This window comes from Lolium rigidum, chromosome 3 (genome assembly GCF_022539505.1).
Source record: "Lolium rigidum isolate FL_2022 chromosome 3, APGP_CSIRO_Lrig_0.1, whole genome shotgun sequence".
Taxonomy (NCBI): domain Eukaryota; kingdom Viridiplantae; phylum Streptophyta; class Magnoliopsida; order Poales; family Poaceae; genus Lolium; species Lolium rigidum.
In genome coordinates this window covers 67850368-67922022 of record NC_061510.1, presented here as the reverse complement: position 1 = coordinate 67922022, position 71655 = coordinate 67850368, and the positions used below count along the sequence as shown (strand labels likewise).

The window sequence follows — 71655 nt, the reverse complement described above, 5'->3', positions numbered from 1 at the left end:
CGCCGTCGCCGACTGCCGTGTTCCAAGAGGGCGCCTACGTCCAACCTTCCAGGTTCACGCCGTCGCCGCCCGAGCTTGACGTCGGCGGTAGCGGCGACCAGTTCGAGGGCACCTCGCCGGTCATGCGACGAGGGCCGCTCCCGTTCGGTGCGATGGCGGCGCCGAACGAAGAGGAGATCTACGAGATGATCACCTCCGGCTCCATGGCCGCCGCTGCGAGCCCGGGGTTCTTCATGGCCGCCGCCGCCACGAGCCCGGGGTTCTTCACGCAAGAGGAGGCGAGGGCGACGGCAGCTGTGGCGGCGCGCAAGGAGCATGTGGAGGATGTTGCCGACGGAAGCCAAACCGTCGAAGAAGAAGACGAAGAAGAAGAGCCAACTCAAGCCGCCGCCAACCCGTCGAAGGGGAAGAAGAAGAGGAAGAAGGAGTCGCCGCCTGCCGAACCGCGTATCAAATGGACGCCGAAGGAAGAGGAGTGCCTCGCCGAAGCTTGTATGACCGTGTCCATGAACGGCATAATCGGGGCCAATCAGTCGTTCGACACATATTGGCTTCGAGTGAAGCAGGCGTACGAGGAGCGCAAACTCGTCGATCCCTACTTCAACAAGACGAACATGAACGTGTACCGGGGAGACAAGGCAATGGCCACCCATTGGGGGATCATGCAGACGGCGTGCAACAAATGGCACGGCATACAGGAGGAGGTCGAAGAACGGCCGATCAGCGGCCACGACTTGGAGCAAAAGGTACGCTCCGTCGACTCTGCATCATCGAGGTACATCGTCGTGAGCTGACCCGTATCGCCGTACTCTTTTTTCCCAGCTGCGCCGTGCTTTGGACATGTACACGGATGACACCGGCATGCAGTTCAAGTTCCTGAACGTCTACGCCCGCCTCGAGAACTGCGAGAAGTGGAAGGAAACCCGCACGACCCTCTCGAAGAGCAAGACCGAGCCGTACAACCCCGACGCTCCGGCGGCTGGCGCGGCGGAAGGGCGCCCTGAACTCGGCCAGAAGAAGCTCAAAGAGATAAAAAAGACGGGCGATCCCGCCGACAGGATGCAGGCGTCGATCGACAAGTGTTGGGCCGACTTGAGGTCGCACGCCGACGGGAGGAACGACAAGTTCGACGGCAGGTGGCGGGAGATGCTCGCCAACCAAGGCGCCCGGATCGCCCTGCTGAAGACGACGGCGGCGGCGAAGAAGAGGAACACAGACTTGGCGTTCCTGATGGGTGGCGGCAACATGGAACTGATGGACGAGGAGACAAGAAATTGGTACCAGGGCCACCGCAGCGACATCCTCCGAGCCACTCCGGCCAGTCCTTCGTCCTCTCCGCCGGCTCCTACCTCGTCTTCCTCACCGTCTACCTCGTCGACTGCCGCTGCTTCGACGTCCACTGCCGCTGCTGCGACGTCGACTGCCGTAGCCGCTTCGGCCACGGCGTGTGAGGAAACTGGTCCGTCGGACACCGCCGTGCCGGCCGGGATTGCCGATGAGCCTGTTTCCGTGTAATTTCCCTCCGATCGCCGATCTGTGGCTGATCCTTTTGCTCCTTTTTGCCGATCAACTGGTCGTACTTGTAGCGCGGGACGACGCTTTGTTTGAATTTAAACTATGTCCGCCGAACTCCGGGTGGACGACTGGAAATACGGTACTCCTCACGACTTAATTTCGTCCAATCCAGCAGTTGTTACGTCCGGATTTCGCCGTGGGAAGCGCCAACGAGTGGAGATGCTCTAACCGGTCGTCCAGACTTCAGTTTTACGTTCTTCACGCCCTCGCGAGTAGCGACTAGACATCGACCCCCCGCCGCCGAGAGACGAGGACTCCCCTGCCGGCCGCTCGACGCCTTTCCTTGCTGGCACGCCTTGTGCTGCCCCTCCCTTACTCCGGCCGCCGCTGCGGTGGGCGGCCCCTTTCCCGGCTCCTCCCGCTCGGGCTCGGCCGCTTCTACGCCACCCGCCGGTGTTCGCTTTTCCTGGATTCTCCCGCCGGCTGCTGCTCGGCCGCTGCCTCCTTTGCACTCTGCAGGTCTGCTCCCGGTTGCCTCAGATTCTCGAAATACTGGCCGGATACGTGTTTAAATTGCCCCGATTGTTTGTGCTACTATTAAAATTACATTATCATCGATTCAATTGGTAGTTCAACACTTGTAGAAAAGGGACAATATATTGTCAATGCAATGGGGCTTGTTAGATTGTCAAACGATAAAATGCAACATATGAGGTCACTTGGATGGGTGAAAAACATAGCATTGAAGTTCCTTCACCTGACATTGTTTTGCAAAAACGTAGCATTGAAGTTCCTTCACCGGAGAAAAAAAAAAAGTGGCTCATGGAAAGTCACATCGGTATTATTTTATCATGTAAGACCTTTTCCATGTTTTGAACTATTTCAGAGGAAAATTATGTGGCTCATGGAAATCCTAGTGATGTATTATTCATTTAGCAAACTATTATCTTGGGGGATGCAATTTTTTTTTTGAGGTGTGCCCACCCTCTAATTTTTTCCTGCGTCCGCCACTGCATAACGCCGGATATTGTCATCTTCATCATAGTGTTAACTTGGCTCAGTCGCTGGAGGCAACCTATACATAAAATGGGATCTTGAAGAGAAGAAAACCCAACAAATACGATCTTGCATAGATTTTTTCTTCCACAGTTTTGAATGAACAGATTTTGAAGTGGATGCACAATACAAGCTACAGGTTTGTACACCATATTACACTTTACGATAGCACCGGATGTATTGCTTTTGTAAAAGAACCTTGTTATTGTACAATATAACTACGAAACAAATCCTAGCACCTCCATTCTAAATTAATTGACTTTGGTCAGCATTGGTCTAGATACACATGTGTTTAGAGCATCTCTAAAAGAAGCGCCAAAACCCAAACCCCAAATCCGCGTATCCAGAGCACCCCAACGCAGATTTGGGGTTCAAAGAACACACTCTCCTTTGGACAGTTCATACTACATTGATCCTACATTCGACTGCGTTACATCAAAAGGAACTCGAATTTGCTACATTCGAGTTGAAATCCGCTGCCACGACAACCTAGAACAACAAAATCGGCTCCGAGATACTCACCGGAGCCCTGTACCGTGGCGGCGGCGCGGCGGAGCGGCCGCGTCACTCCGTGTCGCTGCTGAGGTCGACGAATACCCGGCCCTGATCCTCCGCGATGCGCCACCATTCGTCGGTCTTGTCCGCGTCGTGCAGGCTCGAGCGCGAGACGAGGCCGACCACCGTGTCGAGGTCATGCTCCTTGACGAAGTCGCCCGGTGATGGCGTGTATTTCACACGTTCGTTGGGCAACCCCAAGAGGAAGGTATGATGCGCACAGCAGCAAGTTTTCCCTCAGAAAGAAACCAAGGTTTATCGAACCAGGAGGAGCCAAGAAGCACGTTGAAGGTTGATGGCGGCAGGATGTAGTGCGGCGCAACACCAGAGATTCCGGCGCCAACGTGGAACCTGCACAACACAACCAAAGTACTTTGCCCCAATGAAACAGTGAGGTTGTCAATCTCACCGGCTTGCTGTAACAAAGGATTAACCGTATTGTGTGAAAGATGATTGTTTGCAGAGAAAATAGTAAAACAAGTATTGCAGCAGATTTGTATTTCAGTATTAAAAGAATGGACCGGGGTCCACAGTTCACTAGAGGTGTCTCTCCCATAAGATAAAAGCATGTTGGGTGAACAAATTACGGTCGGGCAATTGACAAATAGAGAGGGCATAACAATGCACATACATGACATGATAAGTATAGTGAGATTTAATTGGGCATTACGACAAAGTACATAGACCGCCATCCAACTGCATCTATGCCTAAAAAGTCCACCTTCAGGTTATCATCCGAACCCCTCCAAGTATTAAGTTGCAAAGCAACGGACAATTGCATTAAGTATGGTGCGTAATGTAATCAACAACTACATCCTCGGACATAGCGCCAATGTTTTATCCCTAGTGGTAACAGCACAACACAACCTTAGAACTTTCATCACATCGTCCCAGGTGTCAATGCGGACATGAACCCACTATCGAGCATAAATACTCCCTCTTGGAGTTAAAAGTAAAAACTTGGCCAGAGCCTCTACTAGTAACGGAGAACATGCAAGATCATAAACAACACATATGTAATAACTTGATAATTAACATGACATGGTATTCTCTATCCATCGGATCCCGACAAACACAACATATAGAATTACAGATAGATGATCTTGATCATGTTAGGCAGCTCACAAGATCCAACAATGAAGCACAATGAGGAGAAGACAACCATCTAGCTACTGCTATGGACCCATAGTCCGGGGGTGAACTACTCACTCATCACTCCGGAGGCGACCATGGCGGTGTAGAGTCCTCCGGGAGATGAATCCCCTCTCCGGCAGGGTGCCGGAGGAGATCTCCGTAATCCCCCGAGATGGGATCGGCGGCGGCGGCGTCTCGGTAAGGTTTTCCGTATCGTGGTTTTTCGCATCGGGGGTTTCGCGACGGAGGCTTTAAGTAGGCGGAAGGGCGAGTCGGGGGCCGGACGAGGGGCCACACCATAGGGCGGCGCGGCCCCCCCCTGGGCCGCGCCGCCTTGTGGTGTCGCCACCTCGTGGCCCCACTTCGTATGTTCTTCGGTCTTCTGGAAGCTCCGTGGAAAAATAGGCCCCTGGGTCTTTGTTTCGTCCAATTCCGAGAATATTTCGTTACTAGGATTTCGAAACCAAAAACAGCAGAAAAACGAGAACCGGCACTTCGGCATCTTGTTAATAGGTTAGTTCCGGAAAATGCACGAATATGACATAAAGTGTGCATAAAACATGTAGGTATCATCAATAATATGGCATAGAACATAAGAAATTATCGATACGTCGGAGACGTATCAGCATCCCCAAGCTTAGTTACTGCTCGTCCCGAGCGAGGTAAAACGATAACAAAGATAATTTCTGAAGTGATATGCCATCATAACCTTGATCATACTATTTGTAAACATATGTAGTGAATGCAGCGATCAAAACAATGGTAATGACATGAGTAAACAAGTGAATCATATAGCAAAGACTTTTCATGAATAGTACTTCAAGACAAGTATTAATAAGTCTTGCATAAGAGTTAACTCATAAAGCAATAAATCAAAGTAAAGGTATTGAAGCAACACAAAGGAAGATTAAGTTTCAGCGGTTGCTTTCAACTTGTAACATGTATATCTCATGGATAATAGTCAACATAGAGTAATATAACAAGTACAATATGCAAATATGTAGGAATCAATGCACAGTTCACACAAGTGTTTGCTTCTTGAGGTGGAGAGAGATAGGTGAACTGACTCAACATAAAAGTAAAAAGAATGGTCCTTCAAAGAGGAAAGCATCGATTGCTATATTTGTGCTAGAGCTTTTATTTTGAAAACATGAAACAATTTTGTCAACGGTAGTAATAAAGCATATGAGTTATGTACATTATATCTTACAAGTTGCAAGTCTCATGCATAATATACTAATAGTGCCCGCACCTTGTCCTAATTAACTTGGACTACCGGATCTTTGCAATGCACATGTTTTGACCAAGTGTCACAATGGGGTACCTCCATGCCGCTCTGTACAAAGGTCTAAGGAGAAAGCTCGCATTTTGGATTTCTCGCTTTTGATTATTCTCAACTTAGACATCTATACCGGGACAACATGGACAACGAGATAATGGACTCCTCTTTAATGCATAAGCATGTGGCAACAATTATTATTCTCATATGAGATTGAGGATATATGTCCAAACTGAAACTTCCACCATGAATCATGTCTTTAGTTAGCGGCCCAAAGTTCTTCTCTAACAACATGCATGCTCCAACCATAAAGGTGGTAGATCTCTCTTCCTTCGGACAAGACGGACATGCATAGCAACTCACATGATATCCAACAAAGAATAGTTGATGGCGTCCCCGAAACATGGTTATCGCACAACAAGCAACTTAATAAGAGATAAAGTGCATAAGTACATATTCAATACCACAATAGTTTTTTAAGCTATTTGTCCCATGAGCTATATATTGCAAAGGTGAATGATGGAATTTTAAAGGTAGCACTCAAGCAATTTACTTTGGAATGGCGGATAAATACCATGTAGTAGGTAGGTATGGTGGACACAAATGGTATAGTGGTTGGCTCAAGTATTTTGGATGCATGAGAAGTATTCCCTCTCGATACAAGGTTTAGGCTAGCAAGGTTATTTGAAACAAACACAAGGATGAACGGTACAGAAAAACTCACATAAAAGACATATGGTAAACATTATAAGACTCCATACCGTCTTCCTTGTTGTTCAAAACTCAATACTAGATATTATCTAGACTCTAGAGAAACCAAATATGCAAACCAAATTAGCAAGCTCTAAGTATTTCTTCATTAATGGGTGCAAAGTATATGATGCAAGAGCTTAAACATGAGCACAACAATTGCCAAGTATCACATTATCCAAGACATTATAGCATTTTACTACATGTATCATTTTCCAATTCCAACCATATAACAATTTAACGAAGAAGAAACTTCGCCATGAATACTATGAGTAGAGCCTAAGGACATATTTGTCCATATGCTACAACGGAGCGTGTCTCTCTCCCACAAAGTGAATGCTAGGATCCATTTTATTCAAACAAAACAAAAAACAAAAACAAACCGACGCTCCAAGCAAAGTGCATAAGATGTGACGGAATAAAAATATAGTTTCGGGGGAGGAACCCGATAATGTTGTCGATGAAGAAGGGGATGCCTTGGGCATCCCCAAGCTTAGACAGCTTGAGTCTTCTTAGAATATGCAGGGGTGAACCACCGGGGCATCCCCAAGCTTAGAGCTTTCACTCTCCTTGATCATATTGCATCATACTCCTCTCTTGATCCTTGAAAACTTCCTCCACACCAAACTCGAAACAACTCATTAGAGGGTTAGTGCATAATAAAAATTCACATGTTCAGAGGTGACACAATCATTCTTAACACTTCTGGACATTGCATAAAGCTACTGGACATTAATGGATCAAAGAAATTCATCCAACATAGCAAAAGAGGCAATGCGAAATAAAAGACAGAATCTGTCAAAACAGAACAGTCCGTAAAGATGGATTTTATTAGGCCATCAGACTTGCTCAAACGAAAATGCTCAAATTGAATGAAAGTTGCGTACATATCTGAGGATCATGCTCGTAAATTGGCTTAATTTTCTGAGCTACCTACAGGGAGATAGACCCAGATTCGTGACAGCAAAGAAATCTGGAACTGCGCAGTAATCCAAATCTAGTACTTACTTTTCTATCAAAGACTTTACTTGGCACAACAAAACATAAAACTAAGATAAGGAGAGGTTGCTACAGTAGTAAACAACTTCCAAGACACAAATATAAAACAAAAATACTGGAGTAAAAACATGGGTTGTCTCCCATAAGCGCTTTTCTTTAACGCCTTTCAGCTAGGCGCAGAAAGTGTATCTCAAGTATTATCAAAGGGTGGTGCACCTACAGCGGGGTTTGGAGTTTTCTCAACCATGCATGGTATATTGGATACATAAGTTTCAGCGTCTCCCTTCTCATTAGTCTTGGGTTTGCTACTCTCATCGAACAAATTTTCAGGAACAAGCCAAGCATAGTTATGTTCTAGTGCATCATTCATAGCTAGGAGTTTACATGGTATTGGTGCTTTGATCTCCCCACCATCATTAGTATTTTTAGTGTACCTTATTCTATCCATATCCATTTTTTCAAGGAGACTAACAAAATTAGTATGAGAACCAAGCATATTAAATTTAGCAAAGACCTTTCTAGCCTCTCTTGCTAGACCACCAAATTCTCTAAGAAGGGTTTCTAAAACAAAATCTTTCTTTTCCCCCTCTTCCAAATCACCAAGTGTAAGAAACATGTGTTGGATTATAGGATTGAGATTAACAAATTTAGTTTCCAACATGCGAACTAAAGCAGCGGCAGCAATTTCATAAGTGGGAGCAAGTTCTACCAAGTGTCTATCTTCAAAATCTTCAGTGGTACTGACATGAGTGAAAAATTCTTCTATATTGTTTCTCCCAATTATAGACCCGCGTCCTACCGGTATGTCTTTTGTGGTAAAATTAAAAGGAAACATGTTGCAATAAGTAAAATAAATGCAAGTAACTAATTTTTTTGTGTTTTTGATATAGCAAACAAGATAGTAAATAAAGTAAAACTAGCAACTAATTTTTTTGTGTTTTGATATAATGCAGCAAACAAAGTAGTAAATAAAATAAAGCAAGACAAAAACAAAGTAAAGAGATTGAGAAGTGGAGACTCCCCTTGCAGCGTGTCTTGATCTCCCCGACAACGGTGCCGGAAAAAGAGCTTGATGGCGTGTATTTCACACGTTCGTTGGGCAACCCCAAGAGGAAGGTATGATGCGCACAGCAGCAAGTTTTCCCTCGAGAAAGAAACCAAGGTTTATCGAACCAGGAGGAGCCAAGAAGCACGTTGAAGGTTGATGGCGGCGGGATGTAGTGCGGCGCAACACCGGAGATTCCGGCGCCAACGTGGAACCTGCACAACACAACCAAAGTACTTTGCCCCAACGAAACGGTGAGGTTGTCAATCTCACCGGCTTGCTGTAACAAAGGATTAACCGTATTGTGTGGAAGATGATTGTTTGCGAGAGAAAATAGTAAAACAAGTATTGCAGCAGATTTGTATTTCGAGTATTAAAAGAATGGACCGGGGTCCACGGTTCACTAGAGGTGTCTCTCCCATAAGATAAAAGCATGTTGGGTGAACAAATTACGGTCGGGCAATTGACAAATAGAGAGGGCATAACAATGCACATACATGACATGATAAGTATAGTGAGATTTAATTGGGCATTACGACAAAGTACATAGACCGCCATCCAACTGCATCTATGCCTAAAAAGTCCACCTTCGAGGTTATCATCCGAACCCCCTCCGGTATTAAGTTGCAAAGCAACGAGACAATTGCATTAAGTATGGTGCGTAATGTAATCAACAACTACATCCTCGGACATAGCGCCAATGTTTTATCCCTAGTGGCAACGAGCACAACACAACCTTAGAACTTTACGTCACTCGTCCCGGTGTCAATGCGGACATGAACCCACTATCGAGCATAAATACTCCCTCTTGGAGTTAAAAGTAAAAACTTGGCCGAGCCTCTACTAGTAACGGAGAGCATGCAAGATCATAAACAACACATATGTAATAACTTGATAATTAACATGACATGGTATTCTCTATCCATCGGATCCCGACAAACACAACATATAGTATTACAGATAGATGATCTTGATCATGTTAGGCAGCTCACAAGATCCAACAATGAAGCACAATGAGGAGAAGACAACCATATAGCTACTGCTATGGACCCATAGTCCAGGGGTGAACTACTCACTCATCACTCCGGAGGCGACCATGGCGGTGTAGAGTCCTCCGGGAGATGAATCCCTCTCCGGCAGGGTGCCGGAGGAGATCTCCGAGAATCCCCGAGATGGGATCGGCGGCGGCGGCGTCTCGGTAAGGTTTTCCGTATCGTGGTTTTTCGCATCGGGGGTTTCGCGACGGAGGCTTTAAGTAGGCGGAAGGGCGAGTCGGGGGCCGGACGAGGGGCCACACCATAGGGCGGCGCGGCCCCCCGGGCCGCGCCGCCTTGTGGTGTCGCCACCTTGTGGCCCCACTTCGTATGTTCTTCGGTCTTCCGGAAGCTCCGTGGAAAAATAGGCCCCTGGGTCTTTGTTTCGTCCAATTCCGAGAATATTTCGTTACTAGGATTTACGAAACCAAAAACAGCGAGAAAAACGGAAGCGGCACTTCGGCATCTTGTTAATAGGTTAGTTCCAGAAAATGCACGAATATGACATAAAGTGTGCATAAAACATGTAGGTATCATCAATAATATGGCATAGAACATAAGAAATTATCGATACGTCGGAGACGTATCACCGGCGCGAACCCCGTTCACGCCGAGCTGCGGGAGGACGAGCTTCAGCTGCTCGTCATCGAGGTAGTCCCCGGGCGCGAACTGCGGCTGCGGGAGCCGCGGCGGCTCGACGTCGTCCTCCTCCATCTTCACCACAAACACCGCCGAAGGGCGCTGGCGGGAGCTCGACGACAACAACGCCACGAAAGGGGAGGAGGCGCGGCCGCGACGGTCGCGGTCGAACTCCCGCTTGGCGAAGGCGGGCGGCGCGACGATGCCGTGCTTGTGGTAGCGGTAGCTCGCGTCGGCGGAAGGATCGGTGGAGCTCCCACCGCGCTCGGTGGAGCATCCGCCGCGGCCTACCTGGCCGCGCCCGTGCCCTGCCACCATCGTCGCCGGAAGGAGGTGGGGACGCTCGATCTACACATGGACGCTTCGATTGCTCGCTGGAGGGGCGGCGATTCCACGTCGGCGGGAGGCGGAGAGGCGGATGGGGTCAAACCCCATCCGCCTCGCCGACCGCTATATATGCGGGTATTTTGGCGGTTTGGGCTGCGGCCTGGATCCATTATCCGGGCCAGACCACTGATACGTGGTTTGGTCTGCCCAAAAAATGCCCATATCAGCCCACCGCCGCATTTGCAGGCCGATATGGGGGACCTGCTAGAGATGCTGTTAGACACGTTTTAGTGTGAAAATTCGCTTATTTTTTTAGAAAAAGAACCTACTTCAACTAATTTGACGAAGGGAGTACAAGTTATACATACCTCTTTTCTTTTAGGGTAAAAGCTTTAGACCTCTTTTTTTAAGGTATAAGAGCTCTGGACCTCTTTTCTAGATTAGTAAGAGCCAAAAGAGGTAGTAGATGTGATCGTGTGAACTTCCGAAAATAAGGACCACAAAAACGAACAATAGAAGGAAACTGAGCGGATGAGCTACACGGGCCTTTGTAATTGGGCCTGCAGGGGCCCGTCGTTGTTTCGGAGGTCACAGTTTCCCTACAGAGTTGTCGCTGGGGAATGGTTTAGTCCCACCTCGCCCAGGCAAGGAAGAGGATGAGTATGGGACGCCTATAAATAAGACCCGTGGTCGATAGTACAAAAGCACGCAGCTGCGTGGTGAGCACAAAGCGAACTATTCTTTCGCCTTTTACTAAAGAATACCGTGTGCACGCCACAATAAGCAGCATACGCTTATTTTTGGAGGGTGCTTTTCCGAAAGGAAAGGCCCCAACAAGTATGAATTCAAAAAAATCTGAATAGAGCTTGCTGTCTATTTCTTGATGGTGTTTTTACATTAGGAAATGAAATCAGCAAACCACGAACGTCTCAGAGGTTTTCTCTCTCGTAATTGGTGCTGGAAATGAATCAGTAGTCTCATCGCCTCTGCTTGGCAGGTATTGTTGCATCCCTTTGCCAACTGAGTATAATGCATACCCTATTTCTGGAGAGCTCTTCCTTTTTGAAAGATCACACCAAGCTTGAATTCGAACTTCGGCTCATATTCAGAGCTGGGAAACGAACTGGGCACTCTGAATGCATCCTTTCCAACTGATAGCTGATGCATATATATCATGATTGTAAAAGTACACCTTTCATGTTCTGCCCTTGATTCTATTTCTATATTACAAAGTTAATAAATAGGAGTGTTCTCAGTAGGTAAACTACAACGGATGTCTCCCTCAAGAACAGGCCTTGGCCTCAAACCTCGGAAGAACTACAAACGCGATCGACGTCGGGGCCAGGTACACCGGCGAATCAACAGCGGCAGGCACCGGGTTCAGAGCTGGGACGCTGCCGTCGTCTCCCAGCTCCAGCGAGACGCCGTTGAGCAGCATTGTTCTGCTCTGGTGGTCGCCGTCCTTGGCGGTCAGATGGTACTCGTCCCTCTTCGTGGTCTCGCTTGACGCCTTGCCTCCCAGCCATGAGACTGCTCTTTTGGTGAAAGAGCTGTGCCTCCGCCGGTGTCCGCTTGTTCTGTCGACGCTCACGTTGAGGTCGTTCTGAAGGGTCACGTTGTATCCAGTGCTGTTGCTTAGGTTGATCAGGAGGACAGTGATCCCTTGCTGCATTGTCAGATAAGCGTTGTTCAGATTGCCAGGATAGATGTCCAAAATGATTGATCTAGCAAATGTTTCCATGGTAATGGAGTAACTTTTCACACACAACAAAGCTCATAGCTTGACAGATGAAGTAGAGCAAATATCTAACTTCAATATTGGTAAAAACATCTGAAACTATCTCAACCAGATAGCCTTAAGAAGGTCATAGTGTTGGAATTCTTACATGTCGTTTACTGCAGTGAGCATAAGCACGCAGCTTACGGGGTGCATTTATATCAACTGAAAGAACTCCATTGCCCATAAGCCGATGCCATAGTAGAGCACTGAGAACAAAACGAGTGGTCAGCACATAAGGCTGTGCCCTGGAAAACACTGCAGTGAGAATGTGAGACTTGCCTGTAGTAATCAGGATTTGGTAAGAAAGTTTCTGTGTCAAGCAGACCATAGTTGCCACCGATGAGAGTCTGTCTGCAGAACACTTTTGTATTGTACTTTGATGCCATTCCAAGTTGATCGAGATACCTGTTTGGATCAAAATTACACCACGATTTTTTGCTCGCACACGATACTACATCAATGTTTATTTGTGTGAGATAGGTGAGAAGATATGGTGAGCTGACCAGATGCTATTCATGAAAGTATTCGACACCAGGTGACGGCCATTGTTGAACACCCCACCACTTTCACTAACCCAAGCAGAAGCCCATGTTCCATGCCTTTGGAGGGTAAGTTGCATGTCCCTGTAAGTATCTTCAGCACGATCTAGGTACTTAGGGTCTACTATCTTCCTCATAAGGTGCACATCATCCCCTGAAAGCAAAGTGTCACTTGCTGATGCATTCTAAATGTTAAACCACACAAATTGGTTAGATAGTTATCAAGTCTGTCCCAACATTAAGATGTTATTCACCACTAATTTCGTCTTCTAAGATAGGACTTGCTATTCCTTCAAAGAACAGTTTATGTAAGCCCTTTTATATAGGAATTAATTGAAGCCTTTCCTTCACAATATGTATCACAAGACGACAAAATTAAAACTGCGTGACTGTATATTATTTTAGTCTAGTTAGACAAGAATTAGTATGACACATGGATATAACGTTAGTAAACTCCTGGCAAGAAAATATGCCAAAAAAAAGAGTCAAGCCTAGAATATGCTCAGTGCCATTTCTTCTGATATCTCAAGTCATGCAGATCATCATTCTACGGTTTCGGAGCACCAAATGAGTCTTTTCTAAATGCTATCACAGCAAAGCAACATATCACATACCTCCTCCAAGATTGTAAATATGATGCGTCAAGGCACTAACGACACCGTGACCTGAAGTCTGAAGTAACCGAGTGTACCACTGTTGATCAAAGAATCCTCCAGGGGCTAGTAGGAGTGGCTGGGAGAGTGGTGCCCTATACAACTGCCGGAGTATGGATCGAAGTTCAATTACATCCTTCCCATAAAGTTCAGCATCGACTCTTGCGCCGGTTCCATGCCCACTCAGCTCATTACCTGACAAGACAAGAATATTGATGAGTTCAGAACTCAGAATAGCTTCTGTTTTAGAATAAAAGGGATAAATATAAGAGTGCTGAGCACAGAACAAGAAATACAGTAGATTACCGAATTCCCACGAGTCAACTGGGTATCCTTTTGAGACCGTGTAGTTCACAAAATCGTACGCATTTGTAGAGTTCCATTTTCCTGCCCAGAAGGAACGTTGGACATTATGCCTTCCATCGAGCGCATTCAGACCAAACGTGATAATTGCTCTGCAGATAGATTTTTGTTTATCCATGAGCTAGCTCTGCTAAGCACATATAAATTACACAAATGACGCTAAACAAGCACATCCATTTAGAAAATGATAAATCCCTCTTTGAGCACATCAGTTCCTTGTTCACGTATTGCAATTAATTATGTTGGTAACATCATATGGCTTAGTTTTAGCATATTTCCTCCGTAAACAAAATATAATGCTGAAGACATGCAGAAAGAACACCTCCGCTAGTTATTTCTTCAACTACCAGTAGGTTAGAAAAGTATGTACAACAACACCTGATCTGAGAAGAAAACAATGGAAATGCAATGACAGCATGGTTTGAACTAAAAAGAAATGCAGTAGCACACGGTTATGCGGCTATAAGACTCACGTGAGCAAAAACATGTGAACATCTGATACAAGTTATACCTGCTAAGTTTAAATATTTCCAGCAAGTCAGCAATGGCATGGAAACAAATTCAGAGTTAGAAGCTTACCCTGTTTGCTGGAATAAATCATTCAGTTTGTCCCACCTATCCATACTTAGACAACCGGCTGAGAAACCAAACAAACCATTTGATACATTTGTGAACGGAGAGCATGGACTATTTGTCCCCACGTCATAAACAACTCGGTCTTGCAAAGAGCCTCCCAGCCTAATCCTCAAATTATCAAAAGCTGCAGAAAAAAGCGAGAGTCTATTTTTAGATAGTTAGCAAACTGACCAACTAGCGGTAACAATAGCAAGTATTCTTCAAGACTGACATGACTTGAACTACATATAGTATCATGTCAGAATTCTGCAGGACCTGCCTTAATTTTCTTGTAATACATTAGAGATCGTAACAAGTGATAATATCATTGCCGAGAGAAAAGAACTTTTTTGGAATACAAAATTCACATTAGGTGGGAACATAGATTCTTATACATAGCTAAGAAAAACAATTACATATAGACCAGCGGCAAGTACTGAATGAGGAGCAAATATTGGTACCTTTGATGGCTTGAGCCAGAAAGGGGTGATCCAAGTCCTGAACGAACCAGTTGGTAAAATCACCAGGCAAACGAAAAGTAAGTCCAGGAAGCACAATGTGCACTAACAACATCCCATTGATAACAAGTCAAGAGCATAGGACATATACCAAATTCAGAATCGAAGATTGGCCCCATGGACACTGGTTGTAGTTACACTTCTCGGGCGGCCACCAGTCCATGGTAGCGCACACGTAGCTCGGATCCGTCTCGGCAATTTTCGCCGATCCTTTGACTATGACCGTGGTTTCCTGCGCCGAAGCCCAGCGAGGAGCATAGAGACAGGCGAGCGCCAGAAGTAGAAGGAGAAGCCTCGCCGCCATGCTTCCTACCTGCACAGAAAATGAATAGAAAATCAGGACGATCCAATTGTATGCTCTGTTCCGCTCTGTAAGAGTGGCAGCCCACCATTTCCTTGTAAGCAGAGGATTTGGGGTTAGATGCGATTTAAAGCATGCATAATTAAGCAGCGGAACTATGCGCCGACGCTGAATTTGCCCAAACTGTTGGGATTCGACAGTCCGGCGGAGTACAGCATATACAGGCGATTGCGAACCGAATTGAGCAATTAGGCAGTCAGATCAGTGACAGCAGGAGCATAAACAGGTCTGGAAAAGTGGAAATGCTGCCGTCTGTCAATCAATCCGGGAAGGCAAAGATTCCAAACTTGACATCTGAAAGGAAAGATGCCGCTCTTGAACAGTACGGAGAAGGAAGCGGACATCCCACCTTTCCCCTTCCGTCCCCGTCCACCGGAGGAGCCGCGGCGGCGCGTGCGGTGCGGGAGGCCGGGAGATCCGGCGACCGGCTGCACGGACTTGGATTGGAGCTCAGGCCGCCATGCCCGCAGGAGCCTTTTCGGGACGCTTCTGCGCTGCTACCGGCAGGCCGTCGGCGGGGCAGCACCAGTCCAAGAAGCTTTGCTTGCTTGCTGGAGCGACGTGGCGGCTCGGGCAACAGCGGGGCAGTGGGCAGAGCGAGCTAACAAGAATAAATTACTGCTCCTATCGGTGGCTATATCTGGATACCAGTGCCATTCTCGTTTCGGGTGGTAGAATTGTTCTTTGGTCGGATGAAGATTTTCAGGTAACGAGTCTGAAATGTAGTGTAATTTGTTTTGCTTCAGGGTTTACGCGGATCCTGGACTGAATGGTATAGGTGGTGGCCGACAGCGACAGTGCGCCTACCTGGAGGTGTACGCGCAAGATTCCGCTTAGTTAACCAAGAAAGAAGAGGCAGTGGGTTGGACGTTGGTCGGGCCTTGGATCCAGCGGCTGATGAGTAGATGCAACGCAAGGCACCTAGCTTTTTTTTTTTTCTACAAACACAATATAAAAGTACAAACGTAGAGGCTTACATACATGCGCATATACTCACCTTTATAAACGCACACATGACACTCTACCTATATGAGTATCTTTGAAAGACCGAACCAGCGGATCGAATCTTGAAATTAACGAAGTCACCACAAACGCATCGCTGTTGACGGAAACGTCTTATTCCACTGAAAGAATATTTCGTCTTTATGAGATACAACCACCCATATAGCTATCCAAGATTAGGTTGGTTCTCGAAGGCACCTAGCTTCGGCTCCACATGAAACATCACAGATGCCCACCAAAAAACAACCACAATTGGCTAACAGGCTTCGCAGTGTAACCGTGAGGCTCAAATAATCGTTCAACGGATGGCCACGAGCGTACAGAAAGGGGGTAGTGTGTGGTTGAAGCCGCGGAAAGGCACCGGATCTGCGGTGTGATATTCTGGCGCAATGCTTAATAGATTTGATAAAATATTCATATAAATAAGTTGTAACTTCTTTTTCGAAAACTTATCCCCAAAGAACTTCGAGGTTAACCGAGTTTGGTCTGTGGTGATTTGAGGATGGATGACTGACCGGCATATTGATCCCGGATATGAACAAGTAAGAACAAAATCCGCAGAAAAAACTAGTGTTGCTTTATGGGGTTGTCTAGAGATCTCTTAGAGACATGCCAGGGGTAGCATGCCCAAGTCCAGAGTGGTCGGGGTGGTACATGCAGTTTCCATTTTCTTTCCGTGCCACTAGTCAACAACATTGATAGTTTAAATAGAGTGGGAGGGGTGTTAAATGTTGGAGTGAAATGCATCAATAGTCCCAGAAGTTTCCGACGATGTCTAAAAAGGTCCTAGAATTCAGAAAATGCATCAAATCAGCCCTAGAACATGTCCTCAATGTCTGCATACGGTCCTCGATATGTATAGGATACGTATAGAGATGACGTGGCAATGTAACTAGACCCACTGAACTACTGAAGCGGTCCTAGATGGCCCGCGACGGCTGCATGCTCTGCCAAACTAGAGAAGCTTGCGGCGAGGAGGTGATTAAGGGTGTGTTGGCGTCAGAAACCCACCGTCGAGCAACGACTGGCAACAAAGGAGAGCCGGGAACAACTAGGGCTACGGCTGGCCCCAGTCCCTCTGAGCGATGGCCCGCAAAGCCTTCTGGTCACGCGCCCGATGCTATCGCAAGGGCGTGCCACCTGACCTATACCTGGTCAGGAAGGTGTGGATGATGCCTCGCTTAGTTTCCTGCAGGGCACACACGTAAACGTTAAATACGAGCCTCGATCGGCTCTCGAGTTATCCCGTGAATCGGCTCAAAGAGCCGATCCACCCATGATTCGTACAAGGTGTCCGAATATAGGTGGTCCTGCTTGATCAAGATAAAGCTGAAGTGATCTACGACGATTTAGGGTTTTCACCGCATAATCGGATCATCCTACTCACGATTGGGCCTCGCGCTCGCGTACGGTGATCGTAAGCCGATCCTAGACGGGGCCTAAAAACCAACACGAGGTTGATCCTCGGAACATCCTGTCTAGGGCTAGCAAACTACACCCTACACGCCGCTGGATCCTCCAACCCTTTGTAAGGCCTAACTATTGCGGATGTTAAACTAATCCTTGAAGAATAAAGGAGCAACCGTAACGGATCGAATCTACTAGACCATGATCAAGCGGGGTGCCGCCCCTACACCTAAGATAGGTGTAAGGGCGGCTAGACATGCAAGGGTCGCACTACGATAGCATATTATACGAAGAACAATGCTAACCCTAACATGTCTAAGATAACTACGTTGCTCGCCATCAAAAAGGCTTCAAGCACGAGCAACGCATGAACAACGGGGATAGGCATTACGCTGCCTAGATCGCAAGATGCGATCTAGGCAGCATGGTGCTTACCGGTAGAAACCCTCGAGACGAAGGAGTTGGCGATGCGCCGAGATTTGTTTGGGGTGAACGTTGGTTCTTGTTTATTCCATAAACCCTAGATACATATTTATAGTCCAGGGGACTTTCTAATGTGGGCGTGCACTAAACCGTGCACGGGTGAAACTCTAACTTCTAATTTAAGATACGATCTAATATGTTACAGATACATGGGCAATTTAGCCCAACTCGATATAAAAGGCCGATTCATGTGCTCCTTCTATGTATATATCTTCAAACCCATCTTGATCGCGGCCCACCTCTGACTTGGTCAGATTCCGGTGATAACACATGCCCCCCTGGTTTTGGAAATGACATTTCCAAAATCATTATGCTTTTCTTTCGCCGGGACATGTCATGGCAGAGCGGAACTGCATGCAGCATCCTTTATCATGACACCTTATCTTCTCAACTCCTCAGTCATCGGCAAAACCTTCATTCTGACGATTTCTCGGGGAAGGTAGAGGATGACGATGATGACTCCCTCGAAGGTTACCCACCAGCGAAGCACTCCGTGCCTGGTAGGACAACATCAGCGATGACGACAATGAGGGAGACGAGGGCCGCAACGGCCCCTAGATCTGACAACGATGAGGAAGACGAAGGCAGCAACGGCCCTTATACTAGGGAGTGGTAGCAGTATTTGGCTCCCTCAATGAGTCTTGCTTTCTTGTCAACTTTGCCGATCGTCCAATCAAGATCGTTGTACAAAGAGCCGATGACAAGGCATCGGCTTGCACTTACAAAAGCAATTCGAGGCAAAAAACCGTTGCCTATCCGTACAGCCCAGCAGGTTTGACCCCGTCCGAACCATCATGAACGCGCAGACCGAACTCTCAGCAAACCACCAGGAGGTTTTTCCCATATATTATGATCTGGATTGAGCTTGTTCCGCTAGAGTCGATGGCCGTGCATCGGCTTTATTATTCTGAAGTCGATGCCTGCGCATCGGCTGTTAGCATACTGTTGTCTCCACATGTTTTCTCAAGTCGATGTCTGTACATCGGCTGTGTATTTTTTTTTACTTGCCGATCTAAAAATCGGCCTCCGCATCTTACTGCCTATCCTCCCACATGCTTGGGAAATACTTCTTGAGATGTTGGCCGTTGACGGCCACTGAGAACTTCACACCATCCAATTGTTCAAGCATATAGGCATTGCCCTTCGTAACTTGGATGACTTTGTAAGGACCGTACCAATTAGGAGACCATTTGCCGTATGCTTTATCCCTGGTTCCTAATGGCAACACGGCTTCCCATACCAAATCGCCAACCTGAAACTCCTTTGGTCTCACCTTTTTATTGTACGCCCGAGCTACCCTGGCTTTATTTTCTTTAATCTTCTCTAGCGACCAAAGTCTAAGTTCTGTTGCATCCTCAATAGTGTCACTCATCAGGGTTGCATATTCTTCAGGCGTCAGGTCATTCTGAAACGTAACACGTCTCGATCCGGCCGTGATCTCCCACGGTAAAACGGCCTCTTGTCCATAGACAAGCTGGTACGGCGAAGTCTTTATAGCTCCATGGCATGACATGCGATAGGCCCACAAAGCTTCTGACAATGTCTCATGCCATACCCTGGGGTTCTCCTCAATCTTCCTTTTAATTAGCTTGATCAAGCTTTGATTGGACGCTTCGGCTTGTCCGTTGGCCTGGGCGTAATATGGCGATGATCGGATTAGCTTAATCCCCATGTCGTCGCAGAACTTTCTGAATTCCTTGGAGACAAAGACCGAACCTCCATCGGTCGTGATGGTTTGGGGAATCCCGAACCTATGAATAACATGTTCTTTGACAAACTGGATCACATCTTCCGATTTTACTTTCTTCATGGGAACGGCCTCCACCCACTTGGTGAAATAATCTGTAATGGCCAGAATCCATTCGTGGTTCTTGCTTGACGGAGGGTGTATCTTGCCGATCATATCCATGCCCCAACCTCGAAATGGCCAAGGTTTGATGATAGGGTTCATCGCTGATGCGGGTACCATCCGGATCTTCCCGAACATCCGACATGCTTGGCACCCTTGTAGTAGTTGAAGCAGTCTTCCAGCATGGTAGGCCAATAAAACCCTGATCGTCGGATTAACCACTTCATCTTCTCGGCCGATTGGTGAGTCCCACAGGCGCCTTCATGTACCTCATGTAAGAGCCGATTAGACTCCGTTGGCCCTAAGCATTTGAGTAGTAATCCTTCCAACGTCCTGTAGAACATGTCATCTCCTATGAGGACGTATTTCATGGCCTTGTATCTTATCCTTTTGGGTGCCCCCCGAGCCGAATCCTTCAAATAATTGAAGATATCGGTTCTCCAGTCATCCTGTTCCAGGAATTGCACCTGAACTTCTGACCCGTCAGGTATGTCTATGTAGCCTGACGCCATCTGTGCGAGATTGTTGGCCTCGATGTTCTGGGACCTTGGGACCCAATTAAAGTTGATGTACCGAAACTGTGTCATCAACTCACGGCATTCCATCCAATATGGGAAAAGCGATTCACTCTCGCACTTATATTCGTCCGTGAGCTGGTTAATCACCAACTTGGAGTCTCCAAAAAGCTCTACTGCCTCTGCCCCGGCTTCCAATAGCAACTCCATCCCCTTGCGCACCGCTTCATATTCTGCTACATTGTTGGTGCAAGGGGTAGATAGTCTGATGGAGAAGGAGTACTCTGCCCCCCGAGGCGACACGAGCAGAATGCCGATGCCACAACCATCGTTGCAAGCCGATCCGTCGAAGAACATAGCCCATGCACGTATAGATAGTGCTGCTATATTAGTACTAATTCGCTCAGCTATGAGATCGGCCAACGCTTGCCCTTTGACTGCTTTCGCAGGCTGATACCGGAGATCGAATTCTGACAACGCAAACATCCACTTACCCAGTCGGCCTTTCAACACAGGGGCCGACAGCATGTGCTTGACAACATCCGACTTGCATATGACGAAGATCTCTGCCGTCAAAAGGATGTGATGCAGCTTGGTGCAGGTAAAGAACAGGCAGAGGCACAGTTTCTCGACCTCAGGATACCTTGTTTCCGCGTCCAACATCCTTCTGCTGAGGTAGAAAACGACCCTTTCGACGCCCTCGTAGAGTTGCACCACCAACGAGGCGATGGATGTGTCAGCCACTGATAGGTAGATGTAGAACGGCTTGTCTTGCCAGGGCGGAACTAGCACAGGCGGCGTCGTCAGATACCTTTTGATTTCATCAAACGCCTGCTGCTGTTCTGCCCCCCAGTGAAACTCGTCGTCAGACTTGGTCTTCACCAGCGCCATAAACGGCTCGATTCGTCCTGACAGATTGGAGATGAATCGTCGGACAAAATTGATCTTGCCAATGAGACGTTGGAGCTCCTTCTTCGTGGTGGGCGGCTGCATGGTGCGCACCGCCTCTTGACTCTTCAGGCCGATTTCAATTCCCCGTTCATGAACTAGGAACCCTAGGAACTGACCAGCCGTTACACCGAAGGCACACTTCTTCAGGTTCATTCTCAGTCCGAACTTCCGAGTTCGGTCTAAGACGCGCCGTAAATCATCCAAGTGTCCATCCATGGAGACAGATTTGACTACGACGTCGTCGATATAGATTTCCACCAACTTACCGATCAAATCATGAAATATATAATTCATAGCTCGTTGGTACGTTGCACCGGCATTCTTCAATCCAAAGGTCATTACTACATATTCAAACAAGCCTACTGCCCCTGGTACTATGAATGCGGTCTTGTGTATATCCTCTGGAGCCATGAAGATTTGATTGTAGCCGGCGTTGCCATCCATGAAGCTCAACACCTTGTGGCCAGCAGCTGCATTGAGCAGTGTCTCTGCCACAGGCATCGGATATTCGTCCTTGGGGGTGGCTCTGTTGAGATCTCTGAAATCGATGGCCACACGCCATCGGCCATCCTTCTTTTCTACAGGAACGATACTGGAGATCCACTCAGCATACCTGCATGGCCTGATGAACCCAGCGGCCAACATCTTCTCGATTTCTTTCTTGACCTCCTCCAGAATTTCGGCTCTCATCTGACGTGCTCGTTGCTGGAACGGCTGAAATCCTTTCTTAAGGGGGAGCCGATGTTCGATGATGCTCCTGTCTAAACCAGGCATCTCTGTGTAGTCCCATGCGAAGCAATCTGGGTATCCTTTCAATAGAGTAATCATCTGGCTCCTGAGCTGTGGATCCAACTTTTTGCTGATGAAAGTCGGTCGCGGCTTATCCCCGGGGCCGATGTCGACTTCCTCCAGCTCATCGGCCGAGGTGAACCCGTACCCTAACTTTCCGTCACCTGTGAGGTCGACGCCAAATACTGGGAGAGCCGGTGGCGCGGATAACGCGGTCCGATCGCTGGAATCGGCCTCCATCTTGATCATCACTAGGACCTCGTAGCAGTGTCGGGGCCGATCACGTGGGCCAGCCCCTCCTTTATCCTTGCTATGAGAGCAGCTGCCCTCATCACCACCCTTACCAGGGCGGTACCCAAGTTCTACCATATGGATGTTGAACAAGTGTCCTGGTTGTGGCCTCCCAGGGTACATATTCTCCGTCATGCCGACGGTGCATGCCGGTGACCTCGACACTTCCGATGCTGTCAATGCGCATTGCATCGGTAGACGGGTCCTTTTAAAGGAGCCGATGAGTTCGGCCTTGAGGACTGTCTTGATCTCGTCATGCTTCTTCTTGAGCTCGTCAGTCAGGTCCTCATACTTGACCGGAGTGCTTTCCGCCATCTCAGATGTAGATGGCGATGCGGTGGGTGTCGAAGATTGTCCCACCGAGCGTGCCAGAATGTGTTGGCGTCAGAAACCCACCGTCGAGCAACGACTGGCAACACAGGAGAGCCGGGAACAACTAGGGCTGCGGCTGGCCCCAGTCCCTCTGAGCGACGGCCCGCAAAGCCTTCTGGTCACGCGCCCGATGCTGTCGCAAGGGCGTGCCACCTGACCTATACCTGGTCAGGAAGGTGTGGATGTGTTGGCGTCAGAAACCCACCGGCGGGCAGCGACTGGCAACACAGGAGAGCCGGGAACAACTAAGGGCTGCGGCTGGCCCCAGTCCCTCTGAGCGACGGCCCGCAAAGCCTTCTGGTCACGCGCCCGATGCTGTCGCAGGGCGTGCCACCTGACCTATACCTGGTCAGGAAGGTGTGGATGATGCCTCGCTTAGTTTCCTGCAGGGCACACACGTAAACGTTAAATACGAGCCTCGATCGGCTCTCGGGTTATCTCGTGAATCGGCTCAAAGAGCCGATCCACCCATGATTCAGACAAGGTGTCCGAATATATGGTGGTCCTGCTTGATCAAGATAAAGCTAATAAGATCTACGACGATTTGGGGTTTTCACCGCATAATCGGATCATCCTACTCACGATTGGGCCTCGCGCTCGCGTACGGTGATCATAAGCCGATCCTAGACGGGGCCTAAAAACCAACACGAGGTTGATCCTCGGAACGTCCTGTCTAGGGCTAGCAAACTACACCCTACACGCCGCCTGGATCCTCCAACCCTTTGTAAGGCCTAACTATTGCAGATGTTAAACTAATCCTTGAAGAATCAAGGAGCAACCGTAACGGATCGAATCTACTAAATAGTGATCAAGCGGGGTGCCGCCCCTACACCTAAGATAGGCGTAAGGGCGGCTAGACATGCAAGGGTCGCACTACGATAGCATATTATACGAAGAACAATGCTAACCCTAGCATGCCTAAGATAACTACGTTGCTCGCCATCAAAAAGGCTTCAGCACGAGCAACACATGAACAACGGGGATAGGCATTACGCTGCCTAGATCGCAAGATGCGATCTAGGCAGCATGGTGCTTACCGGTAGAAACCCTCGAGACGAAGGAGTTGGCGATGCGCCGAGATTTGTTTGGGGTGAACGTTGGTTGTTGTTTATTCCATAAACCCTAGATACATATTTATAGTCCAAGGGACTTTCTAATGTAGGCGTGCACTAAACCGTGCACGGGTAAAACTCTAACTTCTAAACTAAGATGCGATCTAATATGTTACAGATACACGGGCAATTAAGCCCAACTTGATATAAAAGGCCGATTCACGTATTTCTTCTATATATAATCTTCAAATCCATCTTGATCGCGGCCCACCTCTGATCTGGTCAAATTCTGGTGATAACACATGCCCCCCTGGTTTTGGAAACGACATTTCCAAAATCATTATGCTCTTCTTTCGACGGGACATGTCGTGGCGCCTCGCCCCCTTTGCCTTTATCACCGTCCTAAAGCATTCATCTTAAACCGAAGGAATGTCTTCCCTTAGCTTTGCCGATAGCTAGAGTCAAGCACTCCCTGAAAGAGCCGATGGTACCACATCAGCCTCCAAAATATAACGGGAGCAGGGTCAACCTAGCCGCCCTCCCAAACGGTAACCTGCGCCCCTCGTCTGAGAAACCTAGATCCCCAAATCGCCGCCCCGGCAGTTCCACGAATCTCAGATCTCAGCTGCACCGTCCCAATCCCTCAGCGCACCCAATGGCGGAGTCATCCAATGCTGGCGCCATGGTCTCCGGTCTGAAGGTAACCCTCGACAGCCCTCTTATCATGTGCACCAATGTTAAGAGTGAACAGCAAACACCTGAATTAATGCTCTATTCCGCTATCAATTTTAGGTCTCAGACATCTTGCTACCACATCCTTCTCTCGCAAATTCTATGTGCCTTGGTCCTCGTTCTTCCGAAAGTCCTGCTCACTTAATTTCCTGCGAAGCTAACAGAATCCCCTTCGTAAACCAGAACTTAGATCTGACTTCATGGGCCGACTGCCTGCGAGCCTGGCCTAATCCCCCTGAGGGTTGGGTGGTATGGTATAATAGAGTATCCAGAACCCATTATGCAACCTGGGAAGTCATAGGAATAGCCGATGCCCTGTCACTATCATTATCTCCTCTTAAGAAAAATGAAAATATTCTGAAAACCATCGGCTATTTCTGGTCCGACGCGCTAAACTGCTTTATGTTCGGCCATGGCCCTATGACACCAACCCTGCTGGATGTAGCCATGATCACAGGCCTAGATGTCGCGTCCCCAAGTCCTTCTGCATTCAAACTGCCGAGAGTTCCTTTCACCCTTTCTTCTAAAAAAGAGTGCACCAGCTGGGGAGCCTACCTCAAACGTTATATGAAGACCAAAGGTCCTGTGACAGAGAGAGAACATACGACCTTCCCGAACTTCGGTTAGAGCATTTTATCTTTTGTGGCCCATCCCTCGCCCCTACCAAGAATTATCTTTCCCCGGCCTATGAGCCGGCTAAAGGCACCCATCTCGGCCTAGGCAAGCCGTTTCTTGGAGAGGTCTATCGATCTCTTCAACCGATGTCTCGTCAAACTGTTCTCTAAAAAGACGAGTTAAAGCCGGCGGTCCCCGGTGGTTTATTCGGTTATGGGCGCAGCTATACTTTCGGACCCGGATCCCCGACTTCCCACCTTTGACCTCCTGCACCTTTCCGGATGTCAATGGAAAGGATATCCGATGCACCAGCTATGGCCAAGCTTTGTATGGTCTCCCGAGCAGCGAGGCTGATCCCTAAAGAAGCGACGGGGTGGTTCAAGATCTTCTTTCACGGTTTAGACAACCCCCGTTCTTTCCTTATACTTGAATCGGTGAACTTTGAAAATCCAGTCTCCTTTCGATTGGATAATTTTGCCGATGATGCCGGCACCCGACATCTGTATTCCATCATGATCCGTCCACGCTTCCTTCCTGTCGGCATGAGTACCTCAAACCGGATCATCAAACACGGCTATGAGTGTTATCAACCGGTAGTAGCGAGCTGACAACTCGGTCTTGGGAAGGTGCCTCCACACTTCTTCTTGCACCATCCGACTGACAAGCGAGCTGAACTGCTCGACATCCTTACGGGCCAAAGGTGTTATACCTTCTTTGATGCTTTGGCCATTCCTATTCCCCACGACCTCCGTTTCTCCTTCACTACTGATGGTTTCGAGACTTGGTGGTCCATGTGGAAGACCCATGTCTTCAGAAGGGCCTTAGGACCGCTGTTGAGACAACTTGATGCTGAGTATGACATCCCCGTAGACCAGGTACCGTCACCCGAAACATTTCTTGCAGCTGCTTATGATGATTGTTTGCGACCGACCCCATTTCCCGACGGCAACAAGACGGCCCAACTCCCACGCAAGCCGATGGCTCCCCCTTCGTATTCCTTCCTCCAGCCCCAGTGGTTCTCTTACGCGAGAACTCGCCACCTCTCGAAGAAAATTATAATGCGAGCCGGTCGATTTCACCGAAATCGGCTCCCAAGAGTAAAGCATCTTTAGGGTCGGTTGCCCCCAGAGCCTCGACGCGGGCGAGGACGGCGGTGAGAAAGGTGGCCGCCGAGGAAGACCCCGAAACGCAAAGCTCCCGCCCGGGAAAGCATCGCACGTAAGTTGATCTGTGTTTCGTCCGACCGCGTTTGTCTTTCCAACCTTTGTAACATGGGTGTACCTCCTTTCTTTCGAGGCCTCCACCGAAGGGAACTCCGGTGAGGAGCACAGTCCAGTCCAAGGGACTCCTCCTCAGATGATACAGAAAGATCCACCACACAGAGCCAGATGGACTCGCCAACGTCGGCTTCTAGGAAGAGGTCGACTCCCGAACCTGCTGTCCCTCAGGCTCCGCTCCAAACGGGGTCACGCCTGAAGCGTAGATGCGTCACACGGGCTCGCACAGGCCCTCAAGTCACCTCGCCGAGCCAGGAAGTTTCAAATGTAATTCCCTCAACAGCTCATGTTTCACACTGTCTTGCTACTAATTGGATTGCCTCAACATTTCCCTTGCAGACTAATGGGACCTCTAGCGGGGATGTTGAAGAGTTTCCGATGCCATCGGCTACCCTTGGCCTGCCCAACTCGCCAAGCGTGACCGACCAAGTGGCCACCCTGGCTGAAACTACCGCAAAGCCGATCGTCGCCACCTCGGCTTCCATTCCTTTCTTGGGGGAGGTAAGATTCATCCTCCCGGGCCCACTCTGCTCCTCTGTCGCATGCTCATGCTGCTCTTGCTCGCCTGTCAGGGGTGTGATCCTTCAAGCTTGCTGTCGTTCGATCCCAACTCCATCGAGCCAGCTGTTTCTAAAGCAGGTTCCAAAGTAGGCGAAGAGCTGGAACCTAGCGCAGTTGATGGTCCACTCCAGCGCCCCAAAGTTTTGCTCTCCTCCTCGGTCGAAGCCCTGGTCGAAAACCCCGAGGCAATCAAGGGCCTCCTCGAGGACATCCAGCCCCGTCTCCCAGTAGCGCTGGAAGTTAAGCTTTGGCCGGCAGTGACTCTGTCAGTTTTCAGGCCAAGGGTGCAGTCGGCTCGACAAAGGATTACTCTCCGGCGCGCCCAACTCCCGTTAAGAGCCGATATTGCAGGCAAATGTCAACGGCTGAACGAGAAGAAAGCCGCTTTAGACGCCAAGACCGCCACTTCCACCCGTAATATCAGGCTTGAAACCTTGTGCAAAGAGCTGGAAGACCTTGAAAAGAGGACCAGGGAGACCAAACAACTTATCCAGGACGAGAAAGCCCTCATTGCTCGCTCCCAAGAGGAAGCACAAGGTCTCACAGCTGATCCGAAGACCGACCTGGCTGAAGTCGTGCTCCGAGCAGCCCAGTGGTGATAGGGAGGGACGAGGATGACGAGGCCGAGATCGCCGAGGTGGATCGAATCCGTGCCGATGCTCTTCGCGCCCTTGAGGCTTTTCTTCAGTAGGGCTTCCTCGTGTGAACTGATGCATGTAAACTTACTTCGCTGTAAGGTTGACCGCCGTGTAAACTGATGCACGTCTCGATTTTTTTTAGTTTTAAAATTTTTTACTGGCCGATTTCCCTATCAGCACACCAATATTTCTCCGCACATGTTCAACGATGTCGCGTATGCTCATATACTTAGGTGCCCCCCCGAGCCGATTCTGCCAGGTAACTGCTGAAATCGGCTCTATGGTCGGCCAAGGTCCTACGATGTGAACGTCGGCTTTGTTAGGAGCGCAATGGATTTTTCCCAATGTATCAGCCGACGCCCCCATTGCCCATACATCGTGTCTGAGCCGGTCGCGCGGAACGGCTTCCTCCTCGTCTCCGCTGTGAGAGCAGTCGTCATCATCTCGGGGCCGGTCGCTTGGATCGGCCTCCTCTTTGTCCTTGCCACGGGAGTGGCCGCTCTGCTTCATCTCCGCCATGGCGGCTCGCAAGCCCTGCCATGTTGATACCAAAGGAGAACCCTGGCTCCCTTATGGAGTGGCTGAGATCCACCATGCCGACGCCAGGCCACGGGCGTGCGTTCTCATAGAGCTTGACATCGTGTGAGCGGGTCCTTTCAAAGGAGCCGATGAGTTCGGCTTCGAGGACTGTCTTGATCTCGTCATGTTCCTTCTTGAGGTCGTCAGTCAGGTCCTCATACTTGACCGGAGTGCTTTCCGCCATCTCAGATGTAGATGGCGATGCGGTGGATGTAGAAGATTGTCCCACCGGGCGTGCCAGAATGTGTTGGCGTCAGAAACCCACCGGCGGGCAGCGGCCGGCAACACGGGAGAGCCGGGAACAACTAAGGGCTGCGGCTGGCCCGAGTCCCTCCGAGCGACGGCCCGCAAAGCCTTCCGGTCACGCGCCCGATGCTTGTCGCAGGCGCGTGCCACCTGACCTATACCTGGTCGGGAAGGTGTGGATGATGCCTCGCTTAGTTTCCTGCAGGGCACACACGTAAACGTTAAATACGAGCCTCGATCGGCTCTCAGGTTATCCTGTGAATCGGCTCAAAGAGCCGATCCACCCATGATTCAGACAAGGTGTCCGAATATATGGTGGTCCTGCTTGATCAAGATAAAGCTAATAAGATCTACGACGATTTGGGGTTTTCACCGCATAATTGGATCATCCTACTCACGATTGAGCCTCGCGCTCGCGTACGGTGATCGTAAGCCGATCCTAGACGGGGCCTAAAAACCAACACGAGGTTGATCCTCGGAACGTCCTGTCTAGGGCTAGCAAACTACACCCTACACGCCGCTGGATCCTCCAACCCTTTGTAAGGCCTAACTATTGCAGATGTTAAACTAATCCTTGAAGAATCAAGGAGCAACCGTAACGGATCGAATCTACTAAATAGTGATCAAGCGGGGTGCCGCCCCTACACCTAAGATAGGCGTAAGGGCGGCTAGACATGCAAGGGTCGCACTACGATAGCATATTATACGAAGAACAATGCTAACCCTAACATGCCTAAGATAACTACGTTGCTCGCCATCAAAAAGGCTTCAGCACGAGCAACGCATGAACAACGGGGATAGGCATTACGCTGCCTAGATCGCAAGATGCGATCTAGGCAGCATGGTGCTTACCGGTAGAAACCCTCGAGACGAAGGAGTTGGCGATGCGCCGAGATTTGTTTGGGGTGAACGTTGGTTGTTGTTTATTCCATAAACCCTAGATACATATTTATAGTCCAAGGGACTTTCTAATGTAGGCGTGCACTAAACCGTGCACGGGTAAAACTCTAACTTCTAAACTAAGATGCGATCTAATATGTTACAGATACACGGGCAATTAAGCCCAACTTGATATAAAAGGCCGATTCACGTAGTTCTTCTATATATAATCTTCAAATCCATCTTGATCGCGGCCCACCTCTGATCTGGTCAAATTCTGGTAATAACAGGATGATGCCTCGCTTAGTTTCCTGCAGGGCACACACGTAAACGTTAAATACGAGCCTCGATCGGCTCTCAGGTTATCCTGTGAATCGGCTCAAAGAGCCGATCCACCTATGATTCGTACAAGGTGTCCGAATATATGGTGGTCCTGCTTGATCAAGATAAAGCTGAAGTGATCTACGACGATTTAGGGTTTTCACCGCATAATCGGATCATCCTACTCACGATTGGGCCTCGCGCTCGCGTACGGTGATCGTAAGCCGATCCTAGAGAGGGCCTAAAAACCAACACGAGGTTGATCCTCGGAACGTCCTGTCTAGGGCTAGCAAACTACACCCTACACGCCGCTGGATCCTCCAACCCTTTGTAAGGCCTAACTATTGCAGATGTTAAACTAATCCTTGAAGAATCAAGGAGCAACCGTAACGGATCGAATCTACTAAATAGTGATCAAGCGGGGTGCCGCCCCTACACCTAAGATAGGCGTAAGGGCGGCTAGACATGCAAGGGTCGCACTACGATAGCATATTATACGAAGAACAATGCTAACCCTAACATGCGTAAGATAACTACGTTGCTCGCCATCAAAAAGGCTTCAGCACGAGCAACGCATGAACAACGGGGATAGGCATTACGCTGCCTAGATCGCAAGATGCGATCTAGGCAGCATGGTGTTTACCGGTAGAAACCCTCGAGACGAAGGAGTTGGCGATGCGCCGAGATTTGTTTGGGGTGAACGTTGGTTGTTGTTTATTCCATAAACCCTAGATACATATTTATAGTCCAAGGGACTTTCTAATGTAGGCGTGCACTAAACCGTGCACGGGTAAAACTCTAACTTCTAAACTAAGATGCGATCTAATATGTTACAGATACACGGGCAATTAAGCCCAACTTGATATAAAAGGCCGATTCACGTAGTTCTTCTATATATAATCTTCAAATCCATCTTGATCGCGGCCCACCTCTGATCTGGTCAAATTCCGGTGATAACAGGATGATGCCTCGTTTAGTTTCCTGCAGGGCACACACGTAAACGTTACGATCCTCGATCGGCTCTCAGGTTATCCTGTGAATCGGCTCAAAGAGCCGATCCACCTATGATTCGTACAAGGTGTCCGAATATATGGTGGTCCTGCTTGATCAAGATAAAGCTGAAGTGATCTACGACGATTTAGGGTTTTCACCGCATAATCGGATCATCCTACTCACGATTGGGCCTCGCGCTCGCGTACGGTGATCGTAAGCCGATCCTAGACAGGGCCTAAAAACCAACACGAGGTTGATCCTCGGAACGTCCTGTCTAGGGCTAGCAAACTACACCCTACACGCCGCTGGATCCTCCAACCCTTTGTAAGGCCTAACTATTGCAGATGTTAAACTAATCCTTGAAGAATCAAGGAGCAACCGTAACGGATTGAATCTACTAGACCATGATCAAGCGGGGTGCCGCTCCTACACCTAAGATAGGTGTAAGGGTGGCTAGAAATGCAAGGGTCGCACTACGATAGCATATTATACGAAGAACAATGCTAACCCTAACATGTCTAAGATAACTACGTTGCTCGACATCAAAAAGGCTTCAGCACGAGCAACGCATGAACAACGGGGATAGGCATTACGCTGCCTAGATCGCAAGATGCGATCTAGGCAGCATGGTGCTTACCGGTAGAAACCCTCGAGACGAAGGAGTTGGCGATGCGCCGAGATTTGTTTGGGGTGAACGTTGGTTCTTGTTTATTCCATAAACCCTAGATACATATTTATAGTCCAGGGGACTTTCTAATGTGGGCGTGCACTAAACCGTGCACGGGTGAAACTCTAACTTCTAATTTAAGATACGATCTAATATGTTACAGATACATGGGCAGTTTAGCCCAACTCGATATAAAAGGCCGATTCATGTGCTCCTTCTATGTATATATCTTCAAACCCATCTTGATCGCGGTCCACCTCTGACTTGGTCAGATTCCGGTGATAACAGGGTGTCAAGTGGGATCCCACTTTTGTCCCACTTGTAGTATAATTTGATTTTTCTAGTACAAATTTTGATATCAAAATTTGAACTACATAGTACAAAATAACATCCCACCGGGATCCCATCTTGACACCCTAGAGGTGATGCAGCTAGCTAGGTATAGTACTATTTGTGATGGTCTCTTGGGAGTTGCGTGGTCAGACTTGTATGTTTAATTCTTGACTTGCATGATTAGACTTGTGATGGTGTTGTATTCATCGTAGGTTTATAAACTGTTGGTTATTTCGGCTGTTCGAAAAAAATAGAGGAGGTTATGCCAAAATTTTGAATCGATACGTAGTAATATTAGCAGTTGATTATAATATATGATATAAAGTGCAGCTTTACTCCAACTTGTTTTGTCATGAAATTTGCTGGATATAAGAGCATCTTCACCGGCAGACCCCAAATAGGCGCCGGCAGAAGCGCTGGCACCTCCGTTTGGTGGACACCGGCACATCATCCTCTATTCGTACGAAGTTCGAACGAAATTTGTACAAATTAATGCGAATTCAAACTAAAAAAAGAAGAAAAAAAATCATCTAGCGGCGCGGGGAGTCAAAGGCGCTGAAATCCAGTTCGTCGCCGCTGGACGACCCGAAGGACCAGCTGTCGACATCGTCGGCCTCCTCCTCGTCGGCCTTCTTCGCCTTTGGCGTCGGCAGCTCCGATGGTCCGGCGAGGTCGACGTAGTTGGCGCCGTGGTCCCTAGCGGACTACACCGCCGCCTACCGCGGGTCGGTCGCGATATGCCGGTAGTCTTCGTCGATGGAGCGGCCGACAATGTACTGTAGGGCGGGGAACTTCGCCTCGTCGCCGTCGCCACGGAGGGCCGCCTGCGCCTTGGCCTCCTTTTCCCACCATTTCTTCTTCGCCGGCGGAAGTGGTGGCGGCGTCCTCCTCCTTCACGTGGGAGCGGCGTCCCGACCCCGTCGTCCGATGAGCTGGAGCGAGAGGACGCGCGCCTCGCGTCGTCGCGGTCCGTTCCGGTTCGGCGCCCTCGCCGGGTAGGCAGCGACGCCATGTTCGTCGCCTGCGGGAAGTATAGCGGCTCCCGTTGCCCGCGGACGCGTGGACGGTAGCCGTATTGGCGGAGCGTGTCGTTGACGTCGCGGCCGTACCATCAGGCACGGCGGCCGACGTTGTTGAAGCGGCCGCCCGAGGGGTTGTCCGTCCACGCGAGCTTGACGGCGCGCTCGTGTTCGAAGCGCCCTGCCCATGACGGGCTTTCGACGGCGTTCTCCGGCAGGCTCCTCTCCTCCGGCGTCATCTCGCCCGCCGTTCCCTGGCGAGGGCCCGCGTCGTGCGAGTCTATTTTCGCTCCCGGCCCCCAAATTGCTATCGAGCCCGCTGGTGGAGATGCTCTAAGTGGTAACTATTAAGGTCCCAAATTATGGTGTGCAAATTTCAGTTGAATTAAATTGCCGTCGGAGCATGCGGAGTCTCGGCACAGTCTGGTTAGGCCTGCAGGTTGCTCGTAGATCGCAAATATGTTGGGCGCGCGACAAGTGCAGCCATGGAGGAGGCGATCCAAGGCATGCATGAAATCTTGTTAACCACCTACGGATTCATGTTTGACATAGATGCATATATATACAGCTGGTGATGTATTTGTTTGTAAATCAGAAAAGAAAGGCAAAATGAGAAATCCAAGCAATTTGCGGTGCATGTTAAATTTAATTTGATAACTTGAAAGTGCAAATCCATCGAGGCGAGCACGCATGCTCGAGCCAGTCCATCACATCGCGAATTCGTGCACACCGTGCGGGTGGCGTGGGCCATCCAGGACTGCATCAGACATCAGTACGTGGGTCCATTTGTATAGCCACGTCACCTCTATACGTATTCAGGACCGTATATGGATTTGGAGGACAAGTTTTGGGATTGTTTTGATGCATTTCCTGAGTTTCGGGATCCTTTCGGACATTGCTGGTAACTTCTGGGACTGATGATGCATTTCATTCTAAATATTGTTTCCATTTTTTTCCCTGGATGTTGAAGACGAAGCATCTCCACAGTTTCGTCGTAATTTGGTTTTGTTGAGGTGCTTTGTACTGTTTGATACTTCTCTTAATGCTATGGTTCTATTTGCAAAAAAAATATTAATAGTTTAAATGTTGGATTTGGTTTGTGGATACTGAGCTGTAGACTGGGACTGCTGGATGTTTGGGCTGATTAATGCATTGCATATCTTCGGCTTTTGGCCCATTTCGTGATTCATAGAATAATTTTCGGAGAAACATTACAATATCTAGTTACTCAATACTCATACAAAAGAAAAAATCTTAATTATATTTGTTTTCTTCCATTTTATATATCATTTCATACATTGGTAATATGATGTTGCTCAGCTATCTATGTATTTTACAGGTATATACTTTTACGTAGTCGTGGGCTCCTAGTCGTAAGTCCAATAAGTTGATATGCAAAAAATGTCTCCGAAGTTATAACAAGTACAAATTAGATCTATCATGTACATTTATTCTTCTTAATATATATTTTATTATCAAAATTCTATGTCATGTACATGTATTCTTCTTAATATTTAGGTCAACTCTACCCTGGCCATTTTAGTAAAGTTAACAAGAAACAATTGTTGTGTGATCCTTGTAAGTATGGGAAACAAAACCAAACTTCTTATCTACACAATCGTAGTAGTGTGCCACTTCAAAATATCCACTCAGATGTGCGGGGCCCAAGTGGAGTAGTATCAATTAATGGTTATCGTTATTTTTTCACTTTTATTGATTGTTGCACTAAAACTACTTGGGTATGTGTTTTCAAAAACAAGAGGGATATGTTTGAATGCTTTAGAGATTTTTATAATATGGTGGTGTACAAAGAGTTTGAAGAATATTTATAAAACTCGAGGATTATTCATCAAACCACTTGCTGTCCAAGCACCTTGGAGCAGAATGGTTTAGCTAAGAGAAAAATAGACATCTCCTCGAGGTTACTAGGTGTTTTATGATAACTATGAATGTTCCTAAATATTTGTGAAGTGAGGCAGTGATGACTGCCGCCTACTTAATCGAATGAATGCCATCTTTAGTGCTTGATCATAAGACACCTATACAGTGCTTAACATGTAAAACTTCATCTGCGGTTCCTCCAAAAGTTTTTAGATGTGTGTGCTTTGTGAAAGATTATAGACCATCAGTTGGGAAGTTAAATTCTAGAAAGTAAAATGAAAATTGAGCAACAGGGGAGATAAAGCTAAGGAAGGCAATGATGCAATCCAAAATAATATGCTTTTTTGAATAATGCCAACGGGTGATACACACGGTGATCAAGGTGATAGTGTATCAAAAACAGACAATGATGATGTACAAGAGGAGTTTCAGGACAGACCAAATAAAGCACAATGGCCTAAACCGATGAGGACCGACAACTTCAGGTGTATCCAAGGAGATACCAAACGGGAGAGGAACATGTGCAAGTGGGGGAAATCTTTCTAAAGTCATCCCCACGGACCAATGCGGAGGCCAGGGTGGAGGAGGCGGCGGTGCAGGCGGTGGAGGCTAGGGAGGAGGAGGCGGCGACCATGGCCGACCTCGAGGTGCAGCTCGCAGAGGCCAGGGCGGAGCTCGCGGTAGCGAGCGCGGTGGCCGTGGCGTGCCCGGTGGCGCAGCACAAGGGGCCGCCGGCGTGGCGGGCGGCTACCATGGCAGACGCCGTCATCGACGACATGGACGACGAGGACGAGCACGACATTATCTTCCTCCCCTATAGCGACGAAGAGGGCGTGTTTGTGCGTGCCGAGCAGGGGGTGCTGCTCGCGTCGTTCGAGAGTCTCCCCGAGGACGCTGATCGCCGTCGGGTTCTTGCGGCGGAGGCACAAGCTCGCGGTGATGCGATGGCCATGAGGCAGGCTTTGGTGCGCTCGAACATGGTGGCGGTGGCGTTGACGGGGCCAGACCACGCGCGGATCGACCGAAATAACCGCAAGCTGCAGGACGCCATCGCGGCGACTTGGCGAGGGACGAAGCGGTGGTGTCAGTAGCGAGGGACAAGGCCCGCTACCGCGAGGACATGGCACACATCGCGGCGGACGAGGCGGCTACGCAGCGAGCTCACTGGGACTCCTCTCTGCCGGAGGTCGTTGAACATCGTCGGCGGGAAGACGTTGCCTCGTTCCAGGAGTAGAACCGCCTCCGTAGGGAGCGGCACGCGGCTGCCCAAGCTCGCATGCTCTCCGACGATGGCGCCGGCCCCTCAGGTTACGCCGGCGGCCAGTAGTAGGCCGCGCGACTTCGAGTAAACCTAGCCTTTATAGGCCACACGACGGCAAGTAGGTACGACCTGGTTAACTCTAACAATTTCTATAAAGATGGTCCTTTTGGCCAATCAATATGAATGACAAACATTTTTCTTACCTGTGTCTCCATGAACATGCCGGTCAGTATTTGTCGGGCCGCTAGCCAGGCTGGATACATACGGATTTTGGAACCGCGCGATCGCAAAGCGTCCGTTTGCGTCGTCTCGTTGAAGATGCCCTAAAACTTATGTATATACACCTATATATATCCGTGTGTGTATGATACAGCTCCCGTTTGGCAAATAATGGAAGAAATAGAAGATTGTGCAAATTCCTAGTCAGCGGCTGGCTAGTGGCTAGCACGCCGGAGGCGTTAGCACGTCATGTTAATTTGTACATAGGATAGCAGCATCCTATACTTGATGGATTTATGTACTGTTCCTGAGTCCTGACTCCGGCCGAATGATTGCTTCGTCGTGGTAGACATGTGTGTTCGATCAGTTTTGTGTCGGTGTTGGCAATAATCTTGACCTAGTCATATTAGAGTCGGAGTTTGCTGTGTGTGGCTGTCGTATAGACGCCAAGTTTGAGTCGACTTGAGCTATCGTGTGTACGCAGTAGTCAAGCTAGCTAGTACGTGGAGTCCTAGTTGAGTTCTGAAGTCAAGTTCTAGTTGTAGTCTAATTAGGATCGAGTCAGCTAGCGATCTGCTAGTAGTACGTTTTGGTTAAGTAGAGTCCTAGTCGTAGTAGTACTAGGTTTAGGTTTAGGTCGGCAGGTCTTGGGCGTGTATATAAACTCCCAAGGGCTGCGTGAGTTTTGTAACACAAGAAAACAGAAAATTAATAAAGAGAGAAAAATTTAGAGGGTGCGACACGCACCCTTGGCGATAAATTTTGTCTCCGCGTGTGTTCGTCTAGTTTCATGTAATTGATCCGTGGGCAAATCCCAACAATTGGTATCAGAGCGAGGTCGAAGATTTGAAGCCACGCTTGCCCCGGGGAGGCGACCCTACTAGCGCCTCGGGGCAGGCGACCGTCGCTCGGCGAAGCGGCCGGGTGGAGCAAGCGTCGCGCTGTTGTTAGCGAGGCGGCGGGCGATCGTTGCTCGGTGGAGCAACACGGAAGGATTGACAGTGTGTTGTTGTTGGCGAGGCGAGGTGGTGGATGATCGTTGATGGGAGAGGTGGTGCCAAGGTGTGGTACCGGGAGTCTCGTCAAGATCGTCGTCCGCGGGTTTTTCGTCAAAGTCGTCTTCGTAGGAGTCCGATGAGTCAAGGAGTCGTGGTCGTGCAAGTTGGCACGTCGGGTCGTCGTCGAGTCTGTGAGTCGTCGTTGTGTCCAAGTGCTTGTTTCTGTGAGGATCTGTTGCAGTTGAAGCGTGTGGAGGTTGAGGGACTGTCCGGTGAGGGATATCACCATGGGCGAAGACGCAACAAGAGGATAGCGGGTAGCTGTCAGCGTGCCTCAACCAAGTCATCTACGTGTCTCGACGAGAGGATCAATGTCAAGTGTGAAGGGGGCGGTAAACCAGTGAAGGGGAGTCTCTTTAATGAGGACCTGTCTCTACATGAGGCTGGAGTGGATGGTGTAGTCCACGAGGTAGTCGGCATGTATTGCGCTAGGGTGGACGGTGTGTTCCACGGTTGCTAGCGTGGCTGGGTAGTCCGGATCATGTTTGAATTGTTCCAGTAAATTCGCCAAGTCAAAATTGGGGAGAGCCAATTAAACTTGTCGTGGAGCGAGACCTAGACAAGACGCAGATATGCAAGATGTCAAGATCGGAGGAGCATGGAAGACCAAGAGTCAAGATTAGGGAGAGATTGTTGGCAATAATCTTGACCTAGTCATATTAGAGTCGGAGTTTGCTGTGTGTGGCTGTCGTATAGACGCCAAGTTTGAGTCGACTTGAGCTATCGTGTGTACGCAGTAGTCAAGCTAGCTAGTACGTGGAGTCCTAGTTGAGTTCTGAAGTCAAGTTCTAGTTGTAGTCTAATTAGGATCGAGTCAGCTAGCGATCTGCTAGTAGTACGTTTTGGTTAAGTAGAGTCCTAGTCGTAGTAGTACTAGGTTTAGGTTTAGGTCGGCAGGTCTTGGGCGTGTATATAAACTCCCAAGGGCTGCGTGAGTTTTGTAACACAAGAAAACAGAAAATTAATAAAGAGAGAAAAATTTAGAGGGTGCGACACGCACCCTTGGCGATAAATTTTGTCTCCGCGTGTGTTCGTCTAGTTTCATGTAATTGATCCGTGGGCAAATCCCAACAGTCGGCGCGTGCGTCTCCAACTCCGTCCGACTTGTTCCGCGCGTCATCGCCGAATTCTGATTACGAACTCCATCTCGTCAATGGTCACTTCCTGATGGCGTAAACCCTCGAACTCGTGAGAAGATCGCTGCTTCGGCGTGCGTGGCCATGGTAAAGCTGTTTTCTTGATTTTCTGTTAACTCGTCGATATGTTTAGAATCTTTTCTGAATACCAGGGGGGACGGCGCTCATATTTCTGGTGCCCGGTGCAGGGTCTGGAGACTGGCGATCCGTCGCAGAAGCGGTTCTCTGGCGTGGTGCCACCAGCGGCGCCGCTCATATTTCTGGCGCTGCTGTGCATTGCCGGCGCGATCCTATGGCTGGATCACAATGAGGTGCGTGGTATTAGCTGTAGTAGAGCAGTAGTTGCTCCTGATGATCGCATTTTACATCACACGAAACAAGTGTCGGTACTGCACATATACTGTATATGCTAGCTCGATCTGCACAAATGTCACGCTTGAGCTGCTGCATTTTTTTCCTTTTTTTGCAGAATCTGACGATACTGCTGCTTCACCCAAGAGAGGTGACGGCTGACGAGACGTCGCCGCCGGAGGAACCCAGCGACATGTGCAAGGTCAGTCAGGGACAACTTGGATACTCGGACACATCGATTCCAGCTTCATAGTAACGCTGAAGATCTGGTTGCTGTGCGTGCGTTTGCAGAACCAGCGCAGGCCTCCAGCAAGCAACGAGGCGCTGCCGAGGGGCATCGTGCAGGACAAGTCCAACTTCGAGTTCGAGTCCCTGGGCCGCAACCCTGAGATGAAGGAGCCCCCGGCGGCAAAGAGCCTCCTTGCGATCCCCGTCGGCATCAAACAGAAGGCCGTGGTTGACAATCTCGTTTCCAAGGTCGCCATGATCTCATTTCATACCCCACTTTCTTAATTCAGCTGGCAGTGGCAGCAATGTAGAGAGTGTACTAACGTTGTCTGATCCGCCATGCATGCATGATGATGATCATGCAGTTCCCGGTGGCGAATTTCACGTTAATGCTGTTCCACTATGACGGCGTGGTGGAGGGATGGAGCGACCTGCCGCGGTCGCGGCGGGCGGTGCACGTGGCGGCGGCGGACCAGACCAAGTGGTGGTTCGGCAAGCGGTTCCTGCACCCGGACCTCGTCGCCGAATACGACTACATCTTCCTCTGGGACGAAGACATCGAGGTGGACGACTTCGACCCCCTCAGGTACCTCGACATCGTCAGGAAAGAAGGGCTCGAGATCTCGCAGCCGGCGCTCGACCGCCGGTCGAAGATCCACCACCAGCTCACGGCCCGCGCGCGGCGGGGCGGTGCCGTGCACCGGCGGTTCTACAAGACGGCGGGTGGCGGGCGGTGCTACGGGAACAGCACGGGCCCGCCGTGCACGGGATGGGTGGAGATGATGGTGCCGGTTTTCTCGCGAGCGGCGTGGCGGATGATCCAGAACGACCTCGTCTTTGCGTGGGGGCTCGACTTCAAGCTCGGCTACTGCGCGCAGGGGGACCGGACCATGAACGTCGGGATCGTGGACAGCGAGTACGTCCTCCACCGCGGCATCCCCACGCTCGGCGACGCTGGCGACGGCACGACGGCCACGGCGGCGGTGGGCAGGTCCGCGTTGCGGCAGCGGTCGTCCAGGGAGATGCAGATATTCAACAGGAGGTGGAATGAAGCGGTGGCGGAGGACGAGTGCTGGACCGACCCTTACCCGGAGCCGCCGACGGCTACGACCAAGGACTGACAGATTGTGATCGGCCGAGCGATGGCCTTTGCGTTTGCTTACATGATATATTGGTATAGATGCATCAAAATCATGTACAGGTCTAGCTAGACAGAGCAATTCCAGTGAATCATCCCGCCTCCCTTTCGCCTCGCGCAATGGTCATCAAGTTGCAGAAGTATCAGCCGACGCCCCCATTGCCCATACATCGTGTCTGAGCCGGTCGCGCGGAACGGCTTCCTCCTCGTCTCCGCTGTGAGAGCAGTCGTCATCATCTCGGGGCCGGTCGCTTGGATCGGCCTCCTCTTTGTCCTTGCCACGGGAGTGGCCGCTTTCTGCTTCATCTCTGCCATGGCGGCTCGCAAGCCCTGCCATGTTGATACCAAAGGAGAACCCTGGCTCCCTTATGGAGTGGCTGAGATCCACCATGCCGACGCCAGGCCACGGGCGTGCGTTCTCATAGAGCTTGACATCGTGTGAGCGGGTCCTTTCAAAGGAGCCGATGAGTTCGGCTTCGAGGACTGTCTTGATCTCGTCATGTTCCTTCTTGAGGTCGTCAGTCAGGTCCTCATACTTGACCGGAGTGCTTTCCGCCATCTCAGATGTAGATGGCGATGCGGTGGATGTAGAAGATTGTCCCACCGGGCGTGCCAGAATGTGTTGGCGTCAGAAACCCACCGGCGGGCAGCGACTGGCAACACAGGAGAGCCGGGAACAACTAAAGGCTGCGGCTGGCCCCAGTCCCTCTGAGCGACGGCCCGCAAAGCCTTCTGGTCACGCGCCCGATGCTGTCGCAGCGCGTGCCACCTGACCTATACCTGGTCAGGAAGGTGTGGATGATGCCTCGCTTAGTTTCCTGCAGGGCACACACGTAAACGTTAAATACGAGCCTCGATCGGCTCTCAGTTTATCCTGTGAATCGGCTCAAAGAGCCGATCCACCCATGATTCAGACAAGGTGTCCGAATATATGGTGGTCCTGCTTGATCAAGATAAAGCTAATAAGATCTACGACGATTTGGGGTTTTCACCGCATAATTGGATCATCCTACTCACGATTGAGCCTCGCGCTCGCGTACGGTGATCGTAAGCCGATCCTAGACGGGGCCTAAAAACCAACACGAGGTTGATCCTCGGAACGTCCTGTCTAGGGCTAGCAAACTACACCCTACACGCCGCTGGATCCTCCAACCCTTTGTAAGGCCTAACTATTGCAGATGTTAAACTAATCCTTGAAGAATCAAGGAGCAACCGTAACGGATCGAATCTACTAAATAGTGATCAAGCGGGGTGCCGCCCCTACACCTAAGATAGGCGTAAGGGCGGCTAGACATGCAAGGTCGCACTACGATAGCATATTATACGAAGAACAATGCTAACCCTAACATGCCTAAGATAACTACGTTGCTCGCCATCAAAAAGGCTTCAGCACGAGCAACGCATGAACAACGGGGATAGGCATTACGCTGCCTAGATCGCAAGATGCGATCTAGGCAGCATGGTGCTTACCGGTAGAAACCCTCGAGACGAAGGAGTTGGCGATGCGCCGAGATTTGTTTGGGGTGAACGTTGGTTGTTGTTTATTCCATAAACCCTAGATACATATTTATAGTCCAAGGGACTTTCTAATGTAGGCGTGCACTAAACCGTGCACGGGTAAAACTCTAACTTCTAAACTAAGATGCGATCTAATATGTTACAGATACACGGGCAATTAAGCCCAACTTGATATAAAAGGCCGATTCACGTAGTTCTTCTATATATAATCTTCAAATCCATCTTGATCGCGGCCCACCTCTCGATCTCGGTCAAATTCCGGTAATAACAGGATGATGCCTCGCTTAGTTTCCTCGCAGGGCACACACGTAAACGTTAAATACGAGCCTCGATCGGCTCTCAGGTTATCTCCGTGAATCGGCTCAAAGAGCCGATCCACCTATGATTCGTACAAGGTGTCCGAATATATGGTGGTCCTGCTTGATCAAGATAAAGCTGAAGTGATCTACGACGATTTAGGGTTTTCACCGCATAATCGGATCATCCTACTCACGATTGGGCCTCGCGCTCGCGTACGGTGATCGTAAGCCGATCCTAGAGAGGGCCTAAAAACCAACACGAGGTTGATCCTCGGAACGTCCTCGTCTAGGGCTAGCAAACTACACCCTACACGCCGCTGGATCCTCCAACCCTTTGTAAGGCCTAACTATTGCAGATGTTAAACTAATCCTTGAAGAATCAAGGAGCAACCGTAACGGATCGAATCTACTAAATAGTGATCAAGCGGGGTGCCGCCCCTACACCTAAGATAGGCGTAAGGGCGGCTAGACATGCAAGGGTCGCACTACGATAGCATATTATACGAAGAATAATGCTAACCCTAACATGCGTAAGATAACTACGTTGCTCGCCATCAAAAAGGCTTCAGCACGAGCAACGCATGAACAACGGGGATAGGCATTACGCTGCCTAGATCGCAAGATGCGATCTAGGCAGCATGGTGCTTACCGGTAGAAACCCTCGAGACGAAGGAGTTGGCGATGCGCCGAGATTTGTTTGGGGTGAACGTTGGTTGTTGTTTATTCCATAAACCCTAGATACATATTTATAGTCCAAGGGACTTTCTAATGTAGGCGTGCACTAAACCGTGCACGGGTAAAACTCTAACTTCTAAACTAAGATGCGATCTAATATGTTACAGATACACGGGCAATTAAGCCCAACTTGATATAAAAGGCCGATTCACGTAGTTCTTCTATATATAATCTTCAAATCCATCTTGATCGCGGCCCACCTCTGATCTGGTCAAATTCCGGTGATAACAGGATGATGCCTCGTTTAGTTTCCCCGCAGGCACACACGTAAACGTTACGATCCTCGATCGGCTCTCGAGTTATCCCGTGAATCGGCTCAAAGAGCCGATCCACCTATGATTCGTACAAGGTGTCCGAATATATGGTGGTCCCGCTTGATCAAGATAAAGCTGAAGTGATCTACGACGATTTAGGGTTTTCACCGCATAATCGGATCATCCTACTCACGATTGGGCCTCGCGCTCGCGTACGGTGATCGTAAGCCGATCCTAGACAGGGCCTAAAACCAACACGAGGTTGATCCTCGAACGTCCTGTCTAGGGCTAGCAAACTACACCCTACACGCCGCTGGATCCTCCAACCCTTTGTAAGGCCTAACTATTGCAGTATGTTAAACTAATCCTTGAAGAATCAAGGAGCAACCGTAACGGATTGAATCTACTAGACCATGATCAAGCGGGTGCCGCTCCTACACCTAAAATAGGTGTAAGGGTGGCTAGAAATGCAAGGGTCGCACTACGATAGCATATTATACGAAGAACAATGCTAACCCTAACATGTCTAAGATAACTACGTTGCTCGACATCAAAAAGGCTTCAGCACGAGCAACGCATGAACAACGGGGATAGGCATTACGCTGCCTAGATCGCAAGATGCGATCTAGGCAGCATGGTGCTTACCGGTAGAAACCCTCGAGACGAAGGAGTTGGCGATGCGCCGAGATTTGTTTGGGGTGAACGTTGGTTCTTGTTTATTCCATAAACCCTAGATACATATTTATAGTCCAGGGACTTTCTAATGTGGCGTGCACTAAACCGTGCACGGGTGAAACTCTAACTTCTAATTTAAGATACGATCTAATATGTTACGTATACATGGGCAGTTTAGCCCAACTCGATATAAAAGGCCGATTCATGTGCTCCTTCTATGTATATATCTTCAAACCCATCTTGATCGCAGTCCACCTCTGACTTGGTCAGATTCCGGTGATAACAGGGTGTCAAGTGGGATCCCACTTTTGTCCCACTTGTAGTATAATTTAATTTTTCTAGTACAAATTTTGATATCAAAATTTGAACTACATAGTACAAAATAACATCCCACCGGGATCCCATCTTGACACCCTAGAGGTGATGCAGCTAGCTAGGTATAGTACTATTTGTGATGGTCGCTTGGGAGTTGCGTGGTCAGACTTGTATGTTTAATTCTTGACTTGCATGATTAGACTTGTGATGGTGTTGTATTCATCGTAGGTTTATAAACTGTTGGTTATTTCGGCTGTTCGAAAAAAATAGAGGAGGTTATGCCAAAATTTTGAATCGATACGTAGTAATATTAGCAGTTGATTATAATATATGATATAAAGTGCAGCTTTACTCCAACTTGTTTTGTCATGAAATTTGCTGGATATAAGAGCATCTTCACCGGCAGACCCCAAATAGGCGCCGGCGAAGCGCTGGCACCTCCGTTTGGTGGACACCGGCACATCATCCTCTATTCGTACGAAGTTCGAACGAAATTTGTACAAATTAATGCGAATTCAAACTAAAAAAAGAAGAAAAAAAATCATCTAGCGGCGCGGGGAGTCAAAGGCGCTGAAATCCAGTTCGTCGCCGCTGGACGACCCGAAGGACCAGCTGTCGACATCGTCGGCCTCCTCCTCGTCGGCCTTCTTCGCCTTTGGCGTCGGCAGCTCCGATGGTCCGGCGAGGTCGACGTAGTTGGCGCCGTGGTCCCTAGCGGACTACACCGCCGCCTACCACGGGTCGGTCGCGATATGCCGGTAGTCTTCGTCGATGGAGCGGCCGACAATGTACTGTAGGGCGGGGAACTTCGCCTCGTCGCCGTCGCCACGGAGGGCCGCCTGCGCCTTGGCCTCCTTTTCCCACCATTTCTTCTTCGCCGGCGGAAGTGGTGGCGGCGTCCTCCTCCTTCACGTGGGAGCGGCGTCCCGACCCCGTCGTCCGATGAGCTGGAGCAGAGGACGCGCGCCTCGCGTCGTCGCGGTCCGTTCCGGTTCTGGCGCCCTCTGCCAGGTAGGCAGCGACGCCATGTTCGTCGCCTGCGGGAAGTATAGCGGCTCCCGTTGCCCGCGGACGCGTGGACGGTAGCCGTATTGGCGGAGCGTGTCGTTGACGTCGCGGCCGTACCACCAGGCACGGCGGCCGACGTTGTTGAAGCGGCCGCCCGAGGGGTTGTCCGTCCACGCGAGCTTGACGGCGCGCTCGTGTTCGAAGCACCCTGCCCATGACGGGCTTTCGACGGCGTTCTCCGGCAGGCTCCTCTCCTCCGGCGTCATCTCGCCCGCCGTTCCCTGGCGAGGGCCCGCGTCGTGCGAGTCTATTTTCGCTCCCGGCCCCCAAATTGCTATCGAGCCCGCTGGTGAAGATGCTCTAAGTGGTAACTATTAAGGTCCCAAATTATGGTGTGCAAATTTCAGTTGAATTAAATTGCCGTCGGAGCATGCGGAGTCTCGGCACAGTCTGGTTAGGCCTGCAGGTTGCTCGTAGATCGCAAATATGTTGGGCGCGCGGCAAGTGCAGCCATGGAGGAGGCGATCCAAGGCATGCATGAAATCTTGTTAACCACCTACGGATTCATGTTTGACATAGATGCATATATATACAGCTGGTGATGTATTTGTTTGTAAATCAGAAAAGAAAGGCAAAATGAGAAATCCAAGCAATTTGCGGTGCATGTTAAATTTAATTTGATAACTTGAAAGTGCAAATCCATCGAGGCGAGCACGCATGCTCGAGCCAGTCCATCACATCGCGAATTCGTGCACACCGTGCGGGTGGCGTGGGCCATCCAGGACTGCATCAGACATCAGTACGTGGGTCCATTTGTATAGCCACGTCACCTCTATACGTATTCAGGACCGTATATGGATTTGGAGGACAAGTTTTGGGATTGTTTTGATGCATTTCCTGAGTTTCGGGATCCTTTCGGACATTGCTGGTAACTTCTGGGACTGATGATGCATTTCATTCTAAATATTGTTTCCATTTTTTTCCCTGGATGTTGAAGACGAAGCATCTCAACAGTTTCGTCGTAATTTGGTTTTGTTGAGGTGCTTTGTACTGTTTGATACTTCTCTTAATGCTATGGTTCTATTTGCAAAAAAATATTAATAGTTTAAATGTTGGATTTGGTTTGTGGATACTGAGCTGTAGACTGGGACTGCTGGATGTTTGGGCTGATTAATGCATTGCATATCTTCGGCTTTTGGCCCATTTCGTGATTCATAGAATAATTTTCGGAGAAACATTACAATATCTAGTTACTCAATACTCATACAAAAGAAAAAATCTTAATTATATTTGTTTTCTTCCATTTTATATATCATTTCATACATTGGTAATATGATGTTGCTCAGCTATCTATGTATTTTACAGGTATATACTTTTACGTAGTCGTGGGCTCCTAGTCGTAAGTCCAATAAGTTGATATGCAAAAAATGTCTCCGAAGTTATAACAAGTACAAATTAGATCTATCATGTACATTTATTCTTCTTAATATATATTTTATTATCAAAATTCTATGTCATGTACATGTATTCTTCTTAATATTTAGGGTCAACTCTACCCTGGCCATTTTAGTAAAGTTAACAAGAAACAATTGTTGTGTGATCCTTGTAAGTATGGGAAACAAAACCAAACTTCTTATCTACACAATCGTAGTAGTGTGCCACTTCAAAATATCCACTCAGATGTGCGGGGCCCAAGTGGAGTAGTATCAATTAATGGTTATCGTTATTTTTTCACTTTTATTGATTGTTGCACTAAAACTACTTGGGTATGTGTTTTCAAAAACAAGAGGGATATGTTTGAATGCTTTAGAGATTTTTATAATATGGTGGTGTACAAAGAGTTTGAAGAATATTTATAAAACTCGAGGATTATTCATCAAACCACTTGCTGTCCAAGCACCTTGGAGCAGAATGGTTTAGCTAAGAGAAAAATAGACATCTCCTCGAGGTTACTAGGTGTTTTATGATAACTATGAATGTTCCTAAATATTTGTGAAGTGAGGCAGTGATGACTGCCGCCTACTTAATCGAATGAATGCCATCTTTAGTGCTTGATCATAAGACACCTATACAGTGCTTAACATGTAAAACTTCATCTGCGGTTCCTCCAAAAGTTTTTAGATGTGTGTGCTTTGTGAAAGATTATAGACCATCAGTTGGGAAGTTAAATTCTAGAAAGTAAAATGAAAATTGAGCAACAGGGGAGATAAAGCTAAGGAAGGCAATGATGCAATCCAAAATAATATGCTTTTTTGAATAATGCCAACGGGTGATACACACGGTGATCAAGGTGATAGTGTATCAAAAACAGACAATGATGATGTACAAGAGGAGTTTCAGGACAGACCAAATAAAGCACAATAGCCTAAACCGATGAGGACCGACAACTTCAGGTGTATCCAAGGAGATACCAAACGGGAGAGGAACATGTGCAAGTGGGGGAAATCTTTCTAAAGTCATCCCCACGGACCAATGCGGAGGCCAGGGTGGAGGAGGCGGCGGTGCAGGCGGTGGAGGCTAGGGAGGAGGAGGCGGCGACCATGGCCGACCTCGAGGTGCAGCTCGCAGAGGCCAGGGCGGAGCTCGCGGTAGCGAGCGCGGTGGCCAGGGCGTGCCTGGTGGCGCAGCACAAGGGGCCGCCGGCGTGGCAGGCGGCTACCATGGCAGACGCCGTCATCGACGACATGGACGACGAGGACGAGCACGACATTATCTTCCTCCCCTATAGCGACGAAGAGGGCGTGTTTGTGCGTGCCGAGCAGGGGGTGCTGCTCGCGTCGTTCGAGAGTCTCCCCGAGGACGCTGATCGCCGTCGGGTTCTTGCGGCGGAGGCACAAGCTCGCGGTGATGCGATGGCCATGAGGCAGGCTTTGGTGCGCTCGAACATGGTGGCGGTGGCGTTGACGGGGCCAGACCACGCGCGGATCGACCGAAATAACCGCAAGCTGCAGGACGCCATTGCGGCGACTTGGCGAGGGACGAAGCGGTGGTGTCAGTAGCGAGGGACAAGGCCCGCTACCGCGAGGACATGGCACACATCGCGGCGGACGAGGCGGCTACGCAGCGAGCTCACTGGGACTCCTCTCTGCCGGAGGTCGTTGAACATCGTCGGCGGGAAGACGTTGCCTCGTTCCAGGAGTAGAACCGCCTCCGTAGGGAGCGGCACGCGGCTGCCCAAGCTCGCATGCTCTCCGACGATGGCGCCGGCCCTCAGGTTACGCCGGCGGCCAGTAGTAGGCCGCGCGACTTCGAGTAAACCTAGCCTTTATAGGCCACACGACGGCAAGTAGGTACGACCTGGTTAACTCTAACAATTTCTATAAAGATGGTCCTTTTGGCCAATCAATATGAATGACAAACATTTTTCTTACCTGTGTCTCCATGAACATGCCGGTCAGTATTTGTCGGGCCGCTAGCTAGGCTGGATACATACGGATTTTGGAACCGCGCGATCGCAAAGCGTCCGTTTGCGTCGTCTCGTTGAAGATGCCCTAAAACTTATGTATATACACCTATATATATCCGTGTGTGTATGATACAGCTCCCGTTTGGCAAATAATGGAAGAAATAGAAGATTGTGCAAATTCCTAGTCAGCGGCTGGCTAGTGGCTAGCACGCCGGAGGCGTTAGCACGTCATGTTAATTTGTACATAGGATAGCAGCATCGTATACTTGATGGATTTATGTATTGTTCCTGAGTCCTGACTCCGGCCGAATGATTGCTTCGTCGTGGTAGACATGTGTGTTCGATCAGTTTTGTGTCGGCGCGTGCGTCTCCAACTCCGTCCGACTTGTTCCGCGCGTCATCGCCGAATTCTGATTACGAACTCCATCTCGTCAATGGTCACTTCACTAGTGGAAAACAGGCCTTTTGATCCGGGTGGTTAGGGCCTTTTGTCGCGGGCGGCCAGCCGCGACAAGCAAGGCGCGATAAAAGGGTGGCCTTTTATCCCGGGTCACTTACGACCCGCGACATAAGGTCCACCACGTGGCAGCCGCGGGGCGCGCAGGGCACAGGACCTTTGTCGCGGGCGGTATTACCACCCGCGACAAAAGGCCTTCTACGTGGCGCGCGCACAACGCTTCGCTTTAGGGTTTGAGGGGTGCAGCACCCCTCCCCCCCCGCCACCGACCGCCCGTTATATTTGTACGCTACTAGAAGTTGTACACATTCATTCATTATATATATATATAGATCGATCAAACAAATATTGGAAGCGAAGTCGATTCCCCTTACACATATTCGTAGGTTCCCTACATATATACATGGAGCTCACGATCGACAAACGGTACTAACGACCGTCTATTTGGAGGTAGAACAACTATTTGGACTAAACAAGCCTTTCTTGTTTATTACTTCTCTAACCAAAAGTCCCGCCAGTTCCTCCGCGATTCCTAGTGCGTGTTCCTTTGGTTGGAGTCTGTCCCGCATGAAGTCGACCTATATACGATAATGAGATGAGTATGACTATATCAGTCTTGATAACGAAATATTGATGATAATAAATAAAGTTGTGAATGTTATTGCTTACTTTGAATTTATTTCTGTTCTGCTTCTCAGTGGTTAACATGCGAATGGACTCGCAAACGTAGTATCCACATAGATTCGTCCCTTGTGGCTGCTGGGGGCACGCTACAGGAGTAAATGTTAGCTTCGTTGCAAAGGTAATGTCCTTATGAACATTCTTCAAAGCTTGCCAAGCCCTGCCATGCAAAAGAATGATTGAATGAGTGGATAATTAATTGATATCTCACGAAAGATAAAGCGCGGCGATGAAGGAAATTACACTTGGAGCAACTTCTGCAAGTCCTGGAACCCGTCCAGGCCTCTACTCAGTGGGTCTCTTACTTCAACTACTCCCTTATCGGGTTGAATGTCTAGTAGAATCCAGTGGAAGCTGCACATGTTATGCATATACGTCAGGAATTACACTTAACATCGAGTAAGAAAAATTGAATGTGCATAAAAGATCATTAAGACTCTCACTCGTAGTTGTAAGGAAACAATATTGAATCACAGAAATATTGCTGCCCCAAAAACCTTAGTAGGTTTCCCCCGTATCTTCGCGTTTATGCTTCACCGTTTCAACATGTATTTTATCCGGGTCAACAAACCCAACATTGATAATATTATTACTTTTGCACTCACCGATCTTCGCCTGCAAAAGAGAACACATAAGATATAATGAGTATATATATGCAATGAAAACGAACATGAACTGAATGAAAATGAACTTATATGTAGTTAACAACTTACAAGCAATAGCAACTCATGAGAGATTTGTCGAGGGCATCTAGATTGAATAACTGCCGAGTTCATTCATCTCAATATGGATCTCCTCCTCTCGGTAGTAATATTCCCATGGTATACTCGCCACGATGAACCTTATGTTCTCCTTGCATGCATCAAGGTACCACTGATGCAAATTCCGCATATGTGTTGGCAGTTTATGCACCTGCTCTCTGCTGATCAAGTCGGCCCCGTAGACAAATTTAGGAGCTATATCAGCAAGTGGGTACTGCAAGCATCTCGCTGCAGACAGCAATTCCTCCACGGTAACGTCACAGTGCAGCCGCTAGCTTTGCAGCTTTCTTCCATATCGAAACCACCACCATGTTCCTCGTACACCTTGGGAACATTAAGCACTTTGAGTGGTGGGATCGATTGTTTGGGCTGAGCACCGAGGAGGGGAACTTCCTTTCTCTTTTTGCCTTTTGTCGTTTGCTTGGCCTTGAGGGGTGCACTTGTTGAAGTTGACTTATTCTCGCTTGCACTTCTAGCCGATGATTTGCTCGTGCCAGCTAATGTCCTTCTCCTTAGCCTTTTCAGCCTTCTTTGTGTCAATTACCTTCGCAAGAGTGCGTGTATAGTCATCCTTCTTCTCGTGTAAGTCATACCGCGATGGTGTGTTCAGTAAAACTAGTAGCATATGCTATTTGCTTCTCCGTGTATGGCTCGGCGCTCGGAGGTTTTGGCTTATGGAAATGATCATAGTTGTGTTTCGCAACAGCGGCCGCATTTTCCTCGACAAGCAAGATCCCAAGGACGGGGGGAGGAACCTTTGGTACTTTTGGGAGGGGCGACCTCTTGGGGACAGGACTCTTGAAACGCTTCCGGCTGGGTGCATTCCGAGTCTTTTTGGGCGGAGGCGGCGGCGCGGGAGATGGAGATGGAGTACCGATGTCGTGGTCGACGTCGTACCCACGGGGTGATGGTGTCGACATGTGATCAGTAGGAGGAGGTGATGGTGGCCTGCGATCACCTGGAGGAGGTGATGGTGACCCGCCGGGACGACCGGTACTAGGTGCTACCCAGCCCGGCAGCCTGATGTTCTTCTTTTCCCGGAGAATGATTTCTCCCAAAGACCTCTCTCGAGTGTAAGCCCCCCATCACCTCCAGGGATATGGAGCTCCAATGTCTCCCACTCGCGGGACAACCGAATCCACCCCGACACGAGCATAGCCAGCTGGAATCGGATTGCCATGCCATGTTGCCGGCTCACCTTCGAGTCCAAATGCCGGTAAGACATAGCCGACCGCCACCTTAACGTAAACCTTCCCGAACACCTCATGGAGATCACAAGGTGTTGTCTCCTTGATTCCATCCAAGGGGTCGCCAGGACCGGCATCTATCATCATCCGTGTAGGAGGGGTTGGCTTCTCCATCACCGGAGCCGTTGGCTTCTCCATCACCGGAGCCGTCGGGTTCTCCATGACCGGAGCCGTCGGGTTCTCCATCACCGGAGCCGGCTCGGTCGGCTTCTGTACCATCGCGTATCATGTCCGCGAATATGTCTTCCTCGTTCCAAGTCCCGTTCGAATTGATCCATTGTTTCCGCAAAAGAATTAAATCGATAAGTAAATGTTCAAACACAAACCAAACCCTAACCCTAATCAAACACAAACCAAACCCTAACCCTAATCGGCGACACGTGTTTGCGAGAGGGAGAGGGGTGTCGGCGACGCGTGTTTGCGAGAGGGAGAGGGTCTCGGCGGCGCGTGTTTGCGAGAGGGAGAGGGGTGTCGGCGCGTGTTTGCGAGATGGAGAGTGCGCGTGTTTGCGAGAGGGAGAGGGGTGTCGGCGCGTGTTTGCGAGCGGGAGAGGGCGCGTGTTTGCGAGAGGGGGAGGGTGTCGGCGACGGGTTTTTGCGAGGGGGAGGGAGTCGACGTCAGTTGTTTGCGAGAGGGGTCTCGGCGGGTGTTTGCGAGAGGGGTGTGTTTGCGAGAGGGGTGTGTCGGCGGGTGTTTGCGAGAGGGGTGTGTCGGCGGCCGATCCGAATTTGAACTAACTAATCAAATTTAAACTACAAATTTGAACTAACTAATTACATTTAACAAAAATAAACTAACTAATTACAACAAAATACTTACAAAATTTAAACTACAAATTTGAACTAACTAATTACAACAAAAATAAACTAACTAATTACAACAAAATACTTACAAAAATGAACTAACTAATTACATACTAAAATGTCTATATACAAAAATGAACTAACTAATTACATACTAATTATCTAACTAATAACTAATTACTAAAATGTCTATATACAAAAATGAACTAACTAATTACATACTAATTATCTAACTAATAACTAATTACTAAAATGTCTATATACAAAAATAAACTAACTAATAACTAATTACAAAAATGAACTAACTAATTATACAAATTATCTAACTAAGAAAAAAAAAATTAAAAAAAGAGGGCCGGCCGGGCGCCCGCGCCGGCGCTCGCGCACATGGCCGGCGGCTTGTACCTGCGGAGGGCGCGGCGGCGCGGCGGCGGGGCCGGCACGGGCACGAGGCGGCGGCGGCGGGCGCGCGGCACGGCGGCAATCGACGGCGCGGGCGGCACGCGCGGCGGCAATCGACGGCGGCAGAGGGCACGCGCGGCAGAGGGAGCTCGAGGAGGCCTACGGCGGCGACGGCGCGGCAGAGGAGATCGACGGCGGCGACGGCGCGGCAGATCGACGGCGGCACGGCAAAATCCGGCAGCCTGGCGGCGTGAATTTCGCTAAGTGTTGGCCTCCGTGTGTCGCGGGTGGGGGCTCCGCCCGCGGGGCTAGGTATTTATACCTAACCCCTTTTGTCGCGGGTGGTGGCACGACCCGTGATAAAGGCCCCCTTTTATCACGGGTCGTGCCACCACCCGCGACAAAGGGGTCCCTATCGCGGGCCGTGGCTCGACCCGCGACAAAAGGGGGTGGGAGGGGAGGCGGCCGATCCGCGTGAAGCGCATCCAACGGCTCCAGGCCGTTGGATTCAAACGGCCTCGGAGCCGTTGGATGCGCTTCACGCGGATCGGCCTGCAACAGTTTTTGTGTTTCTGTTTTTTTCTGTTTTTTGTTTTTCTGTTTTTTTTTAATAAAAACTATTATTTCAATAACTTTTAAATGGTAACTCAAAAAGAAAAGTTTTATATATGAAAATTGATCAGAAAAATCCAATGAACATGAATATGATATCCATATAACTATTTGCATCTCGCATCATATCCACTCGTGTCGCGTCCCCGTGCCACGTGTCGCCACCTCTTCCACGTGCCTCGCCCCGCCGACGCCGGCGTGCGACGTGTAGCCACCGCTGCCACGTGCCTCACCCCGCCGACGCCGGCGTGCGACGTGTAGCCACCGCTAACACGTGCCATGCCCCGCGTGCGCTATATAGAGCGACGAGTGCGGGCGCAACCACACGCCGCCACCGCCTCCGCTCATTCATCTCCGGGATGCCTCCATGTCGTCGAGGGGCGTCCGGTTTCCGTGGCGTTCGAGTGCATCCGAGCGGTAGGTTCACCGCCGAGATACGCGCCGGTGGCTTCCGCCTCACCCTCGGCACGTACAACACGCCGGAGGAGGCGGCGCGCGCTTACGACGCGGCGGCGTGGCGCTTTCGGCGGCCGGGGCACGACATCAACTTTCCGGATGTTGAATCGCTAGAGGAGGCGGAGTTCCTCGCGCCACCGCCGTGCCTCGTCACCGGCGAGGACCGTCGCCGGCATCGCCGGGTGCAGCGCAGGATCGCCATCGCCGAGCGCGACGAGCGGTTGATGCGCCAGTGGAGGGCGCGGTCCCCCGACGCGTTCTTTGCTAACCTTAGGGCACAACGCAGGTCCAACAGGCGCAACCGTCGGGCCGTCGCCGCCTTCGAGCTCGAGAACTCGAATACAACTTGGACCGAAAACGACCCTCGGTGGGATGACCTTTGGACGGAGACAACCTCCGACGACGAGTAGAGACTAGACTAGTAATTTATCTATTTTATTGTAATTTCAATAAAGTCGTTGTCGGTTCTATTAGTTTAAATTTAGTTTATAAAGTCGTTGTCGGTTGTTTTTGTTCAATAAAGTGGTTGACACGAAATTTATTACGATTGAACTGAAATTAAAGTACGAGCTCAACCGAAAAATAAGATACATGGCTAGATTCGAATGTTGGAGCCATTCAATCATAGTCGTGCCTAGTCCTATACACGTCGCCACCGTAGTCATCAAAGTCGCCGACGTCATCGTCGCTAGCATCGGGGTCGCGGTTGTCGAACCTCGGCGGATGACCACGCGTGGGCTGGGATTGAGGGTAGCGCAGGCGGGGGCCACGATAGGCCAGGACGCTCTGGAGAGTCCGGCCGCGCCACCACATCCGACGGCCGGCCTCGTTGAAGTTCGAAGGAGGCGGGCCGTCCTCCTCGTACTCGGCAACCGCCCTCTCACGCCGATTGATGAAGAAGCTGTCCCAAGTCGGGCTGTAGTCGGGATGCCACTGGGGATTCCTCCGCTGCTCGGGCGTGAGCTCGAAATAGTAGTGGTTCGTGATGGCCATCTCGCGTGGCACACCTACAGGGATAGGAGGGACCGGTACGCCTCCGACGCTCAGCAACCAGCCGGTCGGGACGCGGTAGCCGGGCGGGCAGGGGTAGTTCGAGGCGCAAAGCGCCTCCGCCTCCCGGGTGTTAGACATACGATGGAAGCCATGGGAGAGAGTGATGAGGTTTGCGGATATGAGAGTCCAAGCCTACATATATATAGTGGAAAATGGCGGGAATGCGGGAAGAAAATAGGCGGGAACGAAGTGGCGCGCGAAACTTTCATCCCGGGTGGAGGCTCAAACCGCGACAAAAGACTGGGGAGGCTTATCTAGGAGGGCCTTTTGTCACGGTTGGTGGCTGCAACCGCGACTAAAGATGTCGGCAGGATAATAAGGATGTGTCGGTAACCTTTTGTCACGGTTGGTGGCTGCAACCGCGACTAAAGCTGTCGGCAGGATAAGGATGTGTCGGTAACCTTTTGTCACGGTTGGTGGCTGCAACCGCGACTAAAGGTGTCGGCAGGATAAGGACGCGTGGGTGGACGCACTGCTCGATGAGATAAAGCATGTAGCGCACGACGGCCTGTCGAAGTAATAAGACAAAGTAGAAGCGGTGCCGTGCCTATAAAAGGAGCATCGATACGCCTTGCCAAGCAGCATCAACAAGCCAAGCACAGTTTAATCTTCATTATTACATAAATGTAGAGATTGTCTTGGGAACTATATATGAAGAATACATTATTACATCGCCATCTAGTGTTGTGATCTTCTACGCCGTAGCCATGGAGAATCTTCATCATTTAGCAAGATGCTTGGGTCAATTTTCACCGTGAAGGGCGGAATTTCTTTAAACTTATTATAATCTTCCGACATGTCCGTCTTGTCATCCACTCCCACGATGTTTCTTTTCCCCGAAAGAACTATGTGGCGCTTTGGCTCCTCGATTGATGTATTCTTTTGTTGATTTCTTTTTCTTGATTTGCTAGACATGTCCTTCACGTAGAAAACTTGAGCCACCTCGCTGGCTAGGACAAAAGGCTCGTCCGTGTACGCAAGATTGTTGGGATCCACTCGTTATCATACCGTACTTATCGTCAATATGTATAGCGCTGAGCTTCACCCATTTGCACCGAAACAAAGGGACCTTAAAAGTGGGACCATAGTCAAGTTCCCATATCTCCTCTATGTATCCATAATATGTGGTGGTCTGCCCATTCTCGTCTCGTTGCATCGAAGCGGACACCGCTCGTTTTGGTTGGTGCTCTTCTTATCTTGGTCGATCGTGTAAAATGTATTCCCATTTATCTCGTACCCTTGGAATGTACATATGTTTGAAGATGGTAACCTGGCCAACAAGTACAGCTGCTCCACCGCAGATGGGTCATTAATGAGATGTCTTTGCAACCAACCGCCGAAGGTATTCATGTGTTGACGTGTAATCAAGGACTCGGGCTGGCCCGGGTTTATTTCTCGTAAAACATTCTTATGTTTCTCGATGTACGGAGCCACCAAGCTGGAATTGTATAGAACCGTGTAGTGCGCTTGATTGAAAGAAATCTTGTCCCTCCACACCGTTGCTTTCCTTCCTAGTGTGCCTTTTCCAGTCAGCCTCCCCTCATACCGAGATTCAGGAACACCAATCGGCTTAAGGTCGGGAAGAAAGTCAACACAAAACTCAATGACCTCCTCGGTTCCGTAGCCCTTTGAGATACTTCCTTCCGGCCTAGCTCGGTTATGAACATATTTCTTTAAGACTCCCATGAACCTCTCGAAGGGGAACATATTGTGTAGAAATACAGGACCGAGAATTCTAATCTCTTCAACTAGGTGAACGAGGAGGTGCGTCATAATATTGAAGAAGGATGGTGGGAACAACAACTCGAAGCCGACAAGACATTGGACCACATCTTCCTGTAATCCCGACAAAGTTTCGGATCCATTACCTTCCGAGAAATTGCGTTCAGGAATGCACATATCTTCACAATGGCTAGTCGAACATTTTCTCGGTAGAAGTCCCCTCAATGCAATCGGAAGCAATTGTGTCATAAGCACGTGACTGATCATGGGACTTCAGGTTCTGGAATTTTTTCTCCTTCATATTTACTATCCCCTTTATATTCGACGAGAAACCAGACGGAACCTTGATACTGAATAGGGCTTCAAAAAGATCTCCTTCTCTTGTTTGGTAAGAGCATAGGCTGGCAGGCCCTACAAACTGCCCTGGATGATTGCCGTTTCGTCCTTTATGAAGTTCCTGGTCCTCCCGTGCTTCGTTGTATCTTTTGTCTTTCCATACACGCCCGGAAAACCTAGAATATTCACACAAAGATTCTTGGTCGGGTGCATCACGTCGATTGCAGAGCGGACTTCCAGGACTTTCCAATATTCTAGCTCCCGGAAAATAGATTTCTTCTTCCACATGGGCGCGTGTCCGTCATCGTCTTTCGGAACAGGTCGACTGCCCGGACCCTTTCCAAAGATAACATTTAAATCCTTGACCATGTCAAATATATCAGCACCACTACGGGGACGAGGCTTCGGACGGCGGTCTGCCTCGCCATCGAAATGCTTGCCTTTTTTCCTTAAGGGATGCTTGCGCGGAAGGAAACGACGATTGAACGGGTACACAACTTTTCTGCTTTTTCCCAAATATTTACTTTCAGTCTCATCTAAACAGTGTGTGCATGCATTGTATCCTTTGTTCGTACTGTCCCGAAATGTTACCGAGAGCAGGCCAATCATTGATGGTTACGAATAGCAACGCTCGTAGGTCAAATTCTTGCTCCGTGTGCTCATCCCACACACGTACACCTGGTTTGGCCCACAACTCCAAAAGTTCATCGACTAATGGCCTTAGGTACACATCAATGTCGTTGCCCGGTTGCTTTGGGCCTTGGATAAGCACTGGCATCATAATGAACTTCCGCTTCATGCACAACCAAGGAGGAAGGTTGTAGATACATAGAGTCACGGGCCAGGTGCTGTGACTGCAGCTCTGCTCCCCAAAAGGATTCATGCCATCTGTACTTAGACCAAAGTATAAGTTCCTTGCCTCACCCGCAAAATCCGGAAACTCTCTCCCGATGTTTCTCCACCGCCGACCATCGGCGGGGTGCCTCAACATCGCGTCTTTCTTACGTTCTTCCATGTGCCATCGCAACAACTTGGCATGCTCTTTGTTTCTGAACAAACGTTTCAACCGTGGTATTATTGGAGCATACCACATCACCTTCGCAGAACCCTCTTCCTGGGTGGCTCGCCCTCAACATCACCAGGGTCATCTTTTCCGATCTTATACCGCAATGCACCACATATCGGGCATTTATTCAAATTCTCGTACTTCTCACCGCGGTAGAGGATACAGATCATTAATGCATGCATGTATCTTCTGCACATCTAATCCTAGAGGGCAGACAAGCTTCTTTGCTTCATATGTACTGACGGGCAATTCATTATTTCTTGGAAACAGCTTCTTTAATATTATCATCAATTTCTCAAATCCCGAGTCAGTCACACCGACCTCTGCCTTCCATTTCAGCAATTCCAATATGCTACCCAGCTTTCTATGCCCATCTTCACAACCTGGGTACAACAATTTGTGGTGGTCCTCTAACATCTTGTCGAACTGCAACCTCTCCTTATCCGTGTCACGGTCTCTTCTTGCATCAGAAATGGCCCGACGAAGATCATCATCAACAGGATCATCTGATGCCTGTTCTTCACCTCCTTCTTCTTCATTGTCGTCCATTGCGGTATCAAAGCATTCAGAGAACATAGATCGATAGTACTTCTCATCATTATCTTCTTCCTCATCGCCGTCTTCCATCATAATCCCTTCTTCTCCGTGCTTGGTCCAAACATTATAACTGGACATGAACCCAAACCGAAGCAGGTGGCTCTTAATATCTCTTGAGCAAGAGTAATCCTTCTCGTTCTTACATTTTAGACATGGACAGCACATAAAACCTTGCTTCGACTTGTTGGCCTCGGCCACAAGCAAGAAAGAATTCACGCCCTCTCTGAAAGCGGGAGCACATCGGTTACCGTACATCCATGGATGACTCATCTGCATCATAAGCACAATTATATATGTATCAGATGCAATCACCTTGCTAAAATTAGTATTGTACGGACTATGCATATATATATATAGTCGAGAAAATAGTTGCTAACCTTTTTGGATCAAAAAGAGGAGAAATCTTATCAAATAAACCAAGTGGCATCCCTCTCACAAGCATTCCATCAAACACCTCTTGTGCACATGTAGAAAAAATGAGCTAGCATACACCTCCACCTTCACCACCAAGGAAAAAATGAGGTGGGGGGGGTGGCTGGCTGCTTCTATATATAGGGCGGGGACATTTTGTCGCGGGCCGTATTACGACCCGCGACAAAAGGAGTGGCCACGTCGCTCCTACCCCTTTTTCGCGGGTCGTATACGGCCCGCGACAAAAGGCCGCGACAAAAGCCTCCGCGCGCTCCACATGGTTTCGAGGCGACGTGGCCAGGCCATTTGTCGCGGGTGCAGGCGCGCCCGCGACAAAAGGCTCCCACGGAAGCCCTGTTTTCCACTAGTGCTTCCTGATGGCGTAAACCCTCGAACTCGTGAGAAGATCGCTGCTTCGGCGTGCGTGGCCATGGTAAAGCTGTTTTCTTGATTTTCTGTTAACTCGTCGATATGTTTAGAATCTTTTCTGAATACCAGGGGGGACGGCGCTCATATTTCTGGTGCCCGGTGCAGGGTCTGGAGACTGGCGATCCGTCGCAGAAGCGGTTCTCTGGCGTGGTGCCACCAGCGGCGCCGCTCATATTTCTGGCGCTGCTGTGCATTGCCGGCGCGATCCTATGGCTGGATCACAATGAGGTGCGTGGTATTAGCTGTAGTAGAGCAGTAGTTGCTCCTGATGATCGCATTTTACATCACACGAAACAAGTGTCGGTACTGCACATATACTGTATATGCTAGCTCGATCTGCACAAATGTCACGCTTGAGCTGCTGCATTTTTTTCCTTTTTTTGCAGAATCTGACGATACTGCTGCTTCACCCAAGAGAGGTGACGGCTGACGAGACGTCGCCGCCGGAGGAACCCAGCGACATGTGCAAGGTCAGTCAGGGACAACTTGGATACTCGGACACATCGATTCCAGCTTCATAGTAACGCTGAAGATCTGGTTGCTGTGCGTGCGTTTGCAGAACCAGCGCAGGCCTCCAGCAAGCAACGAGGCGCTGCCGAGGGGCATCGTGCAGGACAAGTCCAACTTCGAGTTCGAGTCCCTGGGCCGCAACCCTGAGATGAAGGAGCCCCCGGCGGCAAAGAGCCTCCTTGCGATCCCCGTCGGCATCAAACAGAAGGCCGTGGTTGACAATCTCGTTTCCAAGGTCGCCATGATCTCATTTCATACCCCACTTTCTTAATTCAGCTGGCAGTGGCAGCAATGTAGAGAGTGTACTAACGTTGTCTGATCCGCCATGCATGCATGATGATGATCATGCAGTTCCCGGTGGCGAATTTCACGTTAATGCTGTTCCACTATGACGGCGTGGTGGAGGGATGGAGCGACCTGCCGCGGTCGCGGCGGGCGGTGCACGTGGCGGCGGCGGACCAGACCAAGTGGTGGTTCGGCAAGCGGTTCCTGCACCCGGACCTCGTCGCCGAATACGACTACATCTTCCTCTGGGACGAAGACATCGAGGTGGACGACTTCGACCCCCTCAGGTACCTCGACATCGTCAGGAAAGAAGGGCTCGAGATCTCGCAGCCGGCGCTCGACCGCCGGTCGAAGATCCACCACCAGCTCACGGCCCGCGCGCGGCGGGGCGGTGCCGTGCACCGGCGGTTCTACAAGACGGCGGGTGGCGGGCGGTGCTACGGGAACAGCACGGGCCCGCCGTGCACGGGATGGGTGGAGATGATGGTGCCGGTTTTCTCGCGAGCGGCGTGGCGGATGATCCAGAACGACCTCGTCTTTGCGTGGGGGCTCGACTTCAAGCTCGGCTACTGCGCGCAGGGGGACCGGACCATGAACGTCGGGATCGTGGACAGCGAGTACGTCCTCCACCGCGGCATCCCCACGCTCGGCGACGCTGGCGACGGCACGACGGCCACGGCGGCGGTGGGCAGGTCCGCGTTGCGGCAGCGGTCGTCCAGGGAGATGCAGATATTCAACAGGAGGTGGAATGAAGCGGTGGCGGAGGACGAGTGCTGGACCGACCCTTACCCGGAGCCGCCGACGGCTACGACCAAGGACTGACAGATTGTGATCGGCCGAGCGATGGCCTTTGCGTTTGCTTACATGATATATTGGTATAGATGCATCAAAATCATGTACAGGTCTAGCTAGAGAGAGCAATTCCAGTGAATCATCCCGCCTCCCTTTCGCCTCGCGCAATGGTCATCAAGTTGCAGAAGTAACACGGAATTTGCACTGCAGAAGTAACCATTTCCTCATGGCACTCCTTGACTACAAAAAACATGCAAGGGCAAGAGTGATGATATTAATTTGGGACAATTCACAGCATGCTCAATTGCAGCGAAAGAGGATAATTCACAGCATGTTCAATTGGAGTGAAAGCACATGTATAAAAGGAAGACCAGAGCCCCGAAAGAAGGGATTCGACCTCTGGAGATTTGGCCAAGGTAGAGAGTATTCTCAGCCTAGCTGTGTATGCAAAGAGAGAGCCAATTCGGCAAGTCGAGTTCATTTTTGCAATCTACACATTCCCACCAACAAATTAAGATACGCTGATCTTAGGGTAGTTTTTTTGCGAGAAATCCACCGATCTATTAATAATCATCAACAGTAGTATAAATAATCCAAAAAGTAAAAAAAATTACAAATTGGTACTCGGATCACTTAGCCACGACTACAAACACTAGCACGAGCCGAAGGCGCGCCCCTGTCCTCGCCCCTCCATCACTGGAGTCAGGCAAAACTTATCGTAGTAGAGCTTGTTGTAGTAGACAGATGGGAAATCATTGTGCTAAGGTCCCAAAGGACCAACACACCAGAGCAGCAACCATCGCCAATGATGACAACCGTAGATCGGAAGGGACTATCATGAAACCACACCAATAAACACGAAAACCGACCGAATCCCAGGAGATCCGACGGGCACACAACTCCACGCGCCCTCCGTCAGCGCTAGATGCACCACCGGAGTGAGGATAGGGCGGGGAGGACCTTATTCTAACTTCAGGATGTAGCCGCCGCCTCACCATCCCAAAAAAGAGACTGAAAATCAAACTAAATTAAGAACGGAAACTCCCCGCTAGCGAGGGACCACCGTGGTCCGCCACACCTCTAAGGCCCCAAGGCCACCGGAGGCGGAGCGGACCGGCGGTATCGCCGGCGAGGAGGACGGAACCCTAGATGGGTTTTGTGGCTTCTTTCCGCAGCCTCACTACAAGAATCGTCCGCTAAGGGGTATTTTTCGTCGCCTATGGGCCTAACCCGACGATATGGTTTCTGTTGTGGAAACTGCGTCAGGCAAAGTCCTACGACGATTTTTTCGGTCCGTCGCGCTTGGGCGCCCTTCCGCCACGGAAAATCGGACCGCTGCCCAAGTGTTTCCGGGAGCCCGTTGACTGCTGACGTCATGCAAACTGACACGTGGCAGACGCCGTTAACCGGCGGTTAACGGCGTTAACCGACTGAAACCCCGTGGTAGATGGTAGGCCCACACGAGGCTCGCCACGTCTTAAGCGGGCCGGCCCATTAAGTTTGCGGGCCGGGCCAGCTGACTTAGTTTGACCGGTCAACTATATAGCTGGGCTGGTCCATTAGTTACGTGGGCCGGGCCTAACCTCTAAGGTTGACGGGTCAAAACTTTAATGGGCCGGCCCACTAAGCATGTGGGCCGGGCCGAATGCACTCGATTGACCGGTCAACAGGCAAAAGGGCCAGCCCACAAGACATGAGGGACCCACTTTCCTGTTATCGGGCCGGCCCATTTAACAAGTGGGGTCCGCCTTAAAGCAAGTGGGCCGGCCCAAAAAATTATTGGGCCGGCCCAATTAGCATGTGGGTCCCACTTTCCTGCTATCGGGCCGGCCCATTTAGTACGTGGGGTCCACCCTAGATCAACAGGGCTGGCCCAACAAGCTAGTGGGCCGGGCCAAAAGCACAGGTGGGTCCCACTTTCCTGTTAAAGGGCCGGCCCATTTAGTATGTGGGGTCCACCATATAACAAGTGGGCCGGGCCAAAACACAGGTGGGTCCCACTTTCCAGTTAAAGGGCTGGCCTATTTAGTATGTGGGGTCCACCATATAGCAATTGGGCCGGCCCAACAAGATAGTGGGCCGGGCCAAAAACACGAGTGGGTCCCACTTTCACCGCTAAAGGGCCGGCCCATTTAGTACGTGGGGTCCATAATATAGCAAGTGGGCCGGCCCAACACGCTAGTGGGCCGGGCCAAAAACACAGGTGGGTCCCACTTTCCTCTTAAAGGGCCGGCCCGTTTAGTATGTGGGGTCCACCATATAGCAAGTGGGCCGGCCCAACAAGATAGTGGGCCGGGCCAAAAACACTGGTGGGTCCCACTTTCGTCTTCAAGGGCCAGCCCATTTAGTATGTGGGGTCCACCACAAAAGCAATTGGGCTGGCCCAACTAGTTAGTGGGCCGCCCATTAGTGGGTGGGGTCCACCTTAAAGCAAGTGGGCCGGCCCAATTAGAGTGTGGGGTCCACCGTAAATCAAGTGGGCTGGCCCAATAAGTAAGTGGGCCAGCCCGTTTAGTTATTGTTTATATGCCGGCGTAATAGGCGCTTTAGGATTTTGCGGGCCGGCACATATGTGATTTCGCTTAATTGGGCCGTTTAAGGGATGGGAATTCGTGATTTAGATACTGAGAATATTTACGCACCATTGATTTACGTCGGATAGCCTCACTTACCACAAGCACCAAAGAAAAAATGCGCGAAAGAACTATAAAAACTAACTAAATATTACATCGACCGCAAGGCTTTGAAAAAATATTACGGAACCCGGAGAAATTGAATGGTAATTAAACCTAGCAATACAATGAAGCGATCCAGGCAATCTTTTAAGTTGTCCATGCAGCACCTATATCTGAAACAAAGACATTACAAGTTAAGACATCAACTATGGAAACGCAAAGACACTGCAATATTGTTTGCCAAAGAATTTGGAGCTCATCATTTCGTCGTTATAACAAGATCATTGTAATGCGCACAATAAGCAAACAAAGAGTGCATGCCGCATACCAACAGCCAATATAACAGAGCATGCTAGAATGAAACAGCGAGACTTACTACTCGTCGAGTCCCATGCAAACCAACATGTTCGAGGAGTACAAAATTTGCATGAACAACATAGTAGCAGAGCTATAAATTTTGTAACAACGATCGAGCAAGATGAAGTTATGATGGCTACATCTACGAGAGCGAGGAATGTAAACCAAAAATAGAAGTTACGATGGCAAAAGCTAAAGAGGAGGGAATGTGAACCAACATGTGCCAAGTGCAATTACTTCATTTTGGCCGTGAACTAAATAATACTCCCGAACTTATAGTGAAGGGGATGCAAATCAAGATGTTTCGGGATATAAACTTGTAATGAGCAACACATAGAGGATAGTTAATGCTGGAGCTTAGGATGGACCGGATACGGAATATAGTGGGATCACCTGTGAACTTGTATAAGAGGGAATGCAAACCAATATGTTCAGCTTTCCATATGTGAGCGTCATGCCAAGTCAGAGAAACAAGTCAATAATGCAGCTTTTGAAGAACAAGATGGCACGCAAAATTATTATCTAGTAGTGTGACAAGTTTATTTGTACTACAGGCTAGATAGCAGAGTGATAGCATGCCAAACTAAGTCCTTACTTTGTTAGCTTACAATGAACTAGATACAAAACAATGGCATCACCTGTAGTACAGGGAATGCAAGCCAACATGTTCATGAAGTAAAAAATTAGCACAAACAACATAGTAGCAGGCCATAACTTTTGTAACAACGACTGAGCAAGATAAAGTTATGATGGCTAGATCTACAGAGCAGGGAATGTAAACCAAATATAGAAATTACGCTGCCAAAAGCTATAGAGCAGGGAATGCGAACCAACATGTGCAATTACTTAAAATTGGCCATGAACTAAATAATAGCAGGATGTTACTATAATACCTATAATTTTTGTAACAACGACTGAGCAAGATAGAAGTTATGATGGCTACATCTAGAGAGCAGGGAATGCAAACCAAAATGTTCAATCGCTTAAAGTTAGCAATGAAGTAGAAAATAGCAACGTGTTACGGTCATAGCTAGGAATGAACTAAAAGAGCTTCAGACAAACAAGCATCTGAACCCAGAACATGGCGCTAAAACAAGGGACTTACATTAGGAGAAGCACTCTGTGGGAGTCACAACAGATCTTCCCGGGGTTGATAGATCCGGTGATGAAGTACGCTACATGTGCTACTTGGGGTTGGAGAGACGGCCATTACACTTCATGATTACTCATCTCATCTGCAAAAACGTAACGGCGCGTCGTTAGCACAAACAGGTTCCCCCAAGATTAAACTAGAACTTGCAAGCAAGCAATAGAAAAGCGACAATAGAAGAGTTTAGATCATGAAAGGCGCCGGTGAAGCAGATCCGGTTCATGCACAGCGGTGTCGGTGAGCTAGATCCGATGCGGTTTACGACAGATCCGGCGAAGCGGCTCCGGTGGGGTGGACGATACCGCAGCTGAAGCGACTGCGGTAGACTGCTGGATGAGTATATGGTTTCGAGGTTCGGCGGGGATGATCCAGTCCGGTTGATGACGGCGTCGATGAAGCGGCTCCGGCAGACAGCCGGATGATGAGGATCGCGAGGCCTCGGGTAGGCCAGGGAAGTCCGGCGGGGATGTTCCGGTGCGGTGGTTGTGGAGGTGGGAGAGAGAGGGACTTGGGAAGTTCCGGTGGGTGGTCTCAGAGGAGAGAGTGAGGGAAATGAATTTTTTTTCGGGCAGTTTCGGAGCTAGGGAGGTGGTGATCGAAAAAAATGACGGGTAGACCCCCCACCAACCGACTTATGCATGGACATTGTTGTCATCTTTACGAGGGTAGAATGGGAAGTTAGAGGCGTGTGAAATATTTGTATTTTTCGGGCGGGAAGTTTTGCCGCTGGAATGAGATTTCGAATTTGGCTACGGTCCAAGTAATACAAAAATATGAGACCGTACTAGTACGGCCAAGTGTCACATCAAGTCATCATCACGTTGAAAATCGGTTACCACGATCATAATCATGATATATCTTGAAAATCAATTTTGAAAAGCCCTTCTGAAATATTTCGGGATTGGTACTAGGAGATTTTGCAGCTTGACTAAGAATTGATTTTGAATAAGGCTATGGTCTAAGTAATTTTTTTTCTTCGAAAAGGGGATATGACCCCAGCCTCTGCATCGTGGTGATGCACACGGCCTTCATTAATAATCCAGTCGCAACAAAAGTATTTTTTTTGCAAGGAGCAACAAAAGTATGTTGTACATATGGTCCAAGTAATATACTCGTGATTGTAATATAAGGCCAGGGGTAGACCGGAACCATATCCTCTAACGTAGAGATGACAAGTCAGGTAAACACAGTGCTTAAGTAGTGCAAAACGTAGAAGAAAAATCAGGAAAATGTAACAAATACTGTACGTATTTACTGTAGCAATCACTGTATATTTTTACTGTATAAAAAATCGTATAAATATTAAAAAAAAGATAGTCATAATTTTGATTGTTACTAATTATCGCAAATGCATATGGCTTACATATATTATGAAAGTTAATTTAGATCAAATTAGACTTAATCATGTAGATGTGGAGAAGGAAAATTAGAGAGGTGTAGCTTACCCGACTTGTCTGTTGCACGTTAGAGGATCTACTTCCGGGGTAGACCATGCTACTTATACTACTCATAGTGGGAGTAACTAAGGAGTATTAACATAGAGCTGGTTGTCGTAACTAGCTATGTTACCATAACACTTTTCAAGATAGAATGAGTCTACATACTAACTAAAACAATCATGCATGATAGTACTACATCTAAGTTACTATGCATTATGAAGGTAGTAACATAGAGTAGTGTCATATGCATGCGGAAATTCAATTTGGCTCCCGGGTGCATATGCTCCCTCTACCAAAAAAATCATATTTTAAAATGTCGAAAATATTAGCAAAAATTTTTACATGTACATATTCATAATATATGTTCGTTCGTCAAGTTTCATGAAAAACCAATATTTTTGTGGTCTATGTCAAAAAGAGAAAACTTATCTTGTGAAAAGCATTATTTTTAGTACTGTATTTTATCTTTTTACACACGTCACATGACAAGTCGCAACTTTGTAAGGGCGTAGCACGAGAAGATGTACATGCGAATTTTTTGTTTCATTTTTTTTGAAATTCAAAATATGTGTAAGATGCATTTCAAAATGGAGGGAGCATATGCTCCTATGTTTTAAAACACCACTCCCGCATGCGCATGACACTACTATACGGTCACATCAAGTCATAATCACAACCAAAATCAGTTCCCATGTACTATCTCCTAAAAAAACTTAAATTTAAAAACGCGTAGCGAATATTTTGGATTTTATTGGCGGGAGATTGTAGCGTGATATGCCTCTGACGTATCGATAATTTCTTATGTTCCATGCCATATTATTGATGGTACCTACATGTTTTATGCACACTTTATGTCATATTCGTGCATTTTCTGGAACTAACCTATTAACAAGATGCCGAAGTGCCGATTCTTGTTTTCTGCTGTTTTTGGTTTCGAAATCCTAGTAACGAAATATTCTCGGAATTGGACGAAATCAAGACCCGGGTCCCTATTTTTCCCGGAGCCTTCCGGAACACCCGAGAGCCGCCGAGGGAAGCCACGGGGGCCCCACACCACACCCCGGCGCGGCCGGAGGGGGCCGCGCCGCCCTATGGTGTGGGCCCCCGGGCCCCCTCCGAGGCTGCCCTTCCGCCTATTTAAAGCCTCCGTCGCGAAAACCACGATGCGAAAAAACCACGATACGAGAAAACCTTCCGGAGCCGCCGCCATCGCGAAGCCAAGATCCGGGGGACAGGAGTCTCTATTCCGGCACCCTGCCGGAGCGGGGAAGTGCCCCGGAAGGCTTCTCTATCGATATCGCTACCATATTACCACCATCAACTACACGCCGGCAAGCTATTTTCCGGCACCGTTACTCATCGCTGCGTTACTCACCGCTTGTTTACTCGTCCTGGGCAAAGCACTTTTCTGGTGCCGTTGCTACTACTTATTCATACCACCTGTATTTCACTATCTCTTTGCCGAACTAGTGCACCTATTAGGTGTGTTGGGGACACAAGAGACTTCCCGCTTTGTGGTTGCCGGGTTGCATGAGAGGGATATCTTTGACCTCTTCCTCCCCGAGATCGATAAACCTTGGGTGATCCACTTAAGGGAAACTTGCTCGCTGTTCTACAAACCTCTACTCTTGGAGGCCCAACACTGTCTACAAGAATAGAAGCCCCCGTAGACATCAAGCACTTTTCACGGCGCCGTTGTCGGGGAGGAAAGGTAAAAGGCTCTCATACTCCGGTCCCGGGCATAAGTACTTTTCTCGTTACCGTTGTGTGTGTGCTCGAAGCTATTTCCTTTAGATCCTGCAATTGCATCTTTTTGTTTCTTGTTTACACTAGTTTGGCATAATGGACAGCAATGAGCTTCTTATTCTATTTCCTGATTTAAGACATGGATGGTTTGATGCAAAAATTAAAAAACCTATGAAATCTTATTTGCATGCTTGGTAGTAATATTAGTATGAACGCTTTGAACACCATTGTTGATAATAATATAGAAAGTTCTAAGCTTGGGGAAGCTGGTTTTCATGATCTTTTTAGTCCCCCAAGCATTGAGGAGAAAATTTTCTTTGATGATACTTTGCCTCCTATATTTGATGATGAGAATAATAATGATAGCTACTTTGTTGAATTTGCTCCCACTACAACTAATAAAATTGATTATGCCTATGTGGAGAGTAATAATTTTATGCATGAGACTCATGATAAGAATGCTTTATGTGATAGTTATATTGTTGAGTTTGCTCATGTTGCTACTGAAAGTTATTATGAGAGAGGAAAATATGGTTGTAGAAATTTTCATGTTACTAAAATGCCTCTCTATGTGCTGAAATTTTTGAAGCTACACGTGTTTTATCTTCCTATGCTTGTTACTTTGCTCTTCATGAATTTGTTTATTTACAAGATTCCTATGCATAGGAAGCATGTTAGACTTAAATGTGTTTTTAATTTGCCTCTTCATGCTCTCTTTTGCTTCAAATACTATTTCTTGCGAGTGCATCATTAAAACTGCAGAGCCCATCTTAATGGCTATAAAGAAAAGAACTTCTTGGGAGATAACCCATGTGTTTATTTTGCTACAGTACTTTGTTTTATATTTGTGTCTTGGAAGTTGTTTACTACTGTAGCAACATCTCCTTATCTTAGTTTTGAGTTTTGTTGTGCCAAGTAAAGTCTTTGATAGTAAAGTAAGTACTAGATTTGGATTACTGCGCAGTTCCAGATTTCTTTGCTGTCACGAATCTGGGTCTACCTCCCTGTAGGTAGCTCAGAAAATTAAGCCAATTTACGTGAGTGATCCTCAGATATGTACGCAACTTTCATTCAATTTGGGTATTTTCATTTGAGCAAGTCTGGTGGCCTAATAAAATCCATCTTTACGGACTGTTCTGTTTTGACAGATTCTGCCTTTTATTTCGCATTGCCTCTTTTGCTATGTTGGATGAATTTCTTTGATACATTACTGTCCAGTAGCTTTATGCAATGTCCAGAAGTGTTAAGAATGATTGTGTCACCTCTGAACATGTGAATTTTTATTGTGCACTAACCCTCTAATGAGTTGTTTCGAGTTTGGTGTGGAGGAAGTTTTCAAGGATCAAGAGAGGAGTATGATGCAATATGATCAAGGAGAGTGAAAGCTCTAAGCTTGGGGATGCCCCGGTGGTTCACCCCTGCATATTCTAAGAAGACTCAAGCGTCTAAGCTTGGGGATGCCCAAGGCATCCCCTTCTTCATCGACAACATTATCAGGTTTCTCCCCTGAAACTATATTTTTATTCCGTCACATTTTATGCACTTTGCTTGGAGCGTCGGTTTGTTTTTGTTTTTGTTTTGTTTGAGTAAAATGGATCCTAGCATTCACTTTGTGGGAGAGAGACACGCTCCGCTGTAGCATATGGACAAGTATGTCCTTAGGCTCTACTCATAGTATTCATGGCGAAGTTTCTTCTTCGTTAAATTGTTATATGGTTAGAATTGGAAAATACTACATGTAGTAATTCTAAAATGTCTTGGATAATTTGATACTTGGCAATTGTTGTGCTCATGTTTAAGCTCTTGCATCATATACTTTGCACCCATTAATGAAGAAACACTTAGAGCTTGCTAATTTGGTTTGCATATTTGGTTTCTCTAGAGTCTAGATAACATCTAGTATTGAGTTTTGAACAACAAGGAAGACGGTGTAGAGTCTTATAATGTTTACAATATGTCTTTTATGTGAGTTTTGCTGCACCGTTCATCCTTGTGTTTGTTTCAAAAAACCTTGCTAGCCTAAACCATGTATCGAGAGGGAATACTTCTCATGCATCCAAAATACTTGAGCCAACCACTATGCCACCTGTGTCCACCATACCTACCTACTACATGGTATTTCTCCGCCATTCCAAAGTAAATTGCTTGAGTGCTACCTTTAAAATTCCATCATTCACCTTTGCAATATATAGCTCATGGGACAAATAGCTTAAAAACTATTGTGGTATTGAATATGTACTTATGCACTTTATCTCTTATTAAGTTGCTTGTTGTGCGATAACCATGTTTACGGGGACGCCATCAATTACCCTTTGTTGAATATCATGTGAGTTGCTATGCATGTCCGTCTTGTCTGAAGTAAGAGAGATCTACTACCTTAATGGTTGGAGCATGCATATTGTTAGAGAAGAACATTGGGCCGCTAACTAAAGCCATGAATCATGGTGGAAGTTTCAGTTTTGGACATATATCCTCAATCTCATATGAGAATAATAATTGTTGCCACATGCTTATGCATTAAATAGGAGTCCATTATCTGTTGTCCATGTTGTCCCGGTATGGATGTCTAAGTTGAGAATAATCAAAAGCGAGAAATCCAAAATGCGAGCTTTCTCCTTAGACCTTTGTACAGGCGGCATGGAGGTACCCCATTGTGACACTTGGTTAAAACATGTGCATTGCAAAGATCCGGTAGTCCAAGCTAATTAGGACAAGGTGCGGGCACTATTAGTATACTATGCATGAGACTTGAACCTTGTAAGATATAATTTACATAACTCATATGCTTTATTACTACCGTTGACAAAATTGTTTCATGTTTTCAAAATAAAAGCTCTAGCACAAATATAGCAATCGATGCTTTCCTCTTTGAAGGACCATTCTTTTTTACTTTTATGTTGAGTCAGTTCACCTATCTCTCTCCACCTCAAGAAGCAAACACTTGTGTGAACTGTGCATTGATTCCTACATACTTGCATATTGCACTTGTTATATTACTCTATGTTGACAATTATCCATGAGATATACATGTTACAAGTTGAAAGCAACCGCTGAAACTTAATCTTCCTTTGTGTTGCTTCAATACCTTTACTTTGATTTATTGCTTTATGAGTTAACTCTTATGCAAGACTTATTGATGCTTGTCTTGAAGTACTATTCGTGAAAAGTCTTTGCTTTATGATTCACTTGTTTACTCATGTCATTACCATTGTTTTGATCGCTGCATCCATTACATATGTTTACAAATAGTATGATCAAGGTTATGATGGCATGTCACTTCAGAAATTATCTTTGTTATCGTTTTACCTGCTCGGGACGAGCAGAACTAAGCTTGGGGATGCTGATACGCCTCGACGTATCGATAATTTCTTATGTTCCATGCCATATTATTGATGATACCTACATGTTTTATGCACACTTTATGTCATATATATGCATTTTCTGCTGTTTTTG

The 71655-nt window shown here is 48.6% G+C and overlaps 3 protein-coding genes and 1 non-coding gene across 4 annotated transcripts; 3 read left to right on the top strand and 1 right to left on the bottom strand.

Annotated features, from left to right (window-relative positions):
* Positions 1 to 11043: 11043 nt before the first annotated feature.
* Positions 11044 to 11158, top strand: LOC124704781. Its single transcript, XR_007003668.1, has one exon. It is a non-coding gene; the product is annotated as a U5 spliceosomal RNA (small nuclear RNA).
* Positions 11159 to 11502: 344 nt separating this feature from the next.
* LOC124696598 (heparanase-like protein 1) lies at positions 11503 to 15105 on the bottom strand. The gene is made up of 9 exons (XM_047229304.1): positions 14893 to 15105; positions 14745 to 14781; positions 14248 to 14428; positions 13612 to 13760; positions 13267 to 13500; positions 12617 to 12806; positions 12393 to 12518; positions 12220 to 12319; positions 11503 to 11999 (listed from the first exon to the last, which is right to left on the bottom strand). Exons 1-9 carry the CDS (start codon positions 15103 to 15105, stop codon positions 11616 to 11618), a joined length of 1614 nt encoding a protein of 537 aa, XP_047085260.1. The 3' UTR covers positions 11503 to 11615.
* A 20629-nt stretch (positions 15106 to 35734) lies between these two features.
* LOC124694968 lies at positions 35735 to 39988 on the top strand. Its single transcript, XM_047227887.1, has 5 exons — positions 35735 to 35800; positions 38441 to 38599; positions 38758 to 38841; positions 38931 to 39116; positions 39233 to 39988. The coding sequence occupies exons 1-5, from the start codon at positions 35735 to 35737 to the stop codon at positions 39986 to 39988; spliced, it is 1251 nt and encodes a 416-aa protein (XP_047083843.1).
* Positions 39989 to 47349: 7361 nt separating this feature from the next.
* LOC124694967 lies at positions 47350 to 60865 on the top strand. Its single transcript, XM_047227886.1, has 5 exons — positions 47350 to 47682; positions 59318 to 59476; positions 59635 to 59718; positions 59808 to 59993; positions 60110 to 60865. Exons 1-5 carry the CDS (start codon positions 47350 to 47352, stop codon positions 60863 to 60865), a joined length of 1518 nt encoding a protein of 505 aa, XP_047083842.1.
* Positions 60866 to 71655: the final 10790 nt, after the last annotated feature.

Coding starts and splice junctions, on each gene's coding strand:
- LOC124694968 (XM_047227887.1), top strand. CDS start 35,735: ATGGCACACATCGCGGCGGACGAGGCGGCTACGCAGCGAGCTCACTGG. Junction 38,842..38,930: donor AACCCAGCGACATGTGCAAG/GTCAGTCAGGGA, acceptor GTGCGTTTGCAG/AACCAGCGCAGGCCTCCAGC. Junction 39,117..39,232: donor TTGACAATCTCGTTTCCAAG/GTCGCCATGATC, acceptor ATGATCATGCAG/TTCCCGGTGGCGAATTTCAC.
- LOC124696598 (XM_047229304.1), bottom strand. CDS start 15,105: ATGGCGGCGAGGCTTCTCCTTCTACTTCTGGCGCTCGCCTGTCTCTAT. Junction 14,429..14,744: donor TCTGGCTCAAGCCATCAAAG/GTACCAATATTT, acceptor TTTTTTCTGCAG/CTTTTGATAATTTGAGGATT. Junction 12,519..12,616: donor ACTTTCATGAATAGCATCTG/GTCAGCTCACCA, acceptor TGATCCAAACAG/GTATCTCGATCAACTTGGAA.
- LOC124694967 (XM_047227886.1), top strand. CDS start 47,350: ATGGCCGACCTCGAGGTGCAGCTCGCAGAGGCCAGGGCGGAGCTCGCG. Junction 59,477..59,634: donor TATGGCTGGATCACAATGAG/GTGCGTGGTATT, acceptor CTTTTTTTGCAG/AATCTGACGATACTGCTGCT. Junction 59,719..59,807: donor AACCCAGCGACATGTGCAAG/GTCAGTCAGGGA, acceptor GTGCGTTTGCAG/AACCAGCGCAGGCCTCCAGC.